Source organism: Bubalus kerabau, chromosome 4 (assembly GCF_029407905.1).
Source record: "Bubalus kerabau isolate K-KA32 ecotype Philippines breed swamp buffalo chromosome 4, PCC_UOA_SB_1v2, whole genome shotgun sequence".
Lineage (NCBI taxonomy): Eukaryota > Metazoa > Chordata > Mammalia > Artiodactyla > Bovidae > Bubalus > Bubalus kerabau.
This window is the reverse complement of record NC_073627.1, coordinates 38386211-38458299: the sequence shown is the minus strand read 5'-3', so window position 1 is coordinate 38458299 and position 72089 is coordinate 38386211. Positions and strand designations below refer to the sequence as shown.

The following is a 72089-nucleotide window of genomic DNA, read 5'->3' as shown; positions in this document are numbered from 1 at the left end:
CAATCTCAGAACTGGTCTCTCTGCCTTCAGACATTCCTCTTCCCACCCATCAGCCGACCCACTGCCAGAAACTTCTTCTTAAAACTCATTTCTGACCATGTCACCCTGCTCAGAACACTCAGCAGCTGCCTGTGGCGAGAAGGTTAAATTCCAATGCATAAGCAACATGAGTTGGACACTGAGTGTGAAGTCCTCCAAACTAATCCCAAATCCTCACTCCCCAACTAATGAACAGTTTAGACTTCTACAGTTTGATGAGACTAATATTTCCTAACTCACAAGATTGCTGTGGGGATTAAATGACAAAGCTCAGGAAAGCATCTGCCAGAGTTTCATAGTAGGTATTTAGCAGATTCTGGTTCTCTTCCCCTATCTCTAGTCACCTCTCCCAAACCCTTTGTAGGGGGCAGGGGGGTAGGTGGTGATGGACATGGTGCTTCAACCTTCATTATCAAAGTTCTTTCTTTTTTAATCTTTAAATAAAACCTCTGGATGACAAACAGCAAAATTTGGCTGTCACTGGAGGAAACCTACAGCTATAAGCCACACTGATGAAAGCAAATAAATCTTAAATATTGACCACCTGCCTCCCCATGAGAACCCAAGCCAGGCAATGGGGACAAGACCCGAGATTAAAGAACATCTCAGAGCGGGGCATCTCAGAGGTGGGCCCACCCTTGGGCGAGAATTCCTACAGGGGATAAAGTAGTAGTTGACTTAATTGCGTGATTCACTAAAAAAGATACTTAGATGTCTATTTTTCCCTTAAAAAAAAATGTTTATATACTGTTCACAGTTTCATGCTATAGATCCACAGTTGGGGAAGAAAATGTCTATGGTTCTTGCTTTTTCTTCTGAGTAAAGTCATTTTCATCTAAGCATTTTTTCAGGTTGCACCTCAGGGTTCACTATTAGAGCTGTGATCTCGGTTTCTGTCTTGACTTGCCATCCTTAATTGCTCTGTAGAGAGCTGCCCTCTTGGCATCCACAAAACTTTTCCCTCTTCTTCTCTACGAACAGCTCACCAGCCAGGCCTACATCCATCCATCCTTCCACTTTCCCCCGCCACCCTTTTTAATTGGATTTCTATAGGTATTTTTTCTTAACTGTGTTAAAAGACATACAACATAAACCCTCTAGCATTTCTCCTTAGAAGGAGCTATCTGCCAATCTAAAAAAAGAGAGTGGGCCATCTGGCATTTTTCCTGATAGAACTGTCTCTTTGCCCAAGAAAAGAGGGCTGACCTACCACACCATCTTCTCAGAGCTCTGTCTCTGTGTTAAAGGGGGAGAAAAAGAAGTTGGGTCGGGGAGGGGGGGGAGGGCGGGGACACACCCTGGAGAGGGTCCACCCCTCAGCATTTGTCCTTAGAAAGAGCTATCTCCCAGTGTGAAAAAGAGAAATAGACGTCCTGCAATTCTCTTCAAAGGGCATTCTCTCCGGTCTCAAAAAGTCCGGCCATTCAGCATTTGTCTTCATTGATTGAATACTGTCTCTTAAAAAAAAAAAAAAAATGTGCTTTCCCTCCACAGTTTCCCCCATAGAGTGCTGGTCCTCTGTCTTAGCCCAAGGGCTTGACATCCAGCATTTCCCTCATACAGCTCTGTTCCTCTCTTTGAGAAAGTCAGCTGGCCATCCCAAATGTTTCCTCGCAGGGTGCTGACTCTGACTGAAAAGGAGGTCTGAGGCGATGGCATTTCTCCTCCTAGATCTCTGTTTCTATCTCTTAACGATCAACATTTCTCTGCATACAGTGCTGTTTCTCTGTCTGAGGAGGACTAGTGACCCAGCGTCTCTCCTCACAGAGCTCTGTCTTTCTGTCAAAAAAGGAGGGCCAAATTCCTGTGATTTCTCTTCATAGAGTGATACTTCTGTGTTGGAGGAGGAGGTCCAAGTCTCTGGCATTTTTCCTCAGAGAGGGTTGTTTCCTTGTCTGAAAGAGGGAGCCGGCCATTCAGCATTTCTCTTCACAGAGAGATGTCTCTGTCTTAAGAGGAGGGTGACACTCAGGCATATCTCCTCACAGAACAGTTCCTCTTTCTGAAATAAAAGGCCAGCATTTGGCATTTCTCCTCATTGTGCTCCATTCCTGTGTCAAAAAAAAAAAAAAAAAAGGATTAATCCCAGGGCATTTCTCCTCATAGAGCTCTGACACCATGTAGGTGAAGGAGACCTAGGCATCTGGAATAGTCTCCTCAGGAGCACTCTATCTGTCTGTCTCTTTCTCTCTCCTTTTTCTCTCTCTCTCCTTCTCTCTCTCCTCTCCTCTCTCTCTCAGTTGGAGTACTGACCATCAGACATTTCTCCTCATAGACTCCTGTGTCTCTCTCTGAGGTGGAGACCTGACCACTCAGAATTTCTCCTTCAGAGGGCTGTCTATCTGCCTGAAGTAGAGGGTCAGAAAACAGACATTTCTCCTTAAAGAATGCTGACTCTCTGAGGTGGAAAACTGGCATTGGGGCATTTCTGCAAATAGAGGGCTGTCTTTCTGAGGTGAGGTCCACCCATCTGGAATCTCTCCTCGTAGAGTACTGTGTTTCTGTGGAGGGTGCTGGGCTGGCCATTGGGCATTTCTCCTCATGGAGAGCTGTGTTTTTCTTTGATAAAGCGTACCCAACCATCAAGTATTTTTCCTCTGTCAGTGCTATTTCTCTGTTGAAAGAGGAGGCCAAGCCTTTGGCATTTCACCTCATAGAAAAAGAAAAAGAGAGCTGGATGTGTGTCTTTCTTCTCAGAGTGCTTTCTCTCTGAAAAGAAGGCTGACCATTAGGGACTTGCCTCATAAGGTGCTGGCTCCCTTTCTGAAATAGAGCGCTGGCAATCTGGTGTTTCTCCTCAGAGTGTGGTCTATCTGAGGTGGAGAACCGGGCAAAAGGCACTTCTTGTCACAGAGTTCTGTCTCTCCGTTTGAAAAAGTGAGCTGGCCATCCTGAATTCCTCCTTATGGAGAGTTCACTGTCCTTGTCTGAAGAAGAGGGCTGGCTCTCCAGCATGTCTCCTCCCAAAGCACTTTCTCTGACTGAAGGGACAGTCCAACTCTCCTGCCTTTCTCCTCCTGGAGCTCTGTTTCTCTGTTTGACATGAAAGGCTGGTTATTAGGCATTTCTCCTCCTCCCAGAGGGCTGTCTCTCTGTGGAAGAAGGAGGGCCAACCCTCTGGCATTTAGAGGGATCTATCTGCCAGTTTAAAATAGAGAGCTGGCCATCTGGCATTTCTCCTCGTAGAGCACTGCCTCTTTGCCCAGAAAAGAAGGGCCAACACACCACACTGCCTTATTTCTCTTAACCCAGCTCTTTCTCTGTCTCCATGTTGGGGTGGGGCTGGGAGCGGGCCGCAAGAGGAGAGGGTTAGGATTGGCTCAGCAGGTAAAGTATCTGCCTGCAATGCAGGAGACACAGGTTCCATCCATGGGTCCAGAAGACCCCCTGGAGGAGGAAATAGTAACCCACTCCAGTATTCTTTCCTGGAAAACCCCATGGACAGAGGGCTATAGTCCATGAGGTCGCAAAGAGTAAGACAGCACTGAGAGAGACTAAGCAACAAACCAAGCAAGACTAAGCAACAAAACAACAACTGCATTTCTCCTCAGAGGGCATTCTCTGTCTGAAAAAGGCTGACCATTCCACACTTGTCTTCATAGACTGAGCACTGTCTGTCTGCAGTTGGACATGACTGAAGTGACTTAGCACACATGAACACTTGGAAAGCCGTGGAGGTCTGCTTTCCCTCCATGAGTATTGCCCATAGACTGCTGGTCTGTCTGAGGCCGAGGGCCTGACATCCAGCATTTCTCCACACAAAGCTCTGTCCCTCTGAAAAAGTCAGCTGGCCATCCTCAATGTCCTCTCACAGGGTGCTGACTCTGAGAGAAAAGGAGGTCCAAGACTGCAGCATTTCTCTAGTAGAGCGCTGTTTCTCTCTCTGAGGTGAAGGGCCAGACAGTTGGCATTTCTTTGCATACAGTGCTGTCTCTCTGTCTGAGGAGGACAGCTGTTGACCCAGCCTCTCTTCTCACAGAGGTCTGTCTCTCTGTCAAAAAAGGAGGGCCAGATTCTTGCTGTTTCACTTCATAGAGTGCTATCTCTGTTTTGGAGGAAGAGGACCAAACCTTCAGCATTTCTCCTATTAGCCAGCTGTCTCTCTCATTCTCTCTCTCTCTCTTTGCAAGTGTGTTTCTCTTTGTCCATCTGTCCCTTTGTCCATCTGTGACTATGGCTCTGATGTATCTGTCCTTCTTTTTCCAAACCTTTTTTCTCTGTGTTTGTATCTCTGCCTCTCTCTTCCCCTATATCTCTCTCTTCCATCCTCTGTGTCTCTGTCTCTATCCCCCTCTCTCTTTGTCTCCCTCAAATCTCTCTGCATGTTTCTGTGTCTGTCTCTCTGTCTCCCTCACTCACTCTTCTCCTCAAGACCAAGTGTGACCCTGCCAACTTTCCCAGTTCATTGCAGGGAAAACATTCAACAATTATTCTTTGCTCGTGCAAGGAGCTTGACAGCTGGAACAAACATTGAGAAATTCAGAATTAATTGGGTGCTGATTATTTGTCAGCAGAAAAAAAAAAATCTTGAGATGCACACATGAAACAAAAGACAACCTAGCAACAGTGGAAACCTCAGCTCGTAGCAACAAGAACAATCCTAACGAAGCATGACCATGCCAGCTCAGCGCAGAGCTGGCTGCTGACCACTGCTATAGCAGGAAGGCAAACAGATGGTAGAGCTGCCAGGAGCCAAGTGAGGTCATTCTGGGACACTTTGGGCCCCCAAGAGCCCAGCCCCAGCCTCCAAGAATCTCCGCAATGGAGACACCAGAAATCTCCGCTCCAGGTCCCACATGTGGAGCCCCATTCACTTATTCTCCAGAAAACGTTCTCATAAGCACCTACCTGGACACTAAGGAAGTGAACTTGACCCAGATAGGATCCTGTATGCAAAGAACATCCAGTCTGGCCAGTAGGGGAGAGAAAACAGACAGAAAACTATAATATAATACAAACACCTGGCAACGTGAAGCCCAGAGTGTGCATGTGTCCTAAGTCACTTTAGTCATGTCCAACTCTGCGACCCTATGGACTGTAGCCCGCCAGGCTCCTCTGCCCATGGGATTCTCCAGGCAAGAATGCTGGAGTGGGTTGCCATTCCCTTCTCCAGGGGATCTTCCCGACCTAGGGATCGAACCCTGATTTCCTGCATTGCAGAGAGATTCTTTACCATCTGAGCCACCAAGGAAGTCCCATATGGACATAGTATTAATAACTCTACTCTTGAGAGCCAAAAGGAGGAAACAACGCAAATGTCTATCAAGGGAAACACAGATAAACAAAGTGTGGTGCATACATACAATGGAATGTTACTCAACCAAGAAAAGAATGAAGTGCTGACATGGATGAATCTCAAAAACCTCACTCTATGTGAAAGAAGCTAGACACAGTCATACATCGAGTGAGCACATTTGTATGAAATGTCCAAAACAGACAAATCCATAGAGGCAGAAAGTAGACTAGTGGTTGCCAGAGGCTGAGGAGGAAGGGAGGGGGAGTGATTACTAGTAGGTATGGGGTTCCCTTTGGGGTGATAAAGGTATCTTGGAACTGGATATTGGTGATGGTTGCACAATACTGTGAACGTACTAGAGGTCACTGAATTGCACATGCCTAAATGGTTATGGTTACTCTCAAGTTATGTGATGTTTATGGAAATAAAATCAAATAAAAATAAAAGTGGAGAAACCATAGCTGAGGTTTAGCCTACAGGTGGGAGTTAGGGCGGGACCAGATAGCCAAGGGCTTTCAGTGCTGCTGCCTTTTGCCTTAGGGGTGATGAGGGGCTCTTAAGGACCTCAAGCCAGTCTCAGAATATTCAGCCAGAGGAGTGACATCATTTCAGGTACTTTTGGACATTTCCTGGGGTTGCAAACAGAAAGGGCCAGGAGGCGTGCAGGAGAGGCAGCAAAACCCATCAGGACGCTGATGCCAGATGGGAGTATTTTAAGGGAGAGCTAGAGAGGTGGGTGGGTAACAAACACGACCAAATGTTCCACAGGAATGTGGGCTTGGACCTCGAAAGCCCTTCAGAAGCCTTGGAAAGGCAAAGCCCACCCCCATCCTGAGCTGCCTGCTTCAGGGAGGTCTTGGCAGACTGTCTACTGTGTCTCCCCAAAGCCCTGGCTCTGGGTTTCTGGGGGTGGGTGATCTGGTGGGGGAGCAGGAGGATCAGGACCCTAAGACCTGGGCCCATTGCTCCGTAGCCAGGCTGCTCTGGGAGGAGCCGAGGGAGTTGGAGTCCGGGTGTATATCCTAGCACCATTACCCGCTCACCCCGGGAGGAGTGTCCATCTCGGAGATTTCCGTTCCTTCTGGGGCCAACTTCCAAGTTCTGTGCTTTAAAGATTTGTTTTAATTAGGCCCGCCTTAGTCAGAGGCATTGAACGTTATCTCCATCTCAGCTGGCTCCTTTCCTTTGCTCCTTTTCTATTGACTTTCAGAAACTCTGCCAGCCACATTTGGGCTTTGATTATTTTTTCATAAAGAAAAAAGCAGAGCTAGTTGTCAGAGGCAAGGAGTCTGCCCCTCTGGAGAGAAGAATGGAGAATGGCGGGTGGGCCCTGGGCTGACCCTTCCAGAGTTTTAAGACATTGCTCCACACCTCCCCCCACACTCCCCTAGGCTGGCCCTCATCTGTGCATTTCTCTGGCTTTGATCATGAGTGGCACTCCTGGAGGTTCCTGGCACATGGCAGGCCAAATCTGAGGATGTCAGGGACCAGAAACCAGCCAGACCTGCCAGCACACTCCAGGCAGCTGAATAGGGGTACCAGGCAAAAGTATAGACAGGTGGATAGGCAGGCTGGGACCAGAGGTGCCAGGACCAGGCATTGGAGTATGACAGTGAAGGGATCCAGAGCTCAAGCCAAGCCCATTGTTACCAAAATGAACCCCATCTAGGCCCCACCAATGTATTTACCATTCATCCACCATCCATCATCACATTGTACACCCACGCAGCCATCCAGCCATTCTTCCACCATGCCATTTCCCACCCATCTATCCAATTACTATTTACCAAGTGCCCTCTCTGGAGAAGGCAATGGCAACCCACTCCAGTACTCTTGCCTGGAAACCCCCCATGGACAGAGGAGCCTGGTAGGCTGCAGTCCATGGGGTCGCTAAGAGTCGGACACGACTGAGCGACTTCACTTTCACTTTTCACTTTCATGCATTGGAGAAGGAAATGGCAACCCACTCCAGTGTTCTTGCCTTGAGAACCCCAGGGACGGGGGAGCCCGGTGGGCTGCCGTCTATGGGGTCGCACAGAGTTGGACACAACTGGAGCGACTTAGCAACAGCAGCAGCAGCAGCAAGTGCCCACTCTGTCTCATAACTGTGCCTTAATTCAGCAGAAGATTGGCTGGAAGATCAAGATATGAATAGACTAGGTCCAGGGAACAAGAAGCCCCCAAACTCCCAGAGGAGCTAAAATACACATGAAATTTGGGATCAGATGAAATATAAGAGGCCTGGAGTCATAGAGGAAATGGAGTCAGATTTCAGATGGGGCCACACCATCACAGCAGAAGACCCTGATGGGAAGTGGTCCACAAGCTCAGAACTAGAACTACATCCCAGAACTGGGGATGAAAGATTTAAGATCCCTTCCAGCTGGGCCCAGGATAGATCCTGGCTCTTCAGAGAAGCTGAGCCCACAGGTGGGGTGAGGAGTGAGCCCCAGGTGAGAGATTGTGAGGCTTCAGGACAGAAAGAGGAGGGACGTCACCCTAGCCACTGGACTGAGAGGAGAAAAGGTGAAGTGAGATGTCATGGTGGAAGATAGGAGAATGGACGCAGGTAAAATGCCAGCTCTGCCCCATAGAGGGTCCCAGTGGAGCATCAGAGTCCAGAGAGAATGAAGCCTCTGCCGTGAAGTCGTGCTGATGGAGCCCTGTGAGCTCTGCTGCATTGCGTACAACCATCCCAGCAGTGGACTGAGGCAGTCCTAGGCTCACTCAGAACCAAGGGGAAACGAGGCAGAGAAGAGTTCCTGGGCCACCCCTTGCGCCTCCACTTTGTACAAAGATCAGACACACCACCAGCCTACTTCCCACCAGCCAGGAGGGCTGGCCGCTGCCAGCCGAAGGTCAAGGGGAAACAGCCCTCCCCTCCCCAAAGCGAAGAAGTTGTTGCAACCCTGGGAAGTCTCAGCAAAGCTGTAGGAAAAGGTCACAGTGGAATAAATTATAGAGATAAAAGAATGCCCAGATCTAAGGAGGCTGGGCCTACACAGCAACACCTCGGTTTTCCTCTTTCATCATCAGCCTCTAATTCTGGGACATAAAATTACAAGCTCATTGATAATGATCAGTGATTTACCCGAGAAAGCCCAGCCCTAATTAAGAGCAGGAGAAGCTGACACTGCTTTTCAACTTCCCACCAAGGTCCAGCAAGGAAATTACCTGGTTCTGCAGAGCAAATAACGTCAACGGGCACTCAGGGGCCCAGGCTCCCAAACGCACACGCTCTTGCTGAATTAATATGCAGAGAGAGTTGCCTCGAGTGTTTGAATTTGCTGGTAATTGGGGCATTGATGGAGGCTAGGGGGAAGCAGCAAGCCAGTATATGAACACAAGAACTGCACTTTCTGCTCTTCCAGGGGACAGAAGCTTTAAGACCCAGTCTGGTTGCACCCAGAAAACATCCTGAAGCCTTCAGAGGAGCTGAAGAGGTTGTGAGAAAAATGTGGGACATTCCTAGGAACATCAGCTCATCTCATCCCTGGGACCCGGGGCCATCCTGATCTTTGCACTCTGAGTTGCAGCTGTTCACAGACAGGAACAGAGAGCCGGGCCAAGCAAACTATTTGGATTTGGGAAGTGGGCAGGACAGAAAGGCAAGAATAAGAATTTAGATTATCGAGGATTTATAAAACTGCCAGGTAGGTTTGGAAAAATGAAAGTATCAATTGTTCAGTCGTGTCCAACTCTTTGTGACCCCTTGGACTGTATGTAGCCCACCAGGCTTCTCTGCCCATGGAATTCTCTAGGCAAGAATACTGGAGTGGGTTGTACTTCCTTATCCAGGGGACTCTTCCCAACCCAGTGATTGAACCTGGGTCTCCTACATTGCAGGCAAATTCTTTACTGTCTGAGCCACCAGGGAAGGCTTAGAGCCAGGTCTTATATCTGCACCTAGGTGTTATCTAGGATTCTTTCCAGCTTGATTTTCATTCAAAAATATTAATCTTAGCGATACCAGCTCAGCAATAATTCTGATCATGGGGGTCTCGTGTCAGGGAACTGGTGTTCTTTCCCTAATAAAAATAGTAAACAATATTCATGGGGTCTCAAAGAGTCGGACACGAATGAGCGACTGAACGGAACTGAACTGAACTGAAAATATATCAAAAGCTTACTAGCTATTGTCTTAGCTCAGGCTTGCCGTAATGAAATACCATAGGTTGGGTGACTTAAAGAGCAGAAATTTATTTCTCATAGTTCTGGAAACTGGGAAGTCCAAGATCAAGGTGTCGGCCAATTTGGTTTTTTGTAAGAGCTCTCTTCCTGGTTTGCAGATGGTCACCTTCTCACTATATGTTCATGGAGAGACAGAGACCAAACAAACTCTCCAGGGTCTTTTCTTATAAGAACATTAATCCCATCATGAAGCCCCCTCTTCTTTATGACTTCACCTAAACCTAACCATCTCCCAAATGCTCATCTCCAAATACCATCACATTAAGGGTTTGGATTGCAACCTAAGAATTTGGGGGGACACAATTCAGTCCCTAGCACCTGCCACACACACAGTAAGCGCTTTGCATGCTGTATTACTTTAATCCTCACAAGCCAATGAGAAAAGTGTTATTATCACTCCCATTTTATGGAGAAGAAAGTAGAAGGCTTAGAAAGATTAAGTAACTTTGCCAAAGCCACATAGAGATAACTGCAGAGCACAAAGGCTTAACCAGGAGGCAGGCAACAGGAGATGCCCAGTCTCAGCCCAAGTTACAGTCAGCCTAAAACTAAGTCATATCTGGGCCAGTCTGAAGGTCTTGTGCATCTGTTTACGTAAAGGATGCAGGAATTTCCTGTGGAAGAGCTCACTCCAGTAAGAGTCAGACCCACATGCAAAACTCAAATACCAAGAGCCCAGGTTTGGGGGAGGGATTCTGAGTATGGGTCATGCCACTCAGAGATGCTCAAGGATCCTAAGGTCCCCTTGTGACCTTAGGGGAGAGATGCTACTGAAGCATAAGAAAACACTGGAAGAACTTCTCTATAGCCATTTCTGGGGACATCAAGAGCTCATCCTGGCAGTAACTCCCACAGGGGAAGGAAGGGCCGCACCCTCAGCACCAACTTCAGCAGCACACATTGGCTGCCCTGACCCAGGTGGCACGGGTTCTTGCATGGCTGCTTCCCCTTGGGGTGGACAGAGTCACAGCACATCACCACCAGGAGCAACACAGAAGGGAAAGAAACCCAGCTCCACAGGGTCCCTGAAAGGACTCGCTACAGACCACCCAGATTCCACCCACTGGGCACTCTTAGAATTCTCTAAGAGGAACTGAGCCCAGACTTGCTGCAGGCCATCCAAAGTGAGAACTGACTCTAACAGAGATCTTATTTTCACCTCTGCCAAACCAGACCCAGAAAACATGAGCTACATTTACATCATTTTCTTGCTTTAAAATACACACCCTGTACTAGTCAGCTCAGGCTGCCATGACAAAATACCATGGAGACCGGGTGGCTTAAACAACAGACATTTATTTCTCACAGCTTGGTGGAGGCTGAAAGCCCACGATCAAGGTGCCCAAAGATCCAGTTCCTGGGAGAAGCTGCTCTTCCTGACTTAAGAGAGTTGTCGTCTTGCTGTGTTGTCACATGATGGGGAGAGAACTCTGGTGTCTCTTCCTCTTCTTGCAGGACACCAACCCTATTATATTAGCCCTTATGATCTCATTCAGCCTTCATCACGAGGCTTCCCAAGTGGCATTAGAGGTAAAGAACCGCCTGCCAATGCAGGAGACGTAAAGTGATGCAGGTTTGATCCCAGGGTTGGGAAGATCCCCTGGAGCAGAGCATGGCAACCCACTCCAGTATCCTTGTCTGGAGAATTCCATGGACAGAGGAGCCTGGTGGGCTACAGTCCATAGGGTAGCAGAGAATTGGACATGACTGAAGTGACTTTACACACACACACACACAGCCTTCATTACATTCTTTCAGGTTCTCCCTCCAAATACAATCACATTGGGAGTTAAGGCTTCAACATATGAATTCAAGAAGGACACATTTGGTTCATCACATGGACACATACAACCCACTCCCATTGAGCCTTAAGAGTAAGATCAGGCAGGTGTTACTGTTCCCACTTTGAATATGAGTTAACTGAGGCTCAGAGAGTTTAGTGACTTACCCAAGACCATAATTAATTATGACAATCTTTTTAAAACATTTCTCTCGTTATCTCTAAATCGTCATGTAATAGACCTATCAGTGTCCTGCCCCATCCCCTCGGCACTGCCATCCTGGTGAGTGATGAGACTGCCCTGCTGCAGGCGCCTGGGGGCTCGGTGCCCCTGGTGCTGCCCTCACCATGGCAGATGCCAACCAGAGGATCAGTACCACAGCTTCCTGGTCCCTCTGATACATAACTTTAAAAGGGTGTCCTCCATAATCTCCAGAGCTGCCCAACAGGATCAAACCACCATTGCCCGTGGTGGTACCCTGCTCGGTAACCCATTCCATTGACCGCCCCCTCCCTTTCTGTCTTATCTCCCCCACTCCCTAAGCTGAAGTCCCCTCCCAGACAAATTACTTGCCCTCAAATCCTTGTCTCAGCATCTTCTTCTGGGGAAATGCAATCTAAGCCTGTGTTTTGGACAAAATTTAGAAATTATAAAACCCAAAAAGAGAGGATAGATGTATACATGTGGCTGATTTACTTTGCTGTACAGCAGAAACTGACACAGCAGCGTAAAGCAACTACACTCCAAGAGAAAAAGAGAAAAAACTGTACTCAATTCCGCTCAACAAACATTTTGAGTACCTGTGTATTCTAGTATGCCACTAGGCATCAGAAATGAACGCCAAGCCAGATAGACTATTTCTAAACCTCATAAAACTTATAGTCTAGAAGAAATCAATATCTTCTCTATCTTACAAACTAGAAAGAGCCACTGTTATTTCCCCCAGATACCAGTAATTCCAATCTTGTGATTCCATGTAATTATATATACATATCTAGTTACTAAATCTGTATTGTGCCATATAGTTTTGAATCCAGATTTTTTAACTTTTTCATAGCTCTAATTAGTCTCTAAAACAAGAGTTTTCATGGCTATGAAATATTTCCTTATCTTTACCAACATTTATTTAACCATTCCCCAATTGTTTCCAATGTTCCATAATTACAAATAACACCGTGGTAAAATTTAAACAGATTCTAGGTGTGCTGTGATATAATCATATTAGCATTTTAGAAAAATCTCCCTGGCAGCTCTAGGGAGGCACATTCAAGGAAAATGGGAGCAGCAAGACCAGAGGAACTGGTTGAAATATTCCAGGCCAGAGATGATGAAGCCTAAATTCCACTGTTGGCACTGGAGGTGATGGAGATGGAGAATAGGGATTAGAAAAAGCAGCCTCCTGAGTGGCTTCTCCATCTCCACTTACAACCTCTTGTCATCAGTTTAGAGCTTACATGTTCCTTAATCGTCACCTTGTTAGTCTTGGCTTCCATACCTAATCGTCAGTCCCTTCAGGGAGAAGCCTGTCTTGTCCTCCAAAGTCCCCTAAGATCTAGCACAGGTCTAGGCACACACTGCTGGAGTGAAATGTCCTTCTTCCTTGGATAGAAGTAATTCTGGAAATGTAGTTATGCTTCTCATATCAGCCTTTAGATATGGAAATGATAGGAAAAAAAAAAGTTCACCAATGAGGGTACTTACATATATGTCATCCAGGGAACCTGGTAAGGCAGGCAGAACTGGTCGTTTGAGCCGGAAAGGACTTGATCATTGGACACAAGATTGGTCAATCATCTCTGCTCTGCCAACAAGCCATGATCTGGAGAATGTCGTGGGAGTCAGCAATACAAATTTGGAGAGAGATACTCTGGGTACCATGCAGACTGAGGGTGGTGAGAATGAGCCAGGGCCAAAGCAGCCTTCCTAGAGCCTCCCTTCAGGGTGTCCTGGGAGGGAAAGGGAGGCAAGTGTGAGCTTAGGACAAGTATATAAAACCCAGATGAGAGGGAGAAAAGATTTCCTCCCCTAGGGAGGCCACAAGCTAAAGGGATTTGCCAGGAGAGTGGAGCAGCAGTAAAGTGAAAGTTCAGTGGGGTCCAGAGCAGCCTCCAGAATAGCAATTATTGCCCGAGCAGCATTTGTATGGCCAGACCCTGTATGGGGTGCTGGAGACACAGTGGTGAACAATATATGTAGGATCTCTGCCCTCGTGCAGTTTACAATCTACCAGGGGCAGGCTAACCTGTATCAAGGAGACTGGCTCTGAGGCTGCTGCTGCTAAGTTGCTTCAGTCGTGTCCGACTCTTAGTGACCCCATGGACGGCAGCCCACCAGGCTCCCCGCTCCCTGGGATTCTCCAGGCAAGAACAGTGGAGTGGGTTGCCATTTCCTTCTCCAATGCATGAAAGTGAAAATTGAAAGTGAAGTCGCTCAGTCATGTCCGACTCTTAGTGACCCCATGGACTGCAGCCCACCAGGCTCCTCCATCCATGGGATTTTCCAGGCAAGAGTACTGGAGTGGGGTGCCATTGCCTTCTCCAGCTCCCAGGCACCTCCCCATAAATAATCTCATGTCATCCTCTCACAACCATTCTATGAAACAGGTACTATGATGCTTCCCATTTTACAGGTGTGCAAATCGAGGTTCAGAGAATTTGTTAACCAGCCAGACATCACAGTTGGTGAGTGATAGGATCAGAACTTGAAGATATGGCTAACTCTAGAGTTCTCCCCTGCTTTCAGGTAGAGCAGTGGTTCTCAAACAAAGGCGAGGTCTCTCCCTAAGAATATTTAGCAATGTTTTGGGTTGTCAAAACTGGGAGAGATGAGCTACAGGTGTCTAGTGGGGAGAGACCAGGGGTGCTGTCAAACATTCTTCAATGTACAAGACAGGTCCTCAAAACAAAGCATTGCCAGACCCATGGTATCAATAGTGCCAGTATGGATGAGTCCTGGGTTGGCATGCGGATCATGAACACCAAGAGCAGGGACTGAATCCCCCCTCCCAAAACTCTCAGGATTTATCTGAATGCACGGCCTATCTGACAGATGAAGCCAGCTCCAGGCCCCACTTGTGAGTGGCTATGGTGGCCAGAAGACACAAGGAGGGTACGATGGGGAAAATGCCCTGGGTCCCAGATAAATGATGCCTGCAAGAGGAACAGGAGGTGAGGTGGGAGCTCCCAGAGCAGCTGTCCCTCCTCCCACTCCCCCCAGATATTTATCCTCAGTGGCATATTCATCAGCTCCTTGAAGGATACAAAAACACAAACAGTGCTTAGAGCATTTACTCTCCCTGGACAACACTGAGCTAATATTTGTTTTAGCAAATGGCTGAGCTGTTCATCTTCTCTTGCAAAGGGGATTTGTTTTCCTCTTGGGAGATCCCTGAGATTCTAAGTCAGAGGCCTACATCTGGAGGAACCAGCGTCTCCTCTAAGGCCTGAGGAACAGGAAAATGTGCTGTATGGTGAAAAGGAAGGAACAGAACCAAGAGGAGGCGATCCTGGCTGTGGTCCTACTGTGTGCCAGGTATTATATGCATGGCCTCATTCACAAGAGCCCTGAGAAGAATGGGATTGATTGGGGAAGGCAGGGTCCCATTTTACAGAGAAGAAAATTTCAACACTGAGAGGTTAGATAACTTGTCAAAGGCTACACAGCTGTGAGGGGCATGGATGGAATCTGAAGCCCATGTGCAGTTGATCTAAAGCCCCTACATATGCAGGTCAATGCTACACCAGCCACAGAGCCTTGTCAGCCAAGCAGGACCTCATTTACCTCTCTGATGGGACAAAGCAGAGTCATGCAGGGAGCAGAAATTGAGGTGCCAGTCAGCAGAAATCTCTATAGACTCTAATCCTGCCAGGAATTTTTGTTCCAAATTCAGAAGCCCAATTCAAACTGGTCTAAACAATATTAGAATTTATTCATTCAGGACTTGGAAGCTCTTGAGGAAAGACAGACTTCAGAGCTGGTTAGATTCAATGGCTAAATAATATTATCAGGAATCTGGTACTCTCTGTTTCTCCTGTCTGCCTTTTTTCGAGTCATCTTCCCTCATGGTGGCAAAGTGGCTGCAGAAGTTCCAGATATCTCTTCTGTATTCCACCACCTGGAGAGAGGAGAGTTAGCTTTCAATGGATCTCTCAGGCCAGTAAGAAACCTTCTTTCCCATAACCACCTGAGAAACTTCTCCTTACATCCTTGTGGTGGTGGTCATGTCTGACTCTTGTGACCTCATGGACTGTAGCCCGCCAGCTCCTTTGTCCATGGGATTTCCCAGGCAAGAATACTGGAGTGGGTAGCCATTCCCTTCTCCAGGGTATCTTCCCAACCTAGGGATCAAACCCAAGTCTAGTGTATTACAGGTGGTCTCCTGCATTGCAGGCAGATTCTTTACTGACTGTTGGCCCAGTTTGGGTCACATACCCGTCCCTGAGCCAATCTCTTTGGCCAGCAGAAGGCCTTGCACTGACTGACTAAGCCTGGGTTAACTGAACAAGACGCTGTAGCAAGGTGGGTGACATTAGGAACTCGACTGAGTAAAAGGAAATCAGAATAAACTCTTGGAACTAGAGTTGGGTTGATGCTCTAACAACAACACGGTCACTGCATGTAGCCATTTCACTCATGCATGAAGGATGGAGGAAATTTGGGGAAGGGAACCACTGGGTCTAGGGCACCAAGCAGACGAGGTTCTATTTGGAGTCAGACTGGGGATTGGGAGGTTAGAGAACATGGCTGTGATATGAAACCTGCTTGACAGGGCCAGTCAGTACAGCTGCAGGTAGTGAGAGGCAGAGTAAGGACAAAGAAATGCAGGTGCCTTCAGATACACAGCCAGCTCCAGAACCATCACTCTCTCCATGGGAGAGGGGCAGAACCCCTCTAAGATCAGGCTATGGAGCGGTCCAGCCAAGAGAGAGACTGAGGGTCTGGATGCAGTGGTGAGTCTTTATGAAAAGGCAGAGGACCTTTTAGGAGTGAATGATTCCTACACCCAGAGTATCTATTTCTATAAGCCCATCAGCTCCATGAGAGCAAGGACTGCGTTTTTCATCTCTGTCCCTAGAACCCAGTATGCTTGCATGCTCAGTCACTTCAGTCATGTCTGACACTTTGTGACCCTATGGCCTGCCAGGCTCCTCTGTCCATGGGATTCTCCAGGCAAGAATACTGGAGTGGATTACGACACCCTCCTCTAGGGAGAACCCACTGGATAGCTTGGCATACAGTAAGCACACTACAGAAGTGTTACATGAATTAGCATAACCAAGAAGGTAGACCTATGGAAAGGTCTGTGGAAGGAAATAGTAAGGCAGTCACGTCAGGCTCAAGAGAGAGAAAGCACACACACGTGAAAAATGGCATGTGTGTGTGTATGTCCCTCTCCTTTCCCACCTCTCCCTATCTCTCCTACCCAGGTGTTCTTCCATCTCCCAAGACCATGACAAATTTCAGGAGACTGGAATACAAATAAATCTGAGCTGAGAATCACCCTCAGATCAGATCAGGAGCATCTCATTGCCTTTCTCCAGGTAACCCACTCAAAAAAGTGGCAGCCGGGAGATAATCCCCAAACCAACAAATGCCCACCTCAGAGCTGATGCCCTAGGGGTGAAGGAAGCCTGTCTTCTGCCAGCTTCTGAGCAGCTCAGACCCAGGGCTCATGTGCAAGGGCTCCTCCGCAGGTGCAGGTTCCATCCTGGGGTGAGTAGAAGCAGGGAGGATGGGGGAGAATGAAGCAAGCTGAAGTCCCGTCAGATGTCACGGAGACGCCCACTCCTCAGCATCTCCCAAATGACTAAGAAACAAGGACTGAAGACATGACCTCCTAAAGGCCTTCCAGTAAGAAAGTCCCTGAAAGAGAGGCAGGGACAAGACACAGAGACAGAAACAGAGAGACAGAGTGAGAGGAATAGCAAGAACAAGGGTGGCGTGGACAGAGACAGAGGAGGCGGCGGCAGGGCAAGGGGCAGATAAAGCATAAGAGCCTCTGAGATGTGGGGACAGAGACAGGGTCATGATAGGAGCAGAGATATAGGGGAGGAAGGGAGGGCACGCATGGAGAGGGGAGAAGGGGCGAGACAAGACTCAGGGTCAGAAACAGGGGGAATTCCACACAGATGTAGGTCAAAGACCATGAGAATAAAAGACAGTGATGGGAGGGGAGGGAAATATTCTGAAAGAAGGGTGAGTTTGGACCAGATTATCCACACTTTTCTATCCAGGCTTCGAGTTCTTGTTTCTCTGACTTCAAAGGAGGGGAAAACAGACTGAAGAAAAGGGTAGAGAGCCGAAGGGGAAGGTTGAGAAACTGAGGCGCTATAGGGAGAAATGAGGATGTGAGAAGAGAGGGGATGTCAGCCCATAAACACAGCACAGGGAAAAGTCAAAGGGAAGAGGGAGAAAGTCAGCGTGTTTGTCTTGGGGTCCTTGGACCTCCCTGATCTGCAATAAACACATCTCAGCAGCGCCAAAGGACAGGCTCCTCCTTCAAGGAGTCCGGGGCTCAGGTCCTCACATTGCAGGAGTGGTGCTGGGGTGTGGGGGTCCCCCACAGGTGAATTTAGGGATCTGACACCTCCGGAGGGTGTCTGTGAGCACAGGGACCTCGCTTGCTCTCCCCAGGGAGGTGGTCCATAGTGGCTGGCTGCAACTGACTTTCTGATTCTGTCTAGCACTTATTATTTTTAAATGAAAGTGTATTAAAATTACTTTTATTTCGAGAATTATCTGAAATTTCACAGCCCCTCTGGAGAACATCAGTGGTATCCCAGGGGAGCTGTGAACAGAACTGGGCACCCCTCTGAGGCAGGCGTGTGCCATCTGCCAGCTCCAGTGCTGCCGCCAGCAGTCAGTGGTGTAGGCCCCTGGCGGGGGTGGGCGGTGAGAAGGGACCCTGAGTGACAACAAGCTTTCACCCAGAGGCGAGAGGCAGTATGGGGCTGGCCTGACGGAAGGGCCAGGTTTGGGCTCAGCCTGTGACTGTAGCAGCTTTATATGTGGCCAAGGTCCTTTGTCAGGCAGAGCCCACTCTCTAAGGTCAAGTCATGAGGCCACAAAGATTCCTACAGGAGTGCTGTCCTGGCTCAGCCTTCATCACCTGCCCATTATCCAACATAGCTAAAGTCCCATCAAAGCTGGTAGCCAAGCCTGCATCCCATCAGGCTCAAATCATCCGCCTCAAACCTTCCAGAGAGCTGCTCCTCCAAGCCCCTGCCTCTTCTTTTGCCACAGACCTCCCAGAAATTCTCTAGTTTTATAAAAATCAAATCTGCCCAATGACAGGCACTGTCACTCACAGAAGTTCCAAGAAGGAGCACTCCTGTCTCTGGCAGCCCAGAGTACCATGTCATGGCAGACATCCTCCTTGGGGGTCTGGCTAAAAACAATCAGGTTCAAGGACAGATCAGCTCAGCATGTGAGACTGTTTCCTTTGATCCACCAGATCTGCTCCAAGAGAGGACAGCAATAATGCATACAGAACAATCTCTGAGTCTGTACTGGACAGTGACACCTCAGTCCATCCTCTGACAACCCTGGTGACAAATATTAGTCTATTGTCTCTCTTTTACAGATTAAGGTATAGAGGCTCGAGAAGATGCATAAATTGTACATGTAACAAAAGTTGGACCACCATTCACCCTGGAGGAGGGAGGGTTGTGAGTAGGGTCTGTCAGTCAAGCATCAAATGGGGTGTTTAACCAGATGGACTCTGAGGTTTCACTCAGCCCCAGCTTCTGTTAATCTAAGGTTCTAAGTATCCCATGTGTGTGTGCTTAGTCGCGTGAGACTCTGTGACCCCATGGACTGTAGCCTGCCAGGCTCTTCTGTCCATGGAATTTTCCAGGCAAAAATACTGGAATGGGTTGCCATTTCTTCCTCCAGGGGATGTTCCTGACCCAGGGATTGAACCCGCATCTCTGGTGTTTCCTGCAATGGCAAGCAGATTCTTTACCACCACACCACCAGGGAAGCCCCATGAAAGTATCACAGGCCAAGAGAAAGATGGACAGAGAGTGGATCAGGTGTTCTCACAAGGAGAAGCATCTTTGCGCAGAAACACACCTCCACGGGTGCTGGGTTTTGAAAACAAGACCCTCTGTGCATAGCCTGGAAGATCAGGACCTGGATAAAGAGGCAGGTGACTGGCTCTGTGTGAACACAGGGGAAATGGGGCCTGGGGGATGGAGCCAGAGAGATAAGAAAGAAAGGCAACAGAGCCTGGAGCCCAACGGGATGAGGATACCAGAGCAGTCCCTTATTATTCAGGAACAGTCCAGGGCTTCTGTGCCCAGAGATTCCTAATATCCATGTTAGTACTTTACTGTGTGAGTCTGAGAAAGAAACTTCCCCAATGTCCCAGCACTTTCCTGGGTTATACTTCACACATGCCTTGATACTGTGGCGCTCTCAGGGAGTGAAGGAGTTGGGGACTGCCCAGCGAGGTGATGGGATCCCTAGAGAGGCAATTCAGCTGAGAGAAGGGACAGAACATTCAGGATGATCAAGAACTCAGCAGAAGCTGGGGCTTAGCACCTGCACCCAGGAATCCTTGAGGTGTTCAGAGAGATGTCGGAATGCACCTCTGGTCTCAAGATGGTAGCCTAGGCTGCAGCCCACCCCACCCCCAAATCCACAGAAATCAGGTAGATGGTATAGAAACAGACACGTTGTGCGTATGGGGGTAGGGAGTCTGTGGGGATTCTCAGTGCTTTCTGCCCAATTTTGTGAATCTAAAACTGCTCTAAAACATAAATTCCAATTGAGAAGTTTAAAAGAAGAATAAATACAACATAAAAATAAGCATGTGCATTCATAGCCTGTAATGCAGGAGCCTCAGGAGACAAAGATTCAATCCCTGGATCAGGAAGCTTCCCTGAAGGAGGGCATGGCAACCCACTCCAATATTCTTGCCTGGAGAATCCCCATGGATAGAGGAGCCTGGCAGGCTATGGTCCATAGGGTCGCAAAGAGTCAGACATGACTGAAGCAACTTGGCACACTCGCCCGCACTATGCTGTGCATACCCACGCTTGAAAACTGGGGAGGGACTTGTTAGAGACCTGGAAACTGAAAGGACTTTATACAAGAAGGAAAGATGTAGAAGGGATCTTCATTTCCAAGTTGAAGAGGGAACTGCCAGCTTCTAGTATATAGGAAGGAACACGGAGGAGAAACTGTAACACAAGAGGGAGATGGTTGGCAGCAGCGGGGGCAGGACGGGGAACTTCCCTGTGGTCTAGTGGCTAAGACTCCATGCTCCCATTGCAGGGGGCCTGGGTTCTATCCCTAGTCAGGCAACTAGATCCCACATGCGACAACTAAAATATATGTGTGTGTGTGTGTGTGTGTGTGTACATATATATATATATACTGCATGCTGCAACTGAGACCCAGCACAGTCAAATACATTTAAAAAAACTTTTTAATTAATTTAAGAAGAGAGCAACAAGATGTGGACTGTCTCTAGTTGGAGCAGTGAATATGGGGACTTGGGGGCAGAAAGTAGTGCTCAGGGAAGCTGGCTATACCTTGGAAGGATGGGGACCACTCACCTTCAGAGCACCAGCCACTGAGGTACCCTGTCCAGGGGCATGACCCATCCCACCATCCTCAGGGCTCATGAGAAAGAGCCAACTTCCTACTCAAACTCATGTGAGCTGCACAACAGTCTAAGAGGAAATCTCAATTCTGAAGACAGGTGCAGAGTCGAAGGGACTTGAACCAATTTTAATTCACTCTTGAACCGATTTTAATTCAGCCCAAGGATGAAAGAACCTTGGGCTAAGGATTCTCAGGAACTTCTGAGAAGCAGCTATGGCTTCTAGAACCACCCTTCACTGCCCTTGGCAGAAGCAGATCCTAGGCTGGAAGTCCTTAAGACTATTGAGAAGGGTGTTCTGGGTGATGCAGGGAGGAATGGATGGGGAAGTGGGAGGAAGTAATGAAGTCAGCACAGGACGATGGGGGGTCCAGACAGCCAGGCTTGGTTCTCCGGACACTTCATACCCACATGTCCCAGAATCTCTTCTCAGCTCTGGCAGAGCTCCCTAAATGAATCCTTCTCATTTTCAGAACATCCTTGACATAACATTAGCATATTCAGGTGCCTTCAAATGTGAAATGAAATCCTGGAGGTGAGCAGACCACAGCGGGGGGAGATAATGGATTACTTTCTAGATATCAGTTTCTATTAGCTGCAAGCTGAGGTCTATATTGCAAATGGGGTTTGTGCTTGAGGAGAAAGCAACAATGTGGCTAAAGTTCAGCCACTGACTGAGGATTGCAAACAACTACCAGCCACTCTTGGAGCGAGGCATTAGCTTCACGGCTTGAGGTTGGCTTCACTGGCCAGCCAGCCCATTGGCACTATTCTGCCTCAGCAGCTTCCAACTCCAGGACTGTGGCATATTGCAAAGGACTATTGAATCTGTATATATTCCAGGCATTGTCTGCAACCTCGATAAATTGTATGCTTATGTGTCAATGCACAATCATGTCTCTAGCAGATACAGATGGTTCCAAGTTCCTGAATTCAAGGCAGCTTTTCTTAACATAAAGTGTTTGTTCAATCAAGAATTACTACAAGGACTTCTCTGGTGGTCTAGTGGTTAAGACACCACACTTCCACTGCAGGGTTCAATCCTGATTGGGAAATTAAGATCCCACATGCCACACAATGCAGCGAAAAAATAGAAAAAAAATTACTGCAAATATTACTGTTAACATGTGAGTCCATAACATTTTTTAACAAAACAAAGGAGTCCCTGTATCCCAAAAGATGGCATCCAAGGCTCTCCCCAAGAGGTCCCCCTGTGCCCAAGAGCAATTTGTTTTGGAGGAAACAAGAGGAATTAGATAGTCTTTGGGATTAGATATGCTTGGCTATGAACAGACATGAGAGGTAGGCTGGGTATAATGGGCAGGGAGAATAGTTGAGGCATAACTTAGACATTGCACAAGGGTGTATGGTGGTTGGGCCTGGTGGACAGGTGGGCAGGAACAGCTCTGGGTCAGAGTGAACATGGGTGGGTGTGAATGGGTGTGGGTGAGTGTGAGTGTATACAAATGAATATGAATGGGCTTGAGTGGGCAGAGACAATGATGCTCCCCCAATCGTCCAACCACCCCTCACACCTCCCAGCCACTTCTTGCAGTGAGGCAGGGCCCACGTGACTACTCCATAGACTATGGGTGGAAGCGACTTGTGCCCCTTCTGGGCAAAAGCATGGAAGAGCCAACTTGCAACCCTCTAGGTGTCTCTCCAGGTGCTGCAGTGACCACAGCATTCCAGATGGCGGGACTTCATCACTTTGTGTCCCTGACCATGTGTTTTCAGCCCTGCCCCCTGCTTACCAAAGCTGGATATGTCGCATCAATAAGAAGTAAACTGTAGTTGTATTAAACGGCTGAAATTTCAGAGTTAACTTTCCTGCAACATGACCTAACCTGTCCTGGCTAATGCAGTGGTTAGGGGAGAATGGTGCCTGAGTGGGGAGTACATGCCGTGATAAAAGAGTACAGGGAAGACTTCATTCATTCAATCCATCTAGCCAACAGATTTTTATGAGGAAGTTACTAGGGATTCATTGGGCTTTCCTGGTAGCTCCATGGTAAAGAATCTGCCTGCCAATCCACCTGCCAATACAGGAGACATGGGTTCGATACCCGTGAGTCAGGAAGATCCCTTGAAGAAGGAAATGGCAGCCCACTCTAGTATTCTTGTCTGGAGAATTCTATGGACAGAGGAGCCAGCCGGGCTATAGTCCATGGAGTCGCAAAAGAGTTGGACAGGACTAAGTGACTAAACAACAACTAGGGGTTCATTAATGAACAAAATCATCAAAATACTGGTCTTAGGAAGGAGTTTCCATTCTAGTGGGGGAAGAGACAAACAATAAACAAAATTAAATAAATTGTATATCGGAAGAGGATCCGTGGAATGGGGGAAAAAAAATAAGGTATCTGAACTGTAACCTTGACTAACAACAGTCATATGGTTAGACTGCCCTTAACAGAAAATGGGCAGAAGGGGCCCCAGGAACCAAGTCTGGGCAAAGGTCATGACCTCTCTCCTGGCCTGGCCTAGAGATCCTTTTCCACTGAATGAAACCCTGAGAGAAAGGGTGAGGGAGGCTTCAAGGCCCTCAGTGAATGCTACAGCTCTGGCTTTTGAGAACAAGTCCACTTCATGGACAAATGAGGGGGCCATCCAGGCCACATAAAGTATTAACTGAGCGGAAGGAGGGGAGTTTTCTGTCCAAATGTGTCGGATGTGAATTTGCCTCTTACCTGAGACAGCAAGGCAGGCGATGAATGTGTGCTGACTTTGAGCTGTGCCTTATTTTATCTGTTTACTTTCTTCCCGTTCCTGAGCTTGGGTCTCAAGGTCTCTGGATTTTAATACCTGGGAAGTGGAGAAAAGTGTGTTAGTCGCTCAGTCGTGTCCGACTCTTTGCAACCCCGTAGCCCACCAGGCTCCTCTGTTCATGGGGTTTTCCAGGCAAGAATACTGGAGTGGGTTGCCATTCTCTTCTCCAGGGGATCTTCCCAACCCAGGGATCAAGCCCGGTCTCCCAAATTGTGGGCAGATCCTTTACTGCCTGAGCCACCAAGAAAGTGGGACAGGGAAGTGGTGTGAATGTTGTTGCTTCCGTTTTCTGCAGCCTAAGAGCATAGACTGGCATGCACTGTTTCCAAACTTTCCTTTACTTTCTCCAGGATAAAGATCTCCCAATTTGGTAATTACTAGCAGCATCCCCCGGAGAAGGCAATGGCACCCCACTCGAGTACTCGTGCCTGGAAAATCCATGGACGGAGGAGCCTGATAGGCTGCAGTCCATGGGGTTTCGAAGAGTCGGACACGACTGAGTGACTTCGCTTTCACTTTTCACTTTCATGCATTAGAGAAGGCAATGGCAACCCACTCCGGTGTTCTTGCCTGGAGAATCCCAGGGATGGGGGAGCCTGGTGGGCTGCCATCTATGGGGTCACACAGAGTCAGACACGACTGAAGCGACTTAGCAGCAGCAGCAGCAGCAGCAGCATCCCCTCCCTTCCCCTCCCCCCCTCACCTTCTAGAACTCTACACAATAAATAAGAAGAGTGTTGCTGAACCTGGCTTAGTAGGCGAGCAGGAAGGTGTTTGCAGAAGGATTTTTGAAACCACATGTTGCCGATAGCACCAGACAGATTGTCTCAGACCCTTGAGAGGAAGACACAGCCCAGGCCATCACTTGAAATTAAGTACAGTTTATTAAAACACAATATTTAGGTACAATAATTCTGGAGGAGCAGCTTCGAGTAATTGAAGATGCATTTAATTTACTGTATTGCTCTGTTGTGAATACTAAGAGCGAGACAATAGCAATTTTTAAAGTTGAGTAAATAATGATTAATAAATTTTCAACATGGAAGTTCCTTGCTACTAGGCTTAATTCTCCATACACAGGACTTAGCTCATGCACCCAGATGTTTGGTGACTACATGTATTTTAAGTTCCTCCATGTTCCCCATGGTTTCATATGCCTCCTGGGCATCAGTTTCCAGCCACCAACCACAGACTCTGATCCCTACCTTCCTTTCAAGATAGATTCTGTAAGCTCATAGAATCCATATTTATTTCCAGTTAACTTTTTAAGTATCAACTGCATATAAAAATATTGATAATTTTGTCAATAGTATCAAACTATACAGATCTTTCTTTTCTGTTTCATTCTATTTTTACTCCCATGTGTTTCTGATCCACAACGTGGAGTGGGGACCACTCAACCAGGAGCTCAGGCGCAGCTCTGAGAAGGGGCAGAAATACGCAGCATCCTTGTCTTATTTCTGACTTACTAGGAATCTCAGAAACATTTATTGTTTTACTTTGTAGGTCTCTTGTAAATATTCTTTTTCTAATAAAGCAAGTTTTCTACTATATCTAGTTTAAAGAGATTATTTTTAATAGGGAATGAAGTCATTTTTTACTTTTTTTTTTTGGATTGGAGCGTGGGGCTTCCCTGATAGCTCAATTGGTAAAGAATCTGCCTGCAATGCAGGAGACCTGGGTTTGATCCCTGGGTTGGGAAGATCCCCTGGAGAAGGGAAAGACTACTCACTCCAGTATTCTGGCCTGGAGAATTCCATGGACTGTATAGTCTATGGGGTCTCAAAGAGTCGGACACGACTGAGTGACTTTCAATTCAATTCAATTCAATAGCTGATTAACAATGTTGGGGTAGTTTCAGGTGGACAACAAAGAGACTCAGCCATACACATACATGTATCCATTCTCCCCCAAACTTCCCTCCGTTCTAGGCTGCCACCTAACATTGAGCAGTTTCCTGTGCTACACAGTAAGTAGGTCCTTGTTGGTTATCCATTTTAAATATAGCAGTGTGTACATGTAGATCCCAAACTCAGGAATGGAGTCTTATTTTGTAGTTGTGCTTCATCTAGCTTCTTGGAATAAAAGATTAATTTGACTTTAAGCTCTTTCATTTTTATAAAAGTCATATTTATGGTTACACATTTTCCTCAGAACACTATTTTTTTCTATAACTCACAAATTTTGTTACACAATATTATTTTTCTCAATATATAATGAAATTTTAATTTCCATTCTGATTTCCTCTTCAACCTGAGTAATTCAAAATGCACATGTGGTTTTCTAAAGCCTATATATATATATGATTGCTTGATTATCTTTTTAATTCTACTGCATTTTGCATATGGAAATGGCCTGTTTGAATCAGCCTATATGAAAAATGGCCTGCTTATGCCTTTCAGAATTTATTGAAATTTACTTTGTAGCCCTACTTGGGTTGATTTTTAATCTAAAATATAATCACAAGTAATATAATTGAAAAGAAAACTATGGTGTTAGGCACAAAACTAACAAAATCAAAACTTTCACTTTCTACTCAAGTTTCCTGTATTCTTAATTTTTTTAATCCATTTGCTTTGTCAATTTATCAGTAAAGTATGCGACTTTGTCGATTTTTTTCTAGCATTCACATTTTAGTTTTATATATGATTGTAGCTTTGTACATTTCTCCTTGTGTTTCTATCTGGTTTTGCTTTAATATTTCAAATCTATGCTGTTGTCATGCAATAGTTCATACTTGTGATCATATTTTGATGGATTATTCCTGTTATCTAAAAATAGTGCTTTAATTTGCCCCTTATAATGCTTGTTACCTTAAATTCCATTCTTCCTGATATTAATATCACTATTCCAGATTTATTTGTTAATATTTTTGTCTATTTTCAACAATCCTTCATCACTTTAAGAATTTCTCATGCAAATAATATATATCTGGATTTTATTTCTTTTACTCATTCTGTGAGTCTCTGTCTCCTAATAAGACAATTTAACACATTGTTGTGGTTACTTAGACTTACTCATGTCAAATAATTTTGTGTTTTCCACACTTTCTTCTTGTTCTTATTTTTTCCTTTCTTACTTTGGCTAAATTGACAAAATCTGCTCCGTTACACTTTTCTTCCAGGTTTGGAATTTACGTATTTTTCTTATTCTCTCACTGGTATTCTCAGCTTTTCCTCACAAGTATTTAACTTACATTTTTAAAATGATAACAATAATAAAAGAAATGAGAGGAGACTTGGGGAGGTGATTGATATGTTTATGGCCTGAATACTAGTGATGATTTCATGGGTATATTCCTCATCCACAGACTCATTGAGTTGTGTGCATTAAATGTGTACAAATATGACAGCTTTTACACATCAACCATACCTCAGTAAAGTGGATTTTTTTAAAACTTACATTTTTCTAATACTAGTCATTCAGTTCAGTTCAGTTCAGTCACTCAGTCGTGTCCGACTCTTTGTGACCCCATGAATCGCAGCACGCCAGGTCTCCCTGTCCATCACCAACTCCTGGAGTTCACTCAGACTCACGTCCATCAAGTAGGTGATGCCATCCAGCCATCTCATCCTCTGTCGTCCCCTTCTCCTCCTGCCACCAATCCCTCCCAGCATCAGAGTCTTTTCCAATGAGTCAACTCTTCGCATGAGGTAGCCAAAGTACTGGAGTTTCAGCTTCAGCATCATTCCCTCCAAAGAAATCCCAGGGCTGATCTCCTTCAGAATGGACTGGTTGGATCTCCTTGCAGTCCAAGGGACTCTCAAGAGTCTTCTCCAACACCACAGTTCAAAAGTATCAATTCTTCAGCGCTCAGCTTTCTTCACAGTCCAACTCTCACATCCATACATGACCACTGGGAAAACCATAGCCTTGACTAGACAGACCTTTGTTGGCAAAGTAATGTCTCTGGTTTTCAATATGCTATCTAGGTTGGTCATAACTTTTCTTTCAAGGAGTAAGCGTCTTTTAATTTCATGGCTGCAGTCACCATCTGCAGTGATTTTGGAGCCCTAAAAAAATAAAGTCTGCTACTGTTTCCACTGTTTCCCCATCTATTTCCCATGAAGTGATACTAGTCATTAACATCATGTAAAAGAAGAAAACACAAGGAAAACTATCCTTGACATTGGTCTTGGCAATGATTTCATGCATAGAATACCAAAAGCACAGGCAACAAAAACTAAAATAAACAAGCAAAAGCTAAAATAAACAAACTCCAGTACTTCTGCACAGAAAAGGAAACAATCAATAAATTGAAAAGACAACCTACAGAATGGGAGAAATATTTGTAAATTACATATTCAATGGGCTTCTGTGGTGGCTCAGACAGTAAAGAATCCACCTGCATTGTGGGAGACCTGGGTTCCATCCCTGGGTCAGGAAGATCCCCTAGAGGAGGGCATGGGAACCTACTCCAGTATTCTTGCCTGGAGAATCCCCATGGACGGAGGAGCCTGGTGGGCTATAGTACATGGGATCGCAAAGAATTGGACATGACAGAGCAATAAGATAGCACATATATCCAATAAGAGGTTAATATCCAAAATAAATATAGAACTCATACAACTCAGTAGCAAAAAAAGAAAAAAATCCAGTTTTATAATGAGCAGAGTACTCCAGTAGATATTTCTCCAAAGAAGACATGCAAATGGCCAATATGTATATGAAAATGTGCTCAGCATCACTAATCATCAGAGAAATGCAAATCAATACCATGAGATATCACCTCACACCTGTTAGAATGGCTATTAAGAAAAATAAAAGAGATAGAAGGTGTTGATGAGGATGTAGAGAAAAGGGAACCTTTGCACACAGTTGGTAGAAACATAAATTGGTGTGGCCACCATGGGAAACAGGATGTTGGTTCCTCAAAAATTTTTAAATAGAACTACCATCTAATCTAGTAAACTTATTCCTGAGCAAATACCCTAAGGAAATGAAAACAGTGTCTTGATACGATATCTACACACCATGTTCAATGCAACATTATTCATAAATAGCCAAGATATGAATCTAATCTAAATGTTCTTTGACAGATGAATGGATAAAGAAAAGTGATCTCCTTGGACTGCAAGGAGATCAAATTAGTCAATCCTAAAAGAAATCAGTCCTGGATATTCTTTGGAAGGACTGATGCTGAAGCTGAAACTCTAATACTTTGGGCACCTGATGTGAAGAAGTGACTCCTTGGAAAAGACTCTGACACTGGGAAAGATTGAAGGCAGCAGAAGAAGGGGACAACAGAGGATGAGATAGTTGCAAAGGCATCACTGACTTGATGAACATGAGTTTGAATAAGTTCCGGGAATTGGTGATGGACAGGGAAGCCTGGCGTGCTACAGTCCATGGGATCGCAAAGAGTCGGACACAACTGAGCAACTGAACTGAACTGATACACACACACACACACACACACACACACACACACACACAAATGGAATATTACTCAGCCATTAAAGAGAAAAGAAAATCTTGCTTTCTGCAACAACATAAATGGAACTTAAGGGCATTCTAAGTGAAATAAGCCAGACAGGGAAAGGCAAACACTGTATGGTTTTACTTATATGTAGAATTTTTTAAAAAGCCAATTTTATGGAAAGTGAGAGTAGAATAGTGGTTGCAGGGACTGGAGGAGGGGGAAATGAGATGTTGATCAAAGGGCACAAACTTTCAGTTTTTAGAGTAAGTTCAGAGTAGCTAATGTACAGCATGTTGACTATAGTTAATAATATGGTATTCTATACTTGAAAATTGCTGAGAGTAAACTTTCAGCATTTTCAGGACTTTCCTGGTGACCCAATGGTTAGGAATCTGCCTTCCAATGCAGGGGACACAGGTTCAATCCCTAGTTGGGGAACTAAAACCCCACATGCCACAGGGAAGTTCCTGCATGCTGTAACTAAGACCCGGCACAGCCAAGTAAATATTTTGTTTTCAAATCTTAGGCATTCTCAACACAAACACTAAAAGAGTTAACTATGTCAGAAGCTAGGTTGCAGAGTGGGGCTACCCCATATTCTCTGTCCACCATATTGAACTGGTTACCTAGTTGATTTTTCAAGTTTCTTTATTTTCAGATTGCCAGAACATGTCAACAAAGGCTGTTATTCTGGGGGAGGATCATGAAGCAGAGAACAGATAGCACTGCAGCATTCATACATTTCTCTGTTAAGCAAACAGGGACGTTTTGGCGGCCAAATATTTTGACAAAAGCTTTGCAATTTCCTTCTTGTAATCTCCCTAAGGAATAGTTTCTCTTAATACCAGAGAGTCTGTGAATAGTGGTTGGCCTAAATATATGAATATTTTGTGCATGCTAAGTTGCTCTACCGGAGAAGGCAATGGCACCCCACTCCAGTTCTCTCACCTGGAAAATCCCATGGACGGAGGAGCCTGGTAGGCTGCAGTCCGTGAGGTCGCTAAGAGTCGGACCTGATGGAGCGACTTCACTTTCACTTTTCACTTTCATGCATTGGAGAAGGAAATGGCAACCCACTCCAGTGTTCTTGCCTGGAGAATCCCAGGGACAGAGGAGCCTGGTAGAAGGCCGTCTATGGGGTCGCACAGAGTCAGACACGACTGAAGCAACTTAGCAGCAGCAGCAAGTTGCTTTACTGGGCCAAAAAGCAACTTAGCACGCACAAAATAGAAGCACAAGCTGGAATCAAGATTGCCGGAAGAAATATCAATAACCTCAAATATACAGATGACACCACCCTTATGGCAGAAAGTGAAGAGAAACTCAAAATCTTCTTGATGAAAGTGAAAGAGGAGAGTGAAAAATTTGGCTTAAAGCTCAACATTCAGAAAACTAAGATCATGGCATCTGGTCCCATCACTTCATGGGAAATAGATGGGGAAACAGTGGAAACAGTGTCAGACTTTATTTTTTTGGGCTCCAAAATCACTGCAGATGGTGACTGCAGCCATGAAATTAAAAGACGCTTACTCCTTGGAAGGAAAGTTATGAGCAACCTAGATAGCATATTGAAAAGCAGAGACATTACTTTGCCAACAAAGGTTTGTCTAGTCAAGGCTATGGTTTTCCCAGTGGTCATGTGTGGATGTGAGAGTTGGACTGTGAAGAAAGCTGAGCACCAAAGAATTGATGCTTTTGAACTGTGGTATTGGAGAAGACTCTTGAGAGTCACTTGGACTGCAAGGAGATCCAACAAGTCCATCCTAAAGAAGATCAGCCCTGGGATTTCTTTGGAAGGAATGATGCTGAAGCTGAAACTCCAGTATTTTGGCTACCTCATGCGAAGAGTTGACTCATTAGAAAAGACTCTGATGCTGGGAGGGATTGGTGGCAGGAGGAGAAGGGGACGACAGAGGATGAGTTGGCTGGATGGCATCACCGACTCAATGGACGTGAGTCTGAGTGAACTCCAGGAGTTGGTGATGGACAGGGAGGCCTGGTGTGCTGCGATTCATGGGGTCACAAAGAGTCGGACATGACTGAGCGACTGAACTGAACTGAACTGAAGTTGCTTTAGTCATGTCAGACTCTGTGCGACCCTATGGACTGTAGCCTGCCAGCTCCTCTGTCCATGGGATTCTCCAGGCAAGAATACTGGAGTGGGTTGTCATTTCCTTCTCCAGGGGATCTTCCTGACCCAGGGATCAAACTCATGTCTCTTAAGTCTTCTGCATTGGCAGAAAGGTTCTTTACCTCTAGTGCCACTCAATGTTATGTACCATATTTTCCTAATTCTTTGCATGCCCAATAACTTTTTACTGGATACATGATTTTGTCAATTTTACCTGGCTGAGTGCTGGGTATTTGTATATTCCTTGAGCTGTGTTCTAGGAGGCAGCTGTGTTCTAAGTCACTTGCAAACAAACGTTTAATCCTTTCAGGTTTTGCTTCTCAGATTTGTCAGGCAGGACCAGAGCAGAGCTCACTCTTCCCTCCTGCTGGGGCTGGAGCCGTCCTTGGGCTCTACTCAACCCCTCGTGAATCTCAAGGTTTCTAACCTGGCTGGTAGGAAGAGGCAGTTTTCTCAGCTCTGTGTGAGCACCAGGTGTTGTTACTTCCAACCCTCTGGATGGTGCTTTCCCTGGTGCCAGGTAGTCTCTTCACACACAGGCTCTGGTCAGTTCTCAACTGAGGACTTGAGTGGGACCCTGGAGACCTCCAGAGGTCTCTGTTTGTGCAGCTCTCTCCTCTCCACATCTCCAGGTCTCTCAGCACCAGTTTCCCAACTCAGGAAATCTGTTGGGATCTCAGCTACCCTCCCTGTGCTGAAGCCTGGAAACCCAATCAATATGTGTGTGCTGTTGTGTGCTTAGTTGCTCAGTCGTTCTGACTCTTTGCAACGGCCATGGACTGTAGCCCACCAGGCTCCTCTGTCCATGGGATTCTCCAGGCAAGAATACTGGAGTGAGTTGCCATTTCCTTCTCCAGGGAATCTTCCCAATCCAGGCATCCAATCTGGGTCTCCCATATTGCAGGAAGATTCTTCACTATCTGAGCTACCTGGAATTAAAAGTGAGGAAAGATGGGAGGGCCTTGGGCGTCCCAGGTGGCATTAGTGGTAAAAGAACCTGCCTGCCAATGCAGGAGATGAAAGAGATGCTGATTCGATCCCTGGATCAGGAAGATGCCCTGGAGGAGGGCATGGCAACCCACTCCAGTATTCTCGCCTGGAAAATCCCATGGACAGAGGAGCCTGGTGGACTACAGCCCGTGGGGTCACAAAGAGTTGAACACAACTGAAGCAACTTAGCACACACACAGGGAGGGTTCCAGACACCAGGACGCAAGATAGATACTCAGAGTCCTGATATTTAAAAAAAAAAAAAAAAAAAAAAAGGCTTAATAAGGAGCTTAAACTTCATTCTGGAGGAAATGAGAAACCATCAAAACAAACAAAAAGATGTGAGCAACAGTAGGCATCATCAAGTCTACCTACCAATAATAACATTAGCATTACCTACTAATAATGTTAGCTAATGTCATTGGGTGTTTATTATGAGTCAGAGCCTTTTCTACATCCTTCCCACTTACCATTCTGTAAATTCACATAACAACCTTACCAAGTAGTTCCTGTTATCTTTATTTCATTTACAAGGAAAATGAGACACAAAGTTTAAGAAGTGTGCCATAAGCGGTAGCACATGACCAGTTCAGAACCCATGTCCCCCCTCACACCATCACTCTGGCTGCAGTATATGGACTGCTTGGATCATGAACAGAAATAGGACCATCGGGGAGAAGGGATGATGCCTGATCCAAGGCAGTGGAATGGGACTGGAGGAAAGGAGATCTCTGAAGGAACGATAAGACGCAGTCCAATCAACAACTAACAATACAAGCTGCTTTTTGTAGGATGAGTGAGAAAGGGAATTGGCAATGAAGATTCTCAGATGGTGCCATTCACTAATACAGGGAACATGAAGGATGAAAGGAGAAGGGGATTTCATTTGGGCATTCCAAGTTTGCATTCCTGTGGCTGGGTTTACATTCTTATGTCGTGTAGAAGGTGGTTTCCGGAAGATAAACAGAACTGGAGCTCAGAAGAAGAATCCAGGTGGGACAGAATATCATCTGTGTCTAGGCATTAGTAGCTGGCATGGAATAGGTCACCTCGCAGGAAGTGGTAGACAAGATGACTGGCTTGATCTGAGATGCCTACTAGGGACAGGATTGTAGAATCAGGATTAGAGTTTGAGCCAGGAACATCATCTCTTCTTCTTTGTTCCTAACCAAAGAAATGAACCATAAGAACAACTTCCGTGGTGTACCTGGTGACAGCCCATCATACTCCAAGGCTGACTGTACACCACATCACATAAGAGGCAGCATGGTGAGATGAAAAGAGTCAGATTTCAGGGGTTTCCAAGGAGGCTCAGCAGTTAAGACTCTGCCTTCAGATGGGGGGAAGGGATAGTTAGAGATGGACATGTACACCCTGCTATATTTAACAACAAGGACCTACTGTAGAGCACAGGGAACTCTGCTCGATGTTCTGTGACAGGCTGGACGGGAAGGGTGTTTGGGGGAGGAAGGACAGCTATGTGTATGGCCGAGTCCCTTCACTGTTCACCTGAAACTATCACAACATTGTTAGTGAGCTACACCCCAATACAAAAATAAAAAGCTTAAAACAAACAAAAAAAAGAATCTGCCTTCCAATGCAGGGGACAGTTTCAATCCCTGTTCAGGGAACTAAGATCCCTCATGCCATAGTATAACTAAGCCCACACCCCACAGCTACTGAGCTCACAGGCCACAGTGAAAGAGCCTGGGTGCCGCAACAAAGACACAGCACAGACAGAAAAAGCAGTCAGATTTCAGAGTCAGACAGACCCAACCTTGAATCATGGCTCCAACATCTATTAATTGTGTGACCTTAGATAGCTCATTTTATATCTCTAAGGCTCCATTTCCTTTTTTAAAAAATGCACATAACAATGCTTAACTCAAGAGTGGTCCTTCCCTGATAGCTCAGTTGGTAAAGAATCCACCTGCAAAGCCAGAGACCCTGGTTCAGTTCCTGGGTCAGGAAAATCCTCTAGAGAAGGGATAGGCTACACACTCCAGATTCTTGGGCCTCCTTTGTGGCTCAGCTGGTAAAGAATCCACCTGCAATGTGGGAGAACTGGGTTCAGTCCCTGGGTTGGGAAGATCCCTTGGAGAAGGGAAAGGCTATCCACTCCTGTATAAGTCCATGGGGTCGCAAAGAGTCAGACATGACTGAGCGATTTTCACTTTGAACACTTCAACTCATAAAGTAGAAGTGAGGACTAAATGAACAAACGTATGGAAAGCACCAAGTAGAAATTGAGCAGACACTCAGAAAATTATAGATTAGCCATCTCTCCTCCAATCTCCGCAGCTTCCTTCTTCAGAGCACATTTGATGTCCTTTCAGGCTTAGAATATCTGGCAACTAGATCCTTCCCAGCTCCTTCATTTGTGCTGAAAGAAAACACAAAAGCTACCCACATGGCAAAGAAATCATCCTTAGAGAAGTAGTATGTTTAGTGGGAAACGTTTTAATCAGACAGTTCTGAGTTCCAGTATAGACTCTGACGTTTGCTAGCTACATGGTCCCAAGAAAATCATCTAACCAGTCTGAGCCTTAGTTTCCCCACCTGTAAATGGTGGTAATAACCTTACCTCACAGGATTGTTTGAAGGATTGAGTGAGATCCCAGATGCAAAATACCCACCACAGGCTCTTACATACAGCATGTGTTCAGTAACTGTTAGCTACTACCATATGAAACAGCAATTCCACCCCAGCTAAATACCCAAAAATAAACCAAATGCAAATTCAAAAAGATACGTGCACTCAAATGTTCATTGCAGTACTATTCACAGTTGCCAAGATATAGAAGCAACCCAAGTGTCCATCAACAGATGAATGGATAAAGATGTGGTGTGTACACACCCACACACACACACACAGACACACACACACACACACACACACAGTGGAATACTACTCAGACATAAAAAAGAATGAAGTTTGCAGTAACATAGATAGACTTGGAACATATTAAGCTAAGTGAAATGAGTCAGACAGAGAAAGATAAATACTGTATGATGTCACTTATATGTGGAATCTAAAAAATACACCAAACTAGTGAATGGAACAAAAAAGAAACAGACTCGCAGATATAGAGAAAAAACTAGCAGTTACCAGTGGGGAGAGGGAGCAAGGAGGGGAAATATAGGGATAGAGAATTAAGAAGTGCAAACCATTAGGTATAAAATAATCTACAAGGGTATATTGTACAACATGGGGAATATAACCAATATTTTTTAACTATAAATGGAGTGAAAATGTTAGTCACTCAGTTGTGTCTGACTTCTTGCGATCCCATGGACGGTAACCCGCCAGGCTCCTCTGTCCATGGAATTCTCCAGGTAAGAATACTAGAGTGGGTAGCCATTCCCTTCTCTAGGGGATCTTCCCGACCCAGAGATCGAATCCAGGTCTCCCGCATTGCGGGCAGATTCTTCCATCTGAGCCACCAGGGAAGCCTCATAAATGGAGTATAACCTTTTAAAATTGTGAATCACTACACTGTAACTTATATAATGCTGTACATCAACTATACTTCAATTCTTAAAAAGGAGAAAAAAATATTAGTTCCCATCAACAGCTTTCTTTCTATTCTTTGTCCCCAGAAACAAAGTCAGAAGTTGCCCTTCCCCCATCTGGAAGTCCAAAGCACTATCTCTTTTGAAAGGAATGCTAACATTATGTTTCCTGTGACCTTTATTTCTGAGAAATTTGTGCCTTCCTTCCAGACAGAGAGCTTCCTGGGGAACAGAGACTGTGTCTGACCCACCTCTGTCTTCCCCCAGACTGCCTGGTTCACGTGAGGTACATAGTAAATGTGCAGAGAATAAAAGGATGAATGAGTAACTAAATGAATGACACTGCAGTTACATCAGAAACTGTGAGAGAAAATTAATTTGCAGATGGAATTATTACATTGTGTACCCAATCTTGCAAAACAATGAGGCACAGCTTGTAGGAGTTTCAAACACTTTTTCAGAAATTTAATTGCCAGTTAATTTTCCTGCAAAACACAATAACCTCTATAAGCTAAAGGAAACAAGACACAGTTCTGAAAACCTCATTAGGCTCTGCCTGAAGCTGCCGTGGCTTTTTCTGAGTTGGAAACTTGAAAATGCAAGCTGCCATAATTGTCACCATTTTTGGCTGTGAGCAGGAGGCCTGGACCTTGATTCTTCCTCTCCTCTTACCCCACTGAGAGGGCAAGGATCCCACCCGTGACTATAGAAGTGAGGGTGGCCTGAGCTGAGCCATCCTCAATCCTCTCAGCATGTTCTCCTGTGATCAGAGCTCAGCCTGTGACCAGGATGAGAACTCAGTCTATGCCCGTGATCAGGGCAGTCTGGGGCCAAGATCCAAGCTCAGCCTCCATCCATGGTCACAGCTCTGGTCACACATTTATACAGTTGCAGCTGAAATTAGAGGTGAACCAATGGGACAGACCTGACACCAATACCTGAGTCGTTTGCCACAGGACTCAATACATAATTGTTGAATTGACTTAAATAAATGCTAGATGAGTCCTCAGAGTTATAAGAAGAGGTGGCATATGGGGAGGAGACGGTGGGGAGGAGATGGGAAGGAGGATGTCATTGCCCTCTTGAAAAGAAGGACCCAGAACTCAGATGTACCAAAAGAGTTAAATCTTGCCCTGACCCATTTAAGCAAGTTCTTGCCCAAGGAGCTGGATTTGTTACCTCGGGCTGCACGGTCACTCGAGTAGAGATCACAGAGCCCCAGACAGCCCACCCGGAGACATACGCCCCTAGGCCAGGTTCTGTCAGCTCTAGGAGCTGTCACCTGCTTGACTATCACGGCTAAGTGGGTCAGCATTTCCCGGCCACTCTGCTGATTAATAGTGTGTAAAGTGGCCTCTCTGGGAGTGGCTGGGGCACCCTGACTCGAGCCTGGGAGAGACTGCTGCGCCAGCAATGAGCTCATTCCGTGAGCACCCAGGAGGCTCTGAGAGTGTTAAATTTCTCCATCACTCCTCTTTTTGGGTACTTGTGAATTCTCTGTATTGGTTTGCCCCCTGCTTGGTCTCCCCTCTCTGCCTCCTGGAGTGTCCCATCTGAAGGACGCCTTTGAAATGAGGGATGAGACGTAATGAAACTAGATATAAAATTAATCAAATATGACACAAGAATTGATGTGGAATGAAATCCCGCCGGCATGTTATTCACCTCCTCGGGATGGAGTTTCTTTGTTTACTGTTTGCAGCATCTGTGAAGGACTTGGGCAAGGAGCAATCCCAGAGATTACTTTTCAGAATGAGGGCTGGAGAGGTAGAAATCAGTGACTAAGGAGGGTGGGTCCAACGTTTAAGTGCACTGGGACTGCTGTCGGTTGATTCTCCTTGTTCTGATCTAGTTGTAAAACATGTTCAAAGATGGCTTCAAAAAACTTTATTGCCATGTTTACAGCAGAAGTCATTCATTTCTTTGTTCATTCATTCCTCATTCATTCAATACTATTTACTGAGCATTGACTCTCTGCCTGACCCTGTGCAAGCCAACAGAAATAACAGTAGTTGTTGCATTAACAACAGTAGTGGTTGTTACTCACACTGAAGATTTATCATGCCCTGGACCTTGGTCTGAGCACTTTGTAAGCACCGTCTTATTTTATTTCACATATACTAGGAAATAGCTACTATTAGCGTCCTCACTTTACAAATGAGGAAACTGAGCCTAGAAGCAACTAAGTAACTTGCTCAGAGTTTAGCAAGTAGTCAGGGGTTAAGTCCATGGCACAAGCAAGGTCATTCAGATCTTCCTCCCTAACACTTAAATTCTAAACAGAGTGAGTAAAAGACTCAGACGTGAGCTGGGATCCATTTATGCCTCAGGCAGAGCCTTGGCAAGACATTTCCATTCTTCTGCCTCTAGGGATGCAATGGTCCTTTTCTTATGCCAAGAATCCCGTGACTTCGTGCCTGTAACTGTAACTTAAGTTATCCAGAATTGGCTTCTGTGGCTTAAAGTCAAAGAACCCTAACCAGTCAGGGCAGTAAACTCCCCATCAGAGGTGTGGAGACCACGTAGACATGTGTTAGGCTACAGAGAAGGGATTCACATATAAAATGGTATGTATGCTGTAGTTCCCAAAGTTGGCTCAAAGGATGTCTGCTGCCCCACATCCTCTTCTAGAATCTTGCCTCTTCTCCGCTGAGTGATGGGATCAATATTCCCTCCTCTTGGTCCTGGTAGACATTTGGGACTGCCTCAGCTGATGGAGCATGATAGATGTAACATTATGTGACCTCCAAGGTTAGAACACAGGGTACCATGCAGGCTACCAAGCCCAGGAACTGAAAAACCAAGCCCACGTTCTCAGCAGACAACCCATTTGCTAAGAAATTTCAGGCCTTGATGGAAAAAAGCCCCTTCTTGGGAAGTATCCCATTTGGAAACTAGAAGAACAAGAGGGGAATCATAAATTCCTCTGAAGGGTGCATTCTATTTGTTATTCAGGAAAAGAGCATTTGTAACTAAGGAACATCAAACAAACCTTTATGGGCCAGGGAGAGACAGAGCAGGTGAAATAAACAGGGTATGCAAAAAAATGATAACATCGGGAAGTTATCTAGAGAGAAACAAAATGTCCTGAGCCAGCCGAGAATTTTATTAAAGTGAGTCTTTGTTAAAAGTAACACTCTGTTCTTGTCATCGCTGCAATCAGGCCATCTCTTTCCCGAAAACAGAATGGTATTCACACTGGGGACAAGGTCAGTCGAAACTCTCTCTGTCTCTGTCATGTGTGCGTGCGTGACCTCATCTCCGGCCCTCTGTGGTTGTGTCTTTGTGTTGTGACTAAGAGTACAGACTCCTGAGTCAGGATGGCTGGCCTCAAATCCTGTGTGGCTTTGGGAAAGTTACTCAACCTCTCTAGGCCTCAGTTGTCTCATCTGAAAAGAAAAAAAAAATCATAATAGCATCTATCTACTGGATTTAATGAAATATTAGCACAGGGGCTTCCCTGGTGGCCTCATGGTTGAGAATCAGCCTGCTGGTGCAGGGGACACTGATTAGATCCCTGGTCCAGGAAGATCCCACATGCTGCAGGGCAACTAAGCCCACATGCCACAGCTACTGAAGCCCATGCTCCAAAGCCTGTGCTCCGCTACAAGAGAATCCACTGTGGTGAGAAGCCCATGCACTGCAGCAAAGAGTAGCCCCTGTTTGCTGCAGCTAGAGAAAGTCCACGTGTAGTAATGAAGATCCATTGCTGCTGATGCTGCTGCTAAGTCACATCAGTCATGTCCGACTCTGTGCGATCCCATAGACGGCAGCCCACCAGGCTTCCCCATCCCTGGGATTCTCCAGGCAAGAACACTGGAGTGGGTTGCCATTTCCTTCTCCAATGCATGAAAGTGAAAAGTGAAAGTGAAGTCGCTCAGTCATGTCCGACTCCTAGCTACCCCATGGACTGCAGCGCACCAGGCTCCTCCGTCCATGGGATTTTCCAGGCAAGAGAACTGGAGTGGGGTGCCATTGCCTTCTCCCAAAGACCCATTCAGATCAGATCAGATCAGATCAGTCGCTCAGTCGTGTTCGACTCTTTGTGACCCCATGAATCGCAGCACACCAGGCCTCCCTGTCCATCACCAACTCCCAGAGTTCACTCAGACTCACATCCATTGAGTCAGTGAGGCCATCCAACCATCTCATCCTCTGTCGTCCGCTTCTCCTCCTGCCACCAATCCCACCCAGCATCAGAGTCTTTTCCAATGAGTCAACTCTTCGCATGAGGTGGCCAAAGTACTGGAGTTTCAGCTTTAGCATCATTCCTTCCAAAGAAATCCCAGGGCTGATCTCCTTCAGAATGGACTGGTTGGATCTCCTTGCAGTCCAAGGGACTTTCAAGAGTCTTCTCCAACACCACAGTTCAAAAGCATCAATTCTTCGGCACTCAGCTTTCTTCACAGTCCAACTCTCACATCCATACATGACCACTGGAAAAACCATAGCCTTGACTAGACGAACCTTTGTTGGCAAAGTAATGTCTCTGCTTTTCAATATGCTATCTAGGTTGCTCATAACTTTCCTTCCAAGGAGTAAGCGTCTTTTAATTTCATGGCTGCAGTCACCATCTGTAGTGATTTTGGAGCCCAGAAAAATGAAGTCTGCCACTGTTTCCACTGTTGCCCCATCTATTTCCCATGAAGTGGTGGGACCAGATGCCATGATCTTAGTTTTCTGAATGTTGAGCTTTAAGCCAACTTTTTCACTCTCCACTTTCACTTTCATCAAGAGGCTTTTGAGTTTCTCTTCACTTTCTGCCATAAGGGTGGTGTCATCTGCATATCAGGTTATTGATATTTCTCCCAGCAATCTTGATTCCAGCTTGTGTTTCTTCCAGTCCAGCGTTTCTCATGATGTACTCTGCATATAAGTTAAATAAACAGGGCGACAATATACAGCCTTGGCGAACTCCTTTTCCTATTTGGAACCAGTCTGTTGTTTCATGTCCAGTTCTAACTGTTGCTTCCTGATCTGCATACAAATTTCTCAAGAGGCAGATCAGGTGGTCTGGTATTCCCATCTCTTGAAGAATTTTCCACAGTTTATTGTGATCCACACAGTCAAAGGTTTTGGCATAGTCAATAAGGCAGAAATAGATGCTTTTCTGGAACTCTCTTGCTTTTTCCATGATCTAGTGGATGTTGGCAATTTGATCTCTGGTTCCTCTGCCTTTTCTAAAACCAGCTTGAACATCAGGAAGTTCACGGTTCACATATTGCTGAAGCCTGGCTTGGAGAATTTTGAGCATTACTTTATTAGTGTGTGAGATGAGTGCAATTGTGCGGTAGTTTGAGCATTCTTTGGCATTGCCTTTCTATGGGATTGGAATGAAAACTGACCCTTTCCAGTCCTGTGGCCACTGCTAAGTTTTCCAAATTTGCTGGCATATTGAGTGCAGCACTTTCACAGCATCATCTTTCAGGATTTGGAATAGCTCTACTGGAATTCCATCACCTCCACTAGCTTTGTTCGTAGTGATGCTGTCTAAGGCCCACTTGACTTCACATTCCAGGATGTCTGGCTCTAGGTCAGTGATCACACCATCGTGATTATCTGGGTCGTGAAGATCTTTTTTGTACAGTTCTTCTGTGTATTCTTGCCATCTCTTCTTAATATCTTCTGCTTCTGTTAGGTCCATACCATTTCTGTCCTTTATCGAGCCCATCTTTGCATGAAATGTTCCTTTGGTATCTCTGATTTTCTTGAAGAGATCCCTAGTCTTTCCCATTCTGTTGTTTTCCTCTATTGCTTTGCATTGATCGCTGAAGAAGGCTTTCTTATCTCTTCTTGCTATTCTTTGGAACTCTGCATTCAGATGTTTATATCTTTCCTTTTCTCCTTTGCTTTTCACTTCTCTTCTTTTCACAGCTATTTGTAAGGCCTCCCCAGACAGCCATTTTGCTTTTTTGCATTTCTTTTCCATGAGGATGGTCTTGATCCCTGTCTCCTGTACAATGTCACTAACCTCATTCCATAGTTCATCAGGCACTCTATCTATCAGATCTAGGCCCTTAAATCTATTTCTCACTTCCACTGTATAATCATAAGGGATTTGATTTACATAATACCTGAATGGTCTAGTGGTTTTCCCTACTTTCTTCAATTCAAGTCTGAATTTGGCAATAAGGAGTTCATGGTCTGAGCCACAGTCAGCTCCTGGTCTTGTTTTTGCTGACTGTATAGAGCTTCTCCATCTTTGGTTGCAAAGAATATAATCAATCTGATTTTCGGTGTGGACCATCTGGTGATGTCCATGTATAGAGTCTTCTCTTGTGTTGTTGGAAGAGGGTGTTTGTTATGACCAGTGCATTTTCTTGGCAAAACTCTATTAGTCTCTGCCCTGCTTCATTCCGTATTCCAAGGCCAAATTTACCTGTTACTCCAGGTGTTTCTTGACTTCCTACTTTTGCATTCCGGTCCCCTATAATGAAAAGGACATCTTTTTGGGGTGTTAGTTCTAAAAGGTCTTGTAGGTCTTCATAGAACCGTTCAACTTCAGCTTCTTCAGCATTACTGGTTGGGGCATAGACTTGGATTACTGTGATATTGAATGGTTTGCCTTAGAAACGAACAGAGATCATTCTATCATTTTTGAGATTGCATCCAAGTACTGCATTTCGGACTCTTTTGTTGACCATGATGGCCACTCCATTTCTTCTGAGGGATTCCTGCCCGCAGTAGTAGATATAATAGTCATCTGAGTTAAATTCACCCATTCCAGTCCATTTCAGTTCGCTGATTCCTAGAATGTCGACATTCACTCTTGCCATCTCTTGTTCGACCACTTCCAATTTGCCTTGATTCATGGACCTGACATTCCAGGTTCCTATGCAATATTGCTCTTTACAGCATCGGACCTTGCTTCTATCACCAGTCACATCCACAGCTGGGTATTGTTTTTGCTTTGGCTCCATCCCTTCATTCTTTCTGGAGTTATTTCTCCACTGATCTCCAGTAGCATATTGGGCACCTACTGACCTGGGGAGTTTCTCTTTCAGTATCCTATCATTTTGCCTTTTCATACTGTTCATGGGGTTCTGAAGGCAAGAATACTGAAGTGGTTTGCCCTTCCCTTCTCCAGTGGACCACACTCCGTCAAATCTCTCCACCATGACCCGCCCGTCTTGGGTTGCCCCACGGGCACGGCTTAGTTTCATTGAGTTAGACAAGGCTGTGGTCCTAGTGTAAGTAGATTGACTAGTTTTCTGTGAGTATGGTTTCAGTGTGTTTGCCCTCTGATGCCCTCTTACAACACCTACCGTCTTATTTGGGTTTCTTTTACCTTGGGCGTGGGGTATCTCTTCACGGCTGCTCCAGCAAAGCGCAGCCATTGCTCCTTACCTTGGACAAGGGGTATCTCCTCACTGCCGCCCTTCCTGACCTTCAATGTGGGATAGCTCCTCTAGGCCCTCCTGCGCCCACGCAGCCACGGCTCCAGGTAACTCCTCTCGTTGAGGCTCCTGGCCTCGGGTGTGGGTTGCTCCTCCCATCCGCCACCCCTGGCCTCGGGCGTGGGGGCATGGGGTAGCTCCTCCCGAAGACCCATTACAGCCTTAAAAAAAAAAAAATTTAATAAATAAATAAATAATTCTTTAAAAGAAACATTAGCACAGTCCTTGACACCAAGGTATTTATTTCAGTTTATTATCTTTATCACTATTACTGCATGATTTTCCAGGTCTGTAGGATGCTTGGTTGTTAGGGCCTCACATTGCTGTATCTGTCTGACTGCTTTTACTTCTTTCCGCACCTCACTGACACCCAACACTTCCTGTTCCATCTGTGTCTGAAATGTGACCCTTCCCTCTTTCCCGGATGAAGAGAGTTGGGAACTACTGAAGTGTCATAGAAGGGATAGGAAAACTATGAACCAGCTGGTTTATGGTCCGGTGATTAACTTCAGCTTCTGTAATTAACAACTTCAAAATCTGGATGGCTTCATGAAAAGATGCTCAATATCACTAATTATTAGAGAAATGCAAATCAAAACTACAACGAAGTATCACCTCACACCAGTCAGAACGGACATCATCAAAAAGTCTACAAACAGCAAATGCAGGAGAGGGTGTGAAGAAAAGGGAAGCCTCCTACAGTGTTGATGGGAATGTAAATTGGTTAAGCCACAATGGAGAACAATATGGAGGTTCCATAAAACACTAAACACAGAGCTACCATCTGATACATAAACCCATTCCTCAGCACGTATCCACAGAAATCTGTAATCCAGAAACATACATGCACCCCAGTGTTCATAGCAACACTGTTTACAATAGCCAAGATCTGGAAACAACCCAAATGTCTGACAGATGAACACATAAAGAAGACATGGCACATATATATGTATGGATATGTATGTATATATAATGAAATAGTAGTCATAAAAAAGAATGAAATAATGCCCTTTGCAATAATATGAATGGACCTGGAAATAATCATACTAAGTGAAATAAGTCAAACAGAAAAAGAGAAATATACCGTATCACTTATATGAGGAATCTAAAAAATGATACAAATGAACTTATTTATGAAATAGAAACAGACTCACAGACATAGAAAACAAACTCATGGTTACCAGAGGGGAAGAGGTGGGGAGAGATAAATCAGGAGTTGGGGACTAGCAGATACACAGTATTATATATAAAATAGATAAACAACAAAGTCCTACTGTATAGCACAGGGAACTATATACAATATCTTATAATAACCTTCACGGAAAAGAATCTGAAAAAGAATATATATATATATATATATATTATGCATTATATATATCCACATAAGAATGCTTGTATATATATATATATATCTGAATCACTTCTCTGTACACCAGAAACTAACACAACACTGTAAAACTATACTTGAATAAAATTTTTTAAAAATCTCAGTGACTTAACAAAATGCAGCTTGGTTTCTTGTTCGTGTCACTGCCAAAGCAAGCTAGGAAGTTGCCCTTGGGGCTCTCCTCCTAGTGGGGACTCAGGGATCCAGGCTCTTCCCATCTTACAAAATCACCCCTTTGGGTATACACTGTAGGGTTATGTGGGATACATTTAAACCAGGCCTGGAAATAGCTTACATCAGTTCTACTCACATTCCGTTGGCTATAACTCATTGTGTGATAAACAATAACGGTGGTTTTGCAACGAAGAGTAAATTCTGATTTCACAGAGATATGTGACTGTTAAAAAAAAGTATAGAGCCAGTCAGGACTCAGACTCAGTGTATTTCCCATGCTGCTATTCCTGCGATTGGAGGGGTGCTGAAGACCTCTTCTCCAGCCATTCCCTTCTCTCCGTCCCACTCAAGTCCAGGTCACCACCATCTCTTCCCAGGTCTGCAGTATCTGCCCTATTGTTCCTGCTTCTCTTTTCCAGCCCGTACAATGCAGCCACCTTGACTGTTCTAAGATGAATATCGGAACACATCACTCTCATATAGGACTCTGAAATAGATCCCCATTGCTCTTAGAGTCCCAATCCTGAACACACAAGGCCCTCCTTGCCTCTCTCCCCAGCCTCACCTCTCTCCACTCTCCTCCTTGAATTCTGGGTTCCAATTTGACCTTCCAACAGCTTCCCAAATGCACCACACTTTCTTATCTCTGAGCATCATGGCCCATTGCCTCTGCCCAAAATACACCAACGCGTCCACCTCTGGCTCTTCAAGCTGCATAATTTATACCTACTATCCAAGTCCCTCCTGAAAATGTACTCTTCACCCCCACACTGGGTTAAGACTCTTCCACCTCACTCCCAAAGCATCTACCTTCAACCTCATCATTCTTACTTAATGTTATCTGGAATTCCCAACCAAACTCCAGGCTCTAAGCGGGCAGGGATCATACTTATGGCCCACTCACTGCTGTTTCCACAGCAGCAACCACAGTGCCCCGGACATGGTTAATGTGTGTTAGTCACTCAGGTGTTTCTGACTCTTTGCAACCCCATGGACTGTAGCAGGTCAGGCTCCTCTGTCCATGGAATTCTCTGGGCAAGAATACCGGAGTGGGTAACAATTTGCTTCTCCAGGGGATCTTCCCAACCCAAGGACTCTTTCCAACCCAAGGGTTGAACCCAGGTCTCCTGCATTGCAGGCAGATTCTTTACTATCTGAGCCACCAGGGAAGCCCCACTTTGCACATAAGTAAGTACTCAGTAAATAATTGTTGAGTTAATCCATGACTCTACTACAGCAGTGATATTCTACTGCGCCCACTTTACCTCCCTGACTTCCTCTCCTTGATAGAGACTCCTCAAAGTCTCCTGTGCATTTTCTGGTGCCTAAACCAGGACTTCACATGTAAAAGAGAGAAATGAAGAAAGGACTCATATTGACAAAAAAAAAAAATCATGACTAACTTATTTCTCATCTTCATTGGATGGCTTTGACAGCATATGAAACCAGGCAGTGTACAAGTCAGAAATTAAGCAGAGGTGATGTTGGGGGCCAGATTCACTGTGAGTTGAGTAGTAGCATCCGTTTCAGGCCTTGAAATTGTCCAAGGCAACCCTGTGGACCTGTCATCTCATTAAACAGGCCCTGGGGAGAGTCAGGTATTTTCTTCTGAGATTCAGCCCTCTGTGGTAGTTAATTAGTCGTAGCTTTGGGTAATTGGCTTTTCTCCTCAGGACAATATTATCCAAGACCTGAACCAACGCAGGCTGCCCAGGAACTGACAGCAGATCCAAGACCCCAGAAGTACCCACCCGGGCCCAAACCCCAGGGAGAATCCAAGTGGGAAAGAAGCCAAAAGAGAGTTTCTTCAGATCACAGAGGGAAGAGAGGTTGTGATTTCACAGTCCATTTTCCCGAGCACAAAGGGAAAGTCAAACAAAGCAAACCATTTGGCAACAGATGGTGAACAAGATCAGTTGGGAAAATCTCTTTGGGGGCTGAAAGGAAAAACTGCAGAGATGCTTCTGTTGAGGGTGTCAGGGTTCCCACCTGCCTGGGACGTCTTTATTTTCTAACCTAAAAAGCTGCATCCAAGAGAACATCAGATCCAAAGAGCTGTCTTTTACTGTGCATCTGAGCCAGCGGGAGCGTTTCTCAGAAAGCACGGGCATCAAAGCTAAGTGGAGTCTCAGACCAGTCACCATTCAAGACCGAATGGGGGAAGCAGGGGAATGGGGAGGGGGGATGGGGTGCAGATGCTGGTCTCTATAGGGACCACTACAAAGCTGGGCCGTGAGTTAGACATGGGCCAAAGATGGTCAGCTTTCCACAGGAGGCCAGGATGGGGGAAACTGTTGTGGAGACACGAATCCACATCACAAATGCCACCAGGGTACAGCCACTCTGCCTACAGAAGGATTTCCCAAACCTTAGTCACACATATCTCCCCAAGACATATTGACATCAGCTACCTCCTGGGCTTTCCTCATAGCTCAGACAGTAGAGAATCTGCCTGCAATGCAGGAGATCCAGGCTCACTTCCCTGTGTTGGGAAGATCCCCTGGAGAAGGGAATGAGAACCCACTCCAGTATTCTTGCCTGAAGAATCCCATGGACTGAAGAGCCTGACAGGCTACAGCCCATGGGGTCACAAAGAGTCGGACATGACTGAGCAACTAACACACACACACACCCCTTCTGGTGTAATGCAATTTGAGGTTGGTATTAATATTAATAGACACGAACTATTACATTTAGAATGGATAAGCAACAAGGTCCTATTGTATAGCAAAGGGAACTATGTCCAATCTCCTGGGATAAACCATAATGGAAAAGAATATTTTTAAAAGTATACATGGGTAAAACTGAGTCACTCTGCTGTACAGCAGAGACTGATACAACATTGTAAATCAAATATGTTGTTGTTGTTTAGTCACTAAGTTGTGTCCAATGCACAGACCAGGCTCTTCTGTCCATGGGATTCTCCAGGCAAGAATATTAGAGAGGGTTGCTATTTCCTTCTCCAGGGGATTTTCCCAACCCAGGGATTGAAACCAGGCCTCTTGCATTGGCAGGCAGATTCTTTACCACTGAGCCACCAAGGAAGCCCATAAGTCAACTACACTTCAATTAAAAGCAAAACTTCACAAACTCTGTAGACATACGAATATTTCTACTTAATATTTTTGAAAGATAAAACACTATCAAAAACAAACAGATAACTCCTGGTATAATGCAATGAGCAGTAGAATATATCACTTCCATGGTGTTCATGAGAAAACATTAGATGAACCCAGACTGAGAGTCAACAAAATAACTGGCCAGTTCTTGCAAAAGCATTAAGATTACAAAAGGTACAGAAAGCCTGAGGAACTATCCCAGATTGAATAAAATTAGATAGATAGGACTACAAAATAAAGTGATATAGGATCCTGAATTAGATCCTGGACCCAGAAAAAGGATCTTAGTGGGAAGACTGGAAACATCTGAATAAGATTAGTCAATAGCATCCAATCAACGTTAACTTCCTGGTTTTCAATCATTGTACTACGGTTGTGTGAGCTGTTAGCAGTAAATGTAGTTGGGAGAAATGTATACATGAAGGCTCCACACTATCCCTACCACTCTTCTGTAAGTCTAAAATCATTTTCACAGAAAGAGAAAGAATCTGACCACAAACTGTCATTTTTTACTGAATTTTTTTCTCTTGTTACTACCATCTCATGGTTGCTGGGAGACTTAAGTGAGGCACTCTTTGTAAAGTGCTCGGTATAGGGCTTGGTACAAAAAAAAAAAAGAGTGATCAGTAATGTTTGCTTTGGTCATTTTTTAAAATTAGAAGCTGCTGCAATTGACAAAGGAGCCAGGGCTGCCGCGCACAAGCATCAGCGGCACCTGGGTGGTTCCTGTGTCGGAGGCTGGGGGAGGAGGGGGAACGGTGGCCATCCTCCTCATGGAAAAGTTCCTGTGTCCCAGGTAGCTTCAAGATACTGTTTTAGAAACACGGACTTTGTTTTACTGTTCTTAAACTGTGTAAGTACATAAACTTGTATATATGATATATTTTACAACATCAAAATAGCTTTTTTGCTAATGAAACAAATTTTTCTTTTCAAGGGAAACATGCCATCATCACCCCAAGTGAGAAAAAAAAAAAAAAAAAGACAGTCATTAGTCCCAATAAAAGTAACCGGTAGGGCTTCCCTGATGGCTCAGTGGTAAAGAACCCACTTGTCAAAACAGGAGACACAGGTTTGATCCCTGATCCAGGAGGATCCCATATGCCATGGAGCAACTAAGCCCATGTGCCCAACTACTGAGCCTGTGCTCTAGAGCCCAGGAGCCGCAGCTACTGAGCCCACGTGCCACAAGTCCTGGAGCCTGCACACCCTAGAGCCTGTGTTCCACAACAAGATAAGCTGATATAACGAGAAGACTGCACACAGCAACTAGAGACTGGCCCCAACTTACCGCAACTAGAAAAGGCCCTTGCACAGCAACAAAGACCCAGTCCAGCCCAATTAAATAAATAGACCTTTTTTTTAAGTAAGTGGTAAAAATGAATACAGTGAAAGCCAGGTATGACTGCCATTGAAAGCTTGGAGCTCAAGACCTCTTCCTTCTTTTGATAAAAGGGAAATTAGCAACTACTGGCTAGTATTAAAATACATCAGCATCCAAGTGGGACTTTCTCCTTAATGTAATCAGAGGAGTGAAAGAGACTTGAAAAGGGAATAATTTTCTTTCTACGTGATTCAGTGTTAGTGAGTGTCTGGTCTGTGCACCTTTTAAAAATCATTCCCTGGTGCCGCCTGAAATCATATACCACTTTGGGAAAACACTGCTTTTTAGAAACCTTGTGGTGAGCCTTGAAGACCATGGGCTGTAGATGGAAAGTCAGAAGGCTTATTGCTGGGGTATCATCCCAATAAATCATCCCAATATTATCCCTGGCATGGGGAAACAGCAGCTGTCATATACTGGCTGTGGGAGCAGAAATTGATTCAACTTCTTTGAACATACCCTTTGATCTAGTAATTGTCTCCTTCTAGGTATTTGCCCTACAAATAATTGTGAGTCATTACAGTATTTGTATAAGGAAAAGCCAGAAACAACCGAAATGTCCATCAGTAAGTAACATGCTCCACCATGGACAATGGAATATTATATAGCCATTGCAAAGAATGGAACACATGAACATGTCTCAATATAGACAATTTCTAAGACATATTTCTTCCAACATTTATTATTTGAAGAAAGCAAGGTCCTTAATAACATGTGAATATATAAACATTGCTTCCATTTGTTGTTCTTTTTTTTTCAAGTGTACATAAACACTGGAGAAGATGCTTAAGAGTCCCTTGGACTGCAAGGAGATCAAACCAGTCAATCCTAAAGGAAATCAACCCTGAATATTCATTAGAAAGATTGATGCTAAAGCTGAAGCTCCAATATTCTGGCCACCTGATGGGAAGAGACGACTCATTGGAAAAGACCCTGCTGCTGGAAAAGATTGAAGACAAAAGGAAAAGAGGGTGGCAGAGGATGAGATGAACATGATTCAATGGACATGAATTTGAGCAAACTCTGGGAGATAGTGAAGGACAGGGAAGTCTGGCATGCTGCAGTCTATGGGGTCCCAAAAAATCAGACATGACTTAGCAACGGAACAATAACAGACATTGTATCAATCAGCTATTGCAACATAACAAACAACCCCTCAAATCATTGACATACAACAATAAGCATTCATTATCAGGCTCAAAGATGTGTAGTCAGTTGCACTTCATCAGACTGGGGGACTACAGAAAGCCTGGAACAGCTGTGATCCACATGTTTCTCCTTCCAGGACCATCCAGCCATCTACTTGGGGCATGTTTCTCTCATGGTCAGAGTAGATCACAAGGAGAGCTCCAGCAAGTAACCATATTTCGAATCTTTACTCATGTTACACCTACTAATATCCCACTAGCCTGAGCAAGTCATGGCCAAGTCCAACATCAATAGAGCAAGGATGTATGCTCATGGGAGAAGGAGGAGAGGGACTATTTAGGAACAAATATTCCTTAAAATCCTAAACATCCTCTATTCATGAGATACATGTTTATAGACTGGACATGCAGAGAATCTCTAAGAAAGAGCACTCAAGAAATTAAGACTGAGTTGTTTCTAGGGAGCAGAAGTGCAAAACTAAGAATCAGGATGAGGGTGAAAGTTATTTTTCATTGTCCTTTCGCAGTGTTTAAATTTTGTACAATTTGTATGTATTGTTTCCACAAAAGAATCAAACATACCTTTACATCTGTCTGGTCCACATGGCATTCTCACATCAATTTGAAGCTCACACTAGAGTGAGGCAGACAAAAAGGGGATCATGACGCTAGCTCCCCCACCCAAACCCACTGTACATGAGAAGGAAGCTGAGAGCCAGCTAAGAGATGCCACTTACCCAGGGCCAGACAGCTAAAAAAGAGCTGAGCCTGAAATTGAAGCCAGATCTGTCTTACATCTCAGACCAAGGCATCCTACAATACCTTGCAGCTTGCCATGGTCCAGGGCCCACCAGTGACATCCAGTGAAGTGTCCACCTTACGGACCCGCACAGGACGAAACCCCTCAGTCCCAACGCACACCACATGGGAGAGGCTGAATATGCACAGCCCCTTGGAGAGAACCTTGCTCAACCAGCCATTTTACAGATGGGCAAAGAGAGGCCCAGAATCACAAAGCAGATCCCTCCACTTCCCTGTGTCTCAGATGGGATCCTAACGCCCACCTAGCAAGTCATTGGAGGAATCAAAGAAAACTATGTCAATGAGCGGTTTTGCAGCCTAGAGAGGGCGAGGCATGATTTCAGGGAATTACATGCCCAGCATTCATTACTTGTAGGAGAGCCAGGACACCGGCCCAGAAGTGTGCAATTAACCCACGCTAGAATAGATGAGTTCTCAAAAAGGGAAAGTGACTGCTTTCAAGCAAAGCCAAAGGACCTTGAGCCACTCAGGCGGGAAGCACGTTGCTCCGCTTAGTTTTGTGCAGCAGATATTACATCCGAGAGCATTTCCGCAGCAAATTGTGTGTCTGAGCTGGACAGAACTCCTTCACAGCCCAGCACAAAAATCGCTCCCTTACCAAAGCCCAGGCCCCCTCCCACCCTGATGGGTTCTCCCCAAGTGAGTCTCCTTCCCCACGGTGTCCCCAGAGGACAGCGTCCCCTCTCACCCCATCACCCTCCACTCCCCCTTATCATCACTCAGACTGCAACAAAGAAACGGGTGGGAGGGAACCAGCGCAGGCGCCAGATGCTGGTGAGAGAGCAGAAGTGAGGGGGGCCCTGCAGAGTCCCACGAAAGCCATTTTCAACTTTACATCAAATGGAAATTTCTGTGAGCTGCGCTGAAAGCTCCTACAATGACTAATGCCACCACGCGAGCTCTAGGAACAAATGGATGCTAATTATTTTGTGGAAGGCGAGACAAGTGGAGAATTTAAACAGGCGGTCCGACTAAGCAGATGGTAGGAAATCTGAAGGCTTAGAAAGGCAGGGCCTGGCCCCCCTTGCTCAGCTCAGAGCCAGGCGGTTCACAGGCCCAAGATCTGCAAAGACAGATCTCTGCACGTGCCCAGCCGGCCTCCCAGGCTCCCACTGACTTTGCAGCTGAATAAAGCCGAATAAAGCCTGGCTTTTAGAGGCTCCTTCGGGCAACACCAAGTCTAGGTGGCTGGAATGGAGGAGGCAAACCCCAGCAGCCCTGCAAGGACCTCTATCATTGACATTCCAGGGCTTTGAGAATAAGATGCTTAATGCTTCTTCTATGCCCACCCACTGGAAGGGGATGCCAACAGTCATGCATTTGCTTTTCCAAGACAAGCTGGAAAAGGCTTGAAACCAGAGAAGCATGGGCTCAGCTTCCCACCTCCTCACCCCATTGCTGCGTTAGCTCCCTCCCCAGGAGCCATCCTCCCAGCCTGGGAGATGGTGGTCAGGATGCTTTACATCAGCCCAAGGACAGTTGAATGTTTCCAGCTTACTCCTCACAGTTCCATTGCTAGAATGCAGGTCCTCTCCTAAGGACCTGCAGAATCTGGTGCCAGCACCATCCCTGAGCTGGGATCACATACCCACCACCCCCATCCCCCACGCCTGGCCGGCACTGCGTTTAGTGCCCTGAAGTATAAACTGACTTTGAATTCCCTGGCCTGATCCACTCCCGAGTGCTCCCAGAAGACAGGGCCTGACCCAGAGGCCTAAATGAGAAGGAAATCCAAAAAAATGGGGGGATAAATGAGAAGGAAATCCAAAAAAAGAGGGGATATATGTGGCATGGCAACCCACTCCAGTGTTCTTGCCTAGAGAATTCCACTGACAGAGAAGCCTGGTGGACTACAGTCCACAGGGTCTCGTAGAGTCGGACATGACTGAAGCGACTTAGCACGCTGCAGGTGCACACAGATATCCTTATCTGTTACATATGGATACATCCATATCCATACAGCTGATTCACCGTGCTGTATAGCAGAAACTAACACAACATTATAAAGCAACTATCCTCTAATAAAAACTAATTTTAAAAATGCTTTGCTGAAATTCTTCAGGGACTTTGGGGTAGGGGCAGGCATGCCCCTCTCCCTGCATGGCCCTGCAATAAACCTATCTCTGCTCCAGACTCTCAAGTTCCAGTTTGTTTGGCCTCACTGTGTGTATAAACTTGGCACTGCTAACAAGACCAGCATAAAAAAAATTAAGGAAAGTGTTTAAAATCATCCCAAATCCCCCCCTTCCAGAGAAAAGCTGCTACAGACACTGGACCTGCCTCCTTCTTGCCCATCTTTCTAAGATTATGTAGAAATTTTAAAAAGAGACTGAAAGAGGGAATTCCCTGGCAGTCCAGTGGGTGAGACTCCGTGCTTCCACTGCAGGGGACATGGATTTCATTCCTGGTTAGGCAACTAAGATCCTGCAAGCCACACTGCATGACCAAAAAAAAAAAGACTGAAAAGATAGATGATAGATAAATATACATATATTGAACTTCCCTGGTGGTCCAGTGGTTAAGAATCCTCCTTCTAAAGCAGAGAACACAGGTTTGATCCCTAATCCGGAAAGATGCCACATGCCTAGGGGCAACTAAGCTTGTACACTACATCTACTGAAGCCCACGCACACTAGAGCCTATGCCTCGCAACAAGAGAAGCCACTGCGAGAAGCCTGCGCACCACAGTGAAGAGTCATCCCCGCTCGCCACAACTAGAGAAAGCCCATGCACAGCAATGGGCTTCCCTGATAGCTCAGTTGGTAAAGAATCCACCTGCAATTCAGGAGACTCCAGTTCAATTCCTGGGTCGGGAAAATCTGCTGGAGAAGTGATAGTCCACCCACTCCAGTATTTTTTGGCTTCCCTGGTGGCTCAACTGGTGAAGAATCCGCCTGCAATGTGGAAGGCCTGGGTTCTATCCCTGGGTTGGGAACATCCCCTGGAGAAGGGAAAGGCTACCCACTCCAGTATTCTGGCCTGGAGAATTCCATGGACTGTATAGTCCATGGGGTCGCAAAGAATCGAACACGACTGAGCAACTTTCACTACTACTATGCGCAGCAATAAAGAGCCAGTGCAGCCAAAAATAAATAAGTAAAATTTTTTAAAAATGAGTATATTTTGTGTGTTGTGTGGTCTTATCCTATCAATAAGCAATGCTGCAGCTGGACAGGCCCTTGTGGCTCTTATTGTGATTGCAAGATGCTCCTCAGCAATAACCATCAGGAAGCTTTGAAAAAACATAAAGGTTTATTACTTGTAAGACCTGGAAATCACACAGCCTGCCGGGGGCCACAGAACAAGATTGCAGCGGGAGAGAGAGGGGGCACATGTCACGAGTCTGGGGTTCTGCCTTTATTGGGGTCTAGGTGGGGGCCTAGGGTTTCTACAGCTCAGTCTTTATTGGTGAATTTAAAACAGAAGAATGGGAATTTGAAGTGAGAAGAGAAAAATAGGGAGTGTCCCAAAGGGTCAGTTATTGAAATCAACCACAACCTCTAAAACAGAGGCACTTCCATGAGGGAAGGTGGCCTGCTGTGGCTGGCAAGGTGTTTAGTCTCCATAGCCAGCTTTGAAGTAGTGCCATACATGCCAAATCTCTTCTGACTCTTTGCGACCCTATGAACTGCAACCTGCCAGGCTCCTCTGTCCATGGGATTCTCCAGGCAAGAATACTGGGAGTGGGTTTCCATGCCCTCCTCCAGGGAATCTTCTCAACCCAGGGATAAAACCCACATCTCTTATGTCTCCTGCATTGACAGGTTCTTTACCACTCGTGCCACCTGGGAAGCTTTGAAGTAGATATCTCTTTACATAGATGCCTTCGAAATCAAAGCTTAAGTCAGACACTTGTATTACAAAACAGAAAAAAAAAATCAGTCAGATCAGTCAGGGCTTAGACTACAATGCTCTACTTTCTTCATTAGACACTGCATCATAAGCATTTCTTATATCATTAGAATTCTTTACCTCATTTTTAAATGATTCGTAATAATTTTCCAAATGGATATACCATAGTTTACCATTGTATTTTAATAGCCAAGTATTAAGATTGAAACTAATTTAGTGCTGCTATAAACATCTTCCTCTCCATCTATAATCATTTTCTTAGGATGTATTTCCAGAAATGGAATTCCTAAGACAAAGAGTATAAATATTTTAAGGCTTTCACAGACACTTGCCAAATGGCCTCTAAAAAATTATTCTTTCATCACCTATGTTTGAGAACTCTTGTCTCACCACAGCCTATATCCTATACCATTAAAAAAAATTATATGTATCTTATATACGCACACGCGAACTTTCAAGGCTCAGAGTTGCAATTAACATAAATTTTAAAGCTCTGATTTTAAATGCAGTTGAAATTAAAAGGATGTTCTTGGCCTAGCCCTGACCGCTAGGACAGACAGACCTCACATCTGAGGCTCTGGTCCACCCCCGATGGCAGTCTCTGCCAGTAATGAATTGGAGTGCCCATAGCCTCCCCTCTCTCTTTACTCCCCACAGTGCTGGCCCATGGCTGACTGGGAGGTGGATAAATGGCTCTGTTGGCTGCCCTTGTTCCCAGAACCCACTTCCTAGCAATGCAAGGGGGCCATTTATCATTCTGCCACAGAGATTAGCCCTGCCAGATATCTCATTCCACTTCCCCTACCAAGGACATGGCTCGGGAGGGCCGACTCAGATCTTGGGCTCCATGTATCAATGAACAGACCACCAAGCTTGGAGCCAGGGGACCCAGTGTCTCACTCACTGTGTGCGCCTGAGCCAGTTCTGGGTCTCTCTGGGCCTGTGGGTCTTCATCTCTAAAGGAGGGAGTTGGACCCTACCATCTACAACATCCAGCACTCCCCCTTCTCTAGGTCCCAAATAAGGAAATGGCCAGCTCGGTCCTGCTGACTGGCCACCACTGTGCCGTAAATGAACAGGGCTGAATCTCATTCCTGATCAGGTAGAAGCATGGTCAGGCAGTGCAGCGTAGGATGGCGCAGAGGCTGGAGACACAGGGAACAATCAGAGAAGCTCCAGGACAAGCTCTCTGTGTCCTGCTAAAATCAAGCCAGCTCTGGGAGAAGTCGGCGTGTGGAACAGTGCAACAAAAAGAGAATGTGCTGGAGGGCAGAGAAGGCTTCCACCACTTGGTGACCCCGACAGGGTTCCCTGCCGCCTTCACAAAGGCTTGTCTCCATCAGCTGGAGATGAGAACAAAGCCCAGCCTGCCGTCTTTTCCATGGAAACCTGTGTTTCCAGATGCTCCTTTCCTGCTGAAAATTTCCTGAGGAAAAGAAGTAGGAGAAAGGTTCAGAGGATGAGAGTGGGGGGTCTGCAGATTTAAGAAATAGAAACAGCTGGTCTCAAAGACTCCTGAAAGGAGAAAAGCGGCTTTTGTTCCCTGTTTCCCTCTGTGCTCCCAGGTTTAAATGAAAGCGGCTGATTGATTGATCAGCAGTGTCTCTTTAAAAGGACAGCAAACAAGGTACTTTTGAGCCCCTACCTGGGTGTGTCTCTACTGGCCTGACAGCGAATGAAAAATGCAATTCTATTTATTTCATTGCTTTTTGAATCTGACTAGGGATTTGGTTTTGTTCTAGTAAATTGCTACTTGCAAGAGCCTCGGGTGCCAATGCAGTTCCTGGAAATGAGGGATAAGATTGCGCGCAGAGGACTCAAAAATAACTGGGCACCCCGATGAGGGATTTGTGTGTTGGTGAGAAAGAAAATTGTTCTAATCTGGAATGCAGCTCCAGGCCCCGGGCTGAGAAGTGAGATCCAAGACTCGGAACTCCACCTGGGGGCAGGAGCTGGGCAACAGAGCCAACTGGGGTTCTAGTACACTTGCCATGGAAGAACCGCTGTGTTGGGGTGCTCCAGAGAATCCCACATTCCGCTGTTAAAGAGCTAAGGGCCTTGATGTTCAAGTCACCATGCTTCCCATCACCCTGGTGACATTTCTCTAATTGGCCCTCCAGGAGATTGTGCAAATTGTTGCGTATCTTGCTAAAATCAAGAGACACTGATGCACACCACGGAAAGGGCCCTGAAGCAGAGATGGAAACACCAAGTTGCAGTCTACACCTTGTCCCTGGGCTGTGCAAGCCTGGGCCGATCCCATCTCCTCTCTTAGTGTCCTCATCTATAAATTAAAGGTGTTAGACTCCCAGACTTACTTCCCAGGACTCTTATGAGAGGGGCAGGGGAGAAATCAAAGTACAGGGAGGGGCCACCCAACTGGGAAGTGTTGTCCAACTGTGAGATCATTTTCCATATTTTCATACTAGAATGGGCTACTGATTCTCCCAGGGAAATTCTTCAGTGTGATTTCTTTCCCATGAAACCACCCTAGCTTCCAGGCTTGACTCTTTTCCTTTTTTTCCTTATAATTCAGCTATTTAGTTACAGGTCATCATCCAGTTCCTGCCATCCATAACCTGCCATCTTTAATCTACATCCCCCTTAGATTCCCACTTAGGACTGTGAGATTTCAGGGCAGGAAGAGGCCCTACAGGTGAGGCCGTGGGGACTCCTGATGGGTCCCTAGAAGCACCACTTACACAGAATCATTCCTGCCAGCCCCTAGTGACAGCTACCCTGGGTCTCACAGCCCTGCCTTTAGGAGTTAAGGGGATCCCAGGTACCGACTTAAACCAAGCTCAGAGAAGTCAGGCAACCCCAATGGGGTGATCCTCTGGACACACTGTGGTGGGTGTGTGGGTGAGGGTGTGGGCATGGGTGTGGACCATAAGGGAGCCATCAAGAGCCCCACTTGGACCAATTTCAGGAAGGTAGAGGAGAGAGAGAGACCTTGTGTGTAAGGTGAGTGGCCAAGTCCAGCAGTGTCTGGATGTCTGGCAAGGACCTCACACAGGTGTTCGCCAGAAGCTGCAGAGGACCTTCCAAGGAAGACAACCTGACATTCAGGAAGGGATGCAGCATTCATGAGCTGGGGTATCGCCAGGTAGCCAGGATCTGAAGCCCTTCTTCATCACCCCACATGTGTCACAGGCATCTTAGAGATGTACCCTCAGCCCAGGCTCTTTGTTCAGACCACCTCGCCTCCTCTTTACCCAGCCAAGCTTTCCCAAAGCCTCAGGGGGAAGACTCTCTCCTCTGGATCCCCAGACCCAGGCTTCTCCCCAGGGCAGCCTTCCAGGGACTATGGGGCTTGGGGTGGGCCTGCTCTAGCTGATGGTGCTTGAACTGCCCTCCACCTGGCAGAAGACTCACCTATGACTTGATCAGTTCAGTTCAGTCACTCAATCGTGTCTGACTCTTTGTGACCCCATGGACTGCAGCATGCCAGGCTTCCCTGTCCATCACCAACTCCCGGAGCTTGCTCAAACTCATGTCCACCAAGTTGGTGATACCATCCAGCCATCTCATCCTCTATCGTCCTCTTCTCCTCCTGCCTTCAATCTTTCCCAGCATCGGGGGCTTTTCAATGAGTCAGTTTTTGCATCAGGTGGCCAAAGTATCGCAGCTTCAAAGTATTGACTTAATCAAGGTGTCTTAAAGGGTGGAGACTCCTCTGTTATGGGGGCAGCCCACAGCACACCAGCCCAGCAGACAGATGTCCTGGGAATAAGCAGACTGCTAGTTTGCACAGCTCTGTCCTCTCATTCCAAACAGCATCCCAGAAGCTTCCCTGAACTATGGTAAGTGGGGAAATTCTCCTGGAGAGAATGTGGGTGGCATTTATGAGCCCTGCTGCTGGATCAGGCTGCCTGGATTCACATCCCAGCACCACCAACTACTGGTTGCCGAAAACTGGGAAAGCTGGGGCTTCCCTGGTGGCTCAGTGGTGGAGAGTCCACCTGACCATGCAGGAGGCTCAGTTTCGATCCCTGGTCCGGGTGGATTCACTTGCCATGGAATAGCTGGGCCCATGCACCACAACTATTGAGCCTGTGCTCTGGAGCCTGAGAGCTGCAACTACTGAAGCCCGTGTACCCTAGAGCCCGTTCTCCACAACCAGAGACGCCACTGCCATGAAAAGACCGAACACCACAACCAGAGAGTAGCCCTCGCTTGTCCCAGCCTCACTGGAGCCGTGTCCCTGCTCACTGGAAAAAGCCTGTGAGCAGCAACAAAGAACCAGCTTAACCATAAATAAACAAAAAAAAATTTTTAATATTGGGAAAACTAGTTTCTCTGTGCCTCCATTTCTTTTTCCATAAATGGGAATCATAACAGGACTGGGGTTATTGTGAAGATCAAACTGAGTCAATAACTGTAATGGGCTTAGAATAGTGCCTGGCCCAGGGAGGGCCTCTGTGTGCCCTGCAGTAATACAGCTGTCTGAGGGACACCTTGGGGTACAATTCGGTGCGCCTGTCTTGTACTAGGCCAGCCTTGACTCCATCCAGACTACGTGTCCTAAGTTATGTGGGTGCTGCAGGCGGCACTGTACTCAGCCCAGCTGTGCTTCCTGCTCCCAGAAAGCGCCCAGACCAAGACAGGCAAAACTGCCTGCTCTCCTATTCATCTGGGGAATCGGCCTGAGCATGCATCATTGTTTGTTTTGCAGTCAAGCAGAGTCAGAGAAGAGAATACACATATATTTATTCTGAAATAGGAACAGACTTCATTGAAGAGTCCACCAGAGCCAGTAAAAAAGAACGATGTGTTTGGTATTTGGAAGAAGAGAAGAAAGGAAGCCGGAGATTAAGTGTGGCGAGAGGCGTTTTAATGTTCCTGGTAACTGATTTATAAATTCCGTGGAAGGCTCTGCACATTTGATTCTTTGCCGTGCATATGGCCTCTCCATTTTTCCATTTTATAGTCTTGGCGGGAAATGGCCTTTTTCAGAGCCGACACTTAAAACACTTAGCTGGGCCCCGAGGCAGCCTGGGAGGAGACAGATGGGAATAGTCTGGGGTCGGCCCCTCAGGGAGAGTCATGTGGGGGTCCCACCCTCTCTCCCCTTCACCTCCTCAGCTATGACACCCACATACACACATTTGAGAGTCTGAAAATTTCTCCCCCGGAACAACAGTCCTTGGCTTCTGGGGGATGCCTGGATAATCAAACTATGGTCTCCCCTTTGGGGGATACAGTCTTTCAAGCTTTGTTTCAATTCCTGTGTAAATCAGGATAAACCCAAGCAAATGACAAATTTTGGAGAGCTTTTAAATGTATTTCTTTCTCTTGATGTTTTGGTCTTAGTGATGGCAAATGAGTCACTTTACATAATCCTTTCCTGTAAGCTGTGCTTCTCTAAGAATCTTTTTCACTGAATGAAGTGTAGGCGTTAAACTTTGAGGTTGAGCAGACCAGGTTATGATGCTTACAAACAGGTGTGAACTTTTCTGAGACTCAGCTTTCTCATCTGTAAAATGGGCATAAAATTAACACCTGCCTCAGAAAGTGATTATTCGATAACCTCTGAGAAGAAGGCAAGGTCAGCTCCCCACGGCTGTAGCTAATCATAGCTAAACTGGCTGAGGCCAGGCAAGGCCCCTCACCCCCGACTCTTGGTCAAGACCCAGACCTCAGATATGCACCTCTGCATTGTTCAGGGTCAGGACAGCAAGCTTCCCTGGAGCCACTTGTCACTGATGGAAACTGAGTCCATGGCTGTCTCTAGTCTGATCTTGAAGAGGCCTGCTTCTCCCACCTGACTGCTGGCTGGACACAGAGATATCTGTGTCCAAAAGACCCAAGCTCTTAATAAAAACAAAAACAGATAAAATAAAAATAAGAAGAACCAGTCTCAGCATTTCAGCTTAACTCACTCCTACATTTTTCTCCTCTCTCTCATCTTTTCCCACTCTTGTTCTCACTCAAAAAGGGTCAGTGTTGTGATAATCGAATCAGATAATGGCTGTACAGGGGCTTTGTCATCTGTAAAGAACTTTACAAATATTCTCACATATGGAGGGGACCCTAGGGAGCTAGGCATGCAAGGGGAACCCTGGCTCCCTCCCAGCCAGCATGGCAAAGCCTTCAACTACTCTCTACATGGTAGTCTGTGGCCCCATCATGTTTGAAAAGAAGACTCAGGCCGGGGAGGTTGGAGCAAAATCCCAGTTACTACTGGGATTTGGCTGGTCAGCTGGGGTCACCTTGTCATTTCAGACTTGAAGAAAATTGGCCCCAACACAGAATCCCTGAGTTCTCAGGGCTCAGGCTTTAGCCTTAAGTATAATAGCATCTTTTCGCATTGCAACAGGATACCCCATGACTGTCTACAAAACTCTCTGGATTTGAAGAGGGGGATTAAATCAAGGGATGTGAGCAACCCAAGAAATAATGTGGAAAGACAATATTAGAACATCTGTACTTTTATATAAAAATAAGAAATTAAACTATGTTAAAATATTATACTAATGTTCAAGTACAGTTGACCCTTGAACAACATGAGTTTGAACTGCCTGGGTCCACTTATATCTAGATTTGTTTTTCATTAGTAAGTACTATTGAGCCAAAAATGCAGAACCGTAGATGTAGAGGGCTGACGATAACGTTATACTTAAATTTTTGACTTTGAGAAGGGTTGGTGCCCCTCAAAGATCAACTGTGACATTCACACTAATATTTAATCTGCAGACTGGTAGTAGTACAACTTATAAAGAAATAGGCCTATAATGAAAGTAGATGCTAAAATGTTCTTTCCTAAGAGGGGTATACAATCAAAATGCTTGGTGACCGTAGGAACAGGTGACAGCATAGTTAAGTGGCCATCAGGCTGACAGGCAGATAATCCCAGAGTGAACTGACCAACCTGAAACCCAGTCTCTAGCGATCTGCCACAGGGCTGTAAATGTTGCCCTGAATTGTTTGGGAGAGCTGATACTTTGAAGAATATAGAAGTTAAATAATAGGGCAATATCATATATCTTCCTGTTACATGATAACATTATATTATCATCTACATATTCCAAGATGTTTGAGTTCTTTATTTTCTGCTGCATACAACTAGAACACTCACCTTCTTGAAAAGGGATAAAAGGAAATATTCCAAATATTAACAGTGCTTGTATTGAAATGGTGACTACGTGGATAACTTTTCCTCTTTTCTCCATTTTCCATATTTTCAGCATGTGGATATATTTTACAAAGAGCAAATGCAGATGTTCCTTTTGTTCCTCAGTTTTTCCTGCCCCTCAGCACATTATGTTTTCCTGTAGCCTGATGAGAGTCATGTAGGGAGTTGAGGCCATAGGTCTCCCCGATGCCCCCTTGTTCTTGAGGAAATTGGCAGAAGTGGGCAGCAGGCCACAGGTTCCAGGAGGACTGAGAGATTTCGCTTCACATCCTGAAGAAAATACTAGCAATGACTTTTCACATTTGCTTCTGTATCTGCAAAGTACTTTGTTCCAAATTAATGCTCATCCCAGCCTGGCTCCCTGGCTGAGGTGTGGTGTGGTGATTAGGATGGCGGCTGCTGGAGCCACATCTCTGGGTTCAAACCCTGGGACCTAAGCAAATCACTTACCTCTGTGCCTCAGTTTTGCCTTCTGTAAATAGGGTACAATAATGATAGGCTTATCTCTCAGGGCACAGAGAGGATTAATGAAGAATCCAGGTAAAGCCCTTAGAACACTGCCTGACACTTAGTACAGGTACAGAAACATTGTCTGCAATGATGAGTTCCCCTGTATCCCATTTCTATTCCCCCACTTGTTGCTCAAATGTTACCTCCTCCAAGAAGCCTTCCATGACTCTCCAATACACCCCACTCCACTGCACCCTGACGTGCTTTACCCCCTACTCTGCTGGATTTTCCTTCATAGCACTTAAATCTGTGTCCCCCACCCCCAAGGGGTCCTTTCCTTTCCTTTCACTCTGGAGTAATCCTTAGCAGTTAGAACAGCACTAGCCCATAGTGGTCACTCAATATTGGCTTGAATGAATGAATGAATACATTTCATCTTTATACCCTCATGTGAAACCCCACTTTATATGGAAGGAAATAGGCTCAGAGACATTAAGTCCAGGGCACAAACAGCTAAAAAGCAATCCAGCACAGCCTTGAAGCTGGGTCCCCTGACACCAGACCCCGGTCAGTGGGTACTCAGCAAACCTTTAACGAAGGAGCCACTAGGCACAGGAGTGAAGGGGCCTGATTTTTTCTTTCTCGATTTGGAAGTCTCTCTCCTCCCCAAGACAAAGACTTCGCATTGCTCATGGATATAAATCGACAGTTTCAAAGGCTTAATCCTTCCACACTTACTGCAAACCTATACACACACAGAAATAAATACGTTTCTCTTTTAGGGGGAAAAAGAAGGATTTTCATGGCATCATAAAAACAACGCTTTACTTTTCATCTCACAGAGCCTGTCTGGGCTTAGTTATGCTTGGGAGCCTGAGAAAGACTCCGAGCTAACGCTCACATGAAAAATTGCCGTCTCCGCAGCTGCCGGAGGTTCATGGAAGAAGCAGAAATTTCCTTCTGTGTCCGTTCTGTGTGTGTCCAGCAGTCATCAATCACCCCTGGAATGGGGCCTGTGTGGGTAGGATGGGTCCACTGCCCTCAGTCAATGGCAAAGAGATTTGGTGCAACAAAGAACATGCAGGCATGGGGGGCTGTAAATGATGCAGAGGGACAGAACATCAGTACATTTTCACAATTTTTAAACCTACTCTTAGGACCCAAAGAGCCCCCAGTGCCCCAGTGCTTGACTGGTTTCAAGTATATATCTATTCTTTCTCAGGTCCATCTACCGCTGTTGCTATTTAATTGCTGAGCCGTGTCCAACTCTTTGCAACCCCATGGACTGTAGCTCACTAGACTCCTTTGTCCATGGGATTTCCCAGGCAAGAATATTGGAGCAGGTAGCCATTCCCTTCTCCAGAGGATCTTCCCGACCCAGGGATCAAATTCAGGTCTCCTGCTTTGCAGGCAGATTCTTTACCACTGAGCTCCCTGGGAAGCCCCCTCAGGTCCATCAACACCTGCCAAACTCAGATGGGGATTCAAATCGTATGCATTCATTCACTGATTCCTTCCGTGCTGTTCAGTAATCTTGTCTCCCTCTCTGTCTTCTGGGTTCGAGTAGGATGAACACCCTGGCCTTGCGCTTGGTTGGGGCTACGTGGCTAATTCTGGCCAATGAGTCTGAGTAAAACAGTGACTGTCACTTTGGAAAGTGAAAGTCACTCAGTCGTGTCCAATTCTTTGAGACCCCATGGACTATACAGTTCATGGAATTCTCCAGGCCAGAATACTGGAGTGAGTAGCCGTTCCCTTCTCCAGGGGATCTTCCCAACGCAGGGGTCAAACCCAGGTCTCCCACATTGCAGGCGGATTCTTTACTAGCTGAGCCTCAAGGGAAGTCCTTGTCACTTTGGAGTTAGAGCATTTAATTGCCAATGTGAGACCCTACAGGATTCCAGCAATGTTGGAAAGAGGGGCTGCAGTCAGCCTGGATTCAGGGTGAAGGGGCAGAAGCAGCATTGGCTAGGCACCCACAATGAACATACAGGATGAGCAAGAAGAGAACTTTGGTTGCCATAAGCCACTAAGATCTGGGTTTTGTTGTTATTACTGCAGCTCAACCTGGCCTATCCAGACTGATGCATTGCAATCAACAGCGCCTAAGCCAGAGGCCTCCTGCTTCAGTCCTGGGTCCTACAACTTGCTGGTTAAGCAACTTAGGGCAAGTCTCTGAGCTTGAGTCTCTCCATCTGTAAGATGGGTATAACAGCAAAGCCTGTCTCTCTGAACATCTTCAGAAAAAGGAAAGACGTTCAGGCACACCCCTATGTTAACCCCTGGGAGAAGTCATTAACCTCCAAGCCCCAGTCCCATGTCTGTGACATGGAGGCCATAATTACTCCTACTCCACAGGGTTGGCAATGGCACCCCACTCGAGTACTTTTGCCTGGAAAGTCCCATGGACAGAGGAGCCTGGTGGGCTGCAGTCCATGGGGTCGCTAGAGTCAAACACGACTGAGCCACTTCACTTTCACTTTCATGCATTGGAGAAGGAAATGGCAACCCACTCCAGTGTTCTTGCCTGGAGAATCCCAGGGACGGGGAAGCCTGGTGGGCTGCCGTTTATGGGGTCGCACAGAGTCGGACAGGACTGAAGCGACTTAGCAGCAGCAGCAGCACATGGTTGGTATGGGGATTAAGTGAGATAAGGTGAGTACTGAGCATAAGAATGCAATTTGTATCAGTTTGCTCCAGCTACCATAATAAAGTCCATGGCCTGAGTGGGTGAAGCAACAGAAATACCACAACCAAGAGCTTGAGTACTGCAACTAAAGATCCCGCATGCTGCAACAAAGATCAAAGAGCCCATGTACCGCAACCAATACTCAGCACAGCCAAAAACACACCTGCAGTGGGAAGGCGGGGCCATCTGCAAGCCAGGAAGAGGATATCACCAGCATTCAGCCAGGCTAGCACACTGAGCTCAGATTTCCAGCCTCCAGACAGAGAAATCAATGTCTGTTGTTTAAATCGCCCAGTCTGTGGTTCTTTGTTATGGCAGCCCGAGCTCAGGCATTGTGTACATTCCATGGAGCTCTACACTAATGGTTTTGTGTAACTTTCTGGAAGTTATGCTGCCATTAAAAGTTTTCAGGGAGTGGATGGTAGGGGAGTTATTCCCTCTAGGGGGAGAAATGTCTTTCTCAACCAACCGAGGCAAAATCAGCGGCCCTCCCCTCATCTGCCTTCTGACAGCCCTGCCCCAGCTTCCACTCAGCCTCACCCCACTCTTAGCGGCCCAGCCCAGATCTGGGATTGGCTGCCCTCAGCCCCCGCTATGGAGTAACCTCCACTGCCCCAGGTTTGCAAATACTCCTTTCCCAGCTCAGCCCTCTCACCTGTTCTCTGTAAGTACTCACCTGCTTGACCTGCACAGGTTCTGAACAGAAGCGCCTTCTCAGCCCCAAGCCAGGAGGCAGATGGTGTGTCTCAGCCCCTCCTGACCTCCTTTTTAATTTGCCAGCCTGACACCTGCTCCTTGACCTCACTCCTTGAGGAAAAAAATGTGCATTTTCTGCTGACCCAGATTCTGTGCCTTTGATGAAGAATAAGAAGTTGGACTTTACCCCTCCAGAGATTGAAACTCTGCAAAAGGCTCACTTCGATCCTGGGAGAAAAAGAAAACAGGTCAGCTCAGGGTCTGGAGCCTGTCTTTGTGGGAAGAGCATTGACTGGGGAGTCAGGAGGGAGGGGGTTTGCCCCAGGAAGCTCAGTCAGTGAGCTCTGGAAGGGCCCTTCGGCTCATCTCATCCAGAAGTTTCAAGGTATTTTTCTCTTTCAATTTTTTAAACTTTATGAAGATACAACTTCCATACCATAAAAATTTGCCTTTCTGAAGGTGCATTCTCTATTTACAAAGTTCTGCAGCCATCACGAAAACCTCATTTTAGACCGTAGCCATCACTGCAAACATACACAATGTGTGAATTATCAGAAACTCTCATGTCCCCCACCCCCCCTTACACCCTCATTTCAGTTCAGTTCAGTCGCTCAGTCATGTCCGACTCTTGTGACCCCATGAACCATAGCACGCCAGGCCTCCCTGTGCATCACCAACTCCTGGAGTTTACCCAAACCCATTTCCATTGAGTCGGTGATGCCATCCAGCCATCTCATCCTCTGTCGTCCCCTTCTCCTCCTGCCCTCAATCTTTCCCGGCGTCTTTTCAAATGAGTCAGCTCTTCGCATCAGGTGGCCAAAGTATTGGAGTTTCAGCTTCAACATCAGTCTTTCCAATGAACACCCAGGACTGATCTCCTTTAGGATGGACTGGTTGGATCTTCTTACAATCCAAGGCACTCTCAAGAGTCTTCTCCAACACCACAGTTCAAAGGCATCAATTCTTCAGCTCTCAGCTTTCTTTATAGTCCAACTCTCACATCCATACATGACCACTGGAAGCCTTAGTCCATAGCCTTGACTAGACGGACCTTTGTTGGCAAAGTAATGTCTCTGCTTTTGAATATGCTGTCTAAGTTGGTCATAACTTTCCTTCCAAGGAGTAAGCATCTTTTAATTTCATGGCTGCAATCACCATCTGCAGTGATTTTGGAGCCCAAAAAAGTAAAGTCAGCCACTCTTTCCCCATCTAGACAACCATAATGTACTTATAACTCTATAGATGTGCCTGTTCTGAACATTTCATGTACACAGTATCATACAATATGTAGGGTTTTCTATGCGGTTTCTTTCACTTAGCAAAATACGTCTGAGATTCATGCATGTTGTAGCATGTATCAGTGCTTTATTTCTTTTAAACATCATGGTGTGCTGTCATGTGGATATACCACATTTTGCTTAGCCTTTGATGGACATTGAGGTTGTTTCCATACGTTTGGATGTTATAAATGATACTGCTGTGAACATGTGCAAACAAGTCTTTTTGTGAATGTCTGTTTTGATTTCTCTTGAGTAGATACGAATGAGTAATCATGGCAGCATTTGGATTTGAAGGATGGAAAGGTCAAGATAGCTGGAGAAGGGACACAGCAAAGTGTAGAGGCCTTGCTTTGTGAGACAGCGTGGTGGGGGCGGGGCAGAGTTTGAACTCTGGAGTCAGACCCAAGTCCATATCCTTCCTCTGCCACTTACCGGTTCTTTGATTTTGGCCAAGTTGCCAACTTCGCCAGCCTCAGTTTCCTCGTCCACAGATATTGATATCACGTGATGCTTACCTCACTGGCTAATGGCAAAATCAAAAGAGACAGCTTTCTATCGCACCCACATCCCCAAAGGTCCATGAGCATCAGCTGGTGTTTCTTGAGCAGCAGTGGCATGGCACATGGCCCACTGGGACAGGGCGTGGCATGTATGCCCCTCCTCGAGCCAAAGCCTTGCTGGGCAGACATCACAGGTTTCTCTGCTATCTTTCATGGTGTTGAACCAGAGCTTCTGTGTCTTGCCTCCCATTTTAGCCAATTTGGCAGCAGAGTCCATATGGATATAATGTACCCAGCTGGCATCAGGTCCCCAGGTCCCATAGAAGGCTTGAGAGTCTCAAAGACCTGTTCCTCTTAGAACAACATGACCTCAAGGGGGAAATTCTATATACCCCATTATACTAACCTCCAAGAATAGGTCAGGTCTATCTGTGGTTGAACGTGGTGGTTAGAAGCAGTGACCTTGAGCCAATGGCAGAACTCTCCAAGGCTTCATTTTCTCATCTGTAGGAGTGACAGAGGGCTACTCTGAGGATTAAATACATTGACTTATTTAAAAGCACTTAGCACAGAGGTTGGCCCATAGGAAGAGCTTAATAAGTGCTAAGTAAAGATTACATTTTCCCATCTGGACTGAAGCCTCCATGAAAGCAAGGTCTGTAGCAGCGTTGTGGACCCTGGTGTCCTAGGACCCAGCAGAGCCTGGCACATAGAGGCACTCAAATAAATACTTGGGAATGAAGGTGTTCTCACAGCCCTTGGCCTTTGCCCAAGAACAGATCACCCTAACTGAAATTGAGCTTGAGCTCTCAGCCCCAAGAAAGCCAAGACTGTCGGTGATGCTCCAAACACATCTGAGGGACACAGCTCAAGGCTGGAGTCAACCCCAACCATAGGGGTTGACTGAATGAACAGGCTTGGGGATCAGTTATGGGGGTTCTGGCAAGTGACCTTAAGCAAGTTACTTATTCTCCTTGCACCATGGTCCCTCATCAAGTTATTCTGTGGATTAAACAAGCCAGGAGACATGAAGCCCTTAACCCAATTCCTGACTCAAAGTAATTACTTAGCTGACGGCTAGTCGTTATTATTAGGATCATTAAGAATTACCAAGAACAGGAGTTCATGGTAAACTACATTTGATATTGTGTAACGGAGAAGGCAATGGCACACCACTCCAGTACTCTTGCCTGGAAAATCCCATGGAGGACGGAGGAGCCTGGTGGGCTGCAGTTCATGGGGTCATGAAGAGTCGGGCTCGACTGAGCGACTTCACTTTTCGCTTTCATGCATTGGAGAAGGAAATGGCAACCCACTCCAGTGTTCTTGCATGGAGAATCCCAGGGATGGGGGAGCCTGGTGGGCTGCCGTCTATGGGGTCGCACAGAGTCGAACACGACTGAAGCGACTTAGCAGCAGCAGCAGCAATACCATAATGAAAAAGAATATATATGTGTGGTGTATCTGAATCACTTTGCTGCACAGCAGGAATTAACACAATATTGTAAATCAGCTATACTTCAATAAAATTGTTTAAAAAAAGAAAAGAACGGTGCTCAGAACAGGTTGGCATCCCATTAAGCTATGAGGAATATCAACCTGTCTCTATGCTTTTGGGAGCAGGAGACAGCCTCCCTGCGCTTTATGCAAAAAGACAAAAGCACGTTCGATCTAGACTGGAGCAAAGAGCTCTGTCTGAGACGACAGGGAAGGTGAAAGTGACTTCATTTTCATTCATCTTCCCTGGGTTCTTTCATCTGACACTAGCAACAGAGCTTTAAGCATTTGATATTGGCTTGTCCTGATTCATTACCCTGGCCTCTTCCCACACACCCACCTCTGCCAGCTGAGTGGCAAATCTTCGATCCAGGTGGACCGGATCAGAACTTAAGGGCTCAGAAGCGACCAGAATGCTCCTGTGTTGCCTCTCAGCCACTGCTGTGGCTGGCTGAGCTGTTTCTCTCCCTGATTTGCTTTTTTTCCCCCAACCCCCAAGAAACACTATCAGCCCTCCACTGTCCTAGGGAAATGTCCACCAGGTAATGGCTTTTAAAACACCAAATTGCATCAAGTACAAGGGCCACTGCAAGTCCCATCTTCGGCAAGAAATTTTCCCATTTGGTTTGGACGTCCAGTGGAGCATTAGACAGCAGTTTAATCATTATTACCGGTGCTGCACTGCGACTCTCTGGAGAAGCACTAAACTGGAATGAAAAGGAACTGACATAATTAGTCTGACACAGTTCAATAGGGAACTATTACACCAAAGGTAATGAGCTCCAATGATATGTTAATGTTATCGTAAGAAATTATGCTGGTGCAACAAAGTGGTTTGGAGTCGGGGGGTGGGAAACAAGCTTGGAATTTTCCCAGGCAATAGGCTGGTGGACAAAGGATGGAGAAGATTCATAAAGCCCTCTTTCCTTTGTCCCCGTCTTGCCTGTGGTCACTGGGGGCTGAGGATGTGTTATCAGCACAGCAGGACGCTGCGGGGGCCACGTAGGCAGTGCTGCTGCTGCCGATATACGCAACTGGCTGGATATTTGTTCAACTAGGAAAATAAAAAGCTCAAGAAAATTACTCTGAGCACTAAAAATCGATGGTGGGATAATGTAATAACAGTCCCTTACTGTTGTTCAATGCAGCACGGTTTACAACGTATTTTCATGGCCCTCATGAGAAGCCAAGGGTACAATCAAAAGGTAAGGACTCTGCCACTTACTAAATCACTGCCTTTGTCAAGACACAACATCTGTGGGCCTCAGTTTCCTCGCCTCTGAAGTGGGAACGCGGTTGCGTGCCTTCAAAGATGAAATCTTGTTCTTGAAGCTCCATGACACAGCTGGCACACCATAAAATGCAGTTAACTCTGTGCCAGTGAGTTGTCTTGTGTATTTCGGCAAGGTTTACAAAGTCCAACTCTGAGGGGTACGAAACATTCATGAGAAATTATAAACATTCAGCCTTGAAGAGGAAATGTGGCTTGTGTTGTCCCAAACCAGCAAATGTCAACATTTCTAAAACCTGAAAGAATGAATTAGCCCCCATCTTTCATGTTGACTGGAGTCCTGGCTAAAGTTGGTGTGACACCTGCTAGACTGGCTTTTATCAAAAAGACAAAAAAATCAAGGGTTGGCCAGGATGGGGAGAATGTGTCCTCTTGGTGGGAATATAAATTAGTACAGTCTTTATGGAAAACAGTATGAAGGTTCCTCTAAAAGCTAAAACTAGAACTTCCATATGATCCAGCAACTTCTGGGTATATATCCAAAGGAAGTCAAACCATGATCTCAGAAAGATAGCTGAACTCCCGTGTTCACTGCATAATAGTGTTAAGCATAATAGCCAAAACTCAGAAACAATCTAAGTGTCCATTGGCAAATGAATAAAGAAAATGTGGTATACATATACAACAGAATATCTTTCTGGCCTTAAAAAAGAATGAAGTCTTGTCATGTGTAATAACATGGCTAAATCTACCACGCTAAGTGAAAAAGCCAGACACAGCAAGACAAACGCTGCCTGATCTCACTTATATATGAAATGTAAAAATGTTCAGCTCTTAGAAGCAGAGAGTAGAATGGTGGTTTCAAGAGCTAAGGGATCAGGAAAATAGGGAAGATGTAGGTTAAAGGGTACAAAGTTTCAGGTATGCAGGATGGGTAAGTTAGGGAGATCTAACGTATAGTAGTTCACAGCACTGTACTGTATCCTTGACATTTGCTAGGAGAGTAAATCTTGATGGTTTTTATCCACCCCCCCAACACAGTAACTATGTGAGGTGATGGATATGTTAATTTACTTTCGGTAAACATTTCACAGTACATGTGTATATCAAAACATCAAGTTGTAGGAACTTCCCTGGTGGTCCAGGGGTTAGGGCTCCACGCTTGCAACACGGGGGTGCAGCGTCCATCCCTGGGAGGGGAACTAAGATCTCACATGCCATACAGCACAGCCAAAACATGAAAAAATGTTTAAAATCATGCTGTACACCATAAACATAGACAATTTTCATTTGTCGTGTATTCCAGAATAAAGTAATTCCAAATAAACAAAGTCGATGTAACGGCTGAAGTTTGGACTTTGCCTCATGTAATCCAACTTTTTTTTTTAATCTGAGTTCTCTAAACACAAGGATGAAAATAAAAGAAACCTAAAACCCGATTTCCTTTCAAAGTTAAAATAATAATAACTAGTATATATATGTACATAGACTACTGTTTACCTGTGGATTTCACATCCCTTGCCTCCTCTTACCAAAACAATCCCAGTGGTAGTAGAGACGACATCTTCTTCAATCCCATTTTACAGATGAGAAGACCAGGACTTCATAGGTAAAGTACTCCACAAGGTCACACAGCAGAAGAAGGT

At 45.8% G+C, this 72089-nt stretch overlaps 2 long non-coding RNA genes across 3 annotated transcripts; both read left to right on the top strand.

Annotated features, from left to right (window-relative positions):
* The first annotated feature begins 48128 nt into the window (after nt 1–48128).
* Nucleotides 48129–49069, top strand: LOC129649417 (uncharacterized). The gene is made up of 3 exons (XR_008713105.1): nt 48129–48210; nt 48419–48612; nt 48697–49069. It is a non-coding gene; the product is annotated as an uncharacterized LOC129649417 (long non-coding RNA).
* A 9554-nt stretch (nt 49070–58623) lies between these two features.
* LOC129651338 (uncharacterized) lies at nt 58624–60828 on the top strand. 2 transcript variants are annotated; one of them, XR_008714101.1, is made up of 3 exons: nt 58627–58768; nt 59641–59810; nt 60632–60828. It is a non-coding gene; the product is annotated as an uncharacterized LOC129651338 (long non-coding RNA). The 2 variants fall into 2 exon arrangements; XR_008714100.1 differs by lacking the exons at nt 59641–59810; nt 60632–60828 and adding an exon at nt 58940–59207 and having other exon boundaries at nt 58624–58768.
* Nucleotides 60829–72089: the final 11261 nt, after the last annotated feature.